This window comes from Panthera uncia (genome assembly GCF_023721935.1).
Source record: "Panthera uncia isolate 11264 chromosome A1 unlocalized genomic scaffold, Puncia_PCG_1.0 HiC_scaffold_17, whole genome shotgun sequence".
In the NCBI taxonomy this organism is placed as follows: domain Eukaryota; kingdom Metazoa; phylum Chordata; class Mammalia; order Carnivora; family Felidae; genus Panthera; species Panthera uncia.
The window spans coordinates 109,481,912-109,552,874 of record NW_026057577.1 but is presented as its reverse complement, the minus strand read 5'-3'; the positions used below and the strand labels follow the sequence as shown (position 1 = coordinate 109,552,874).

General features: G+C 48.7%; 1 protein-coding gene and 1 long non-coding RNA gene across 2 annotated transcripts; one reads left to right on the top strand and one right to left on the bottom strand.

The window, feature by feature from the left end:
• Positions 1-25,234: 25,234 nt before the first annotated feature.
• SPARC (secreted protein acidic and cysteine rich) lies at positions 25,235-49,051 on the bottom strand. Its single transcript, XM_049647959.1, has 10 exons — positions 48,945-49,051; positions 38,385-38,454; positions 37,025-37,087; positions 36,386-36,473; positions 34,821-34,942; positions 32,880-33,000; positions 29,954-30,087; positions 29,125-29,273; positions 26,887-27,035; positions 25,235-26,421 (listed from the first exon to the last, which is right to left on the bottom strand). Exons 2-10 carry the CDS (start codon positions 38,439-38,441, stop codon positions 26,393-26,395), a joined length of 912 nt encoding a protein of 303 aa, XP_049503916.1. The 5' UTR covers positions 38,442-38,454; positions 48,945-49,051; the 3' UTR covers positions 25,235-26,392.
• Positions 30,659-53,246, top strand: LOC125934528 (uncharacterized). The gene is made up of 4 exons (XR_007461447.1): positions 30,659-31,037; positions 39,798-39,846; positions 47,880-47,985; positions 52,839-53,246. It is a non-coding gene; the product is annotated as an uncharacterized LOC125934528 (long non-coding RNA).
• The last annotated feature ends 17,717 nt before the right edge of the window (positions 53,247-70,963 follow it).

Genomic DNA, 70,963 nt, shown 5'->3' with positions numbered 1-70,963 from the left:
CACAAACATGAGTCTCTGGGAGTAAAGACTTGACAACACAGATATGCCCTGGAGGTGATAGGGAACAGGTCTAGGAGGGGATTGTTCACATGGCTTTGGTATGGGTTACCTATTCCTATGATAACTACAATGCAATTACAATGGAAAAGGTCATCTGGTGTCCAGTCTCCTCACCTGCACGGTGGAGCCTTAGGACCAAAGAGAGACAGGCAGCCGCCCACGATTACACGGCTCACCAGTGTCAGAGTGAACACATCCAGAACCCAGGCAGGTCGCAGACACCATTCTGTTCTGTCACTTTGCATCTTGTTATACTTTCCAACTTGCCCCCAAACAGTTGAAACAAATAATACAAGACATTCGAATGAGCCCTTTACCTAGATTCGCCGTATGTTTACATCTTGCCCCCTTTTCTCTACCATTGTCTTCTTTGCATATACCTTTTACAAGCTGTGTGGCGTGGGCAGGTCCCTTTACCTCTGACTCTCTGTGTCTTCATCTGTAAAGAGTAAGATTATTGTGGGACCCAAATGCAGGACATAAAAAAAGCATGCTGCAAAATAAAGGAAGCAAGATGCTAACATGAGGAGCTATTAAGGGCACAAAATGATGCCAGGGACAGTCAGCGCATATGGGACAATTTGCTTCTCACCAACAGCCATTCTTTTAATTCCAAATGTAGTGTGGCTGAGTCCCTGCAGATGTCCCTGACTTATTAAAGGGACAAGAACTGTCCTATCTTGTGAGGCTTTTGCTGACCTCCCTTCCCCCAGGGCAGCACTGACTACATTCCTTGCTTAGGGGTCTGCTTCCTTCACAAACAGCTGATTGAGGGCAGCGACCATGCATATTCATTACTTAACCCGTAAACCTAGGACACAGTAGTAATGGTGGAGAAATGGACGGATGGATGGACAGATGGACAGATGGATGGATGGGCAGCTGAATATTTTCAAAACCCAAAGGAAACATAAGTCGATTCCAAGATAACACTTCTTGGAGAAGATAAGTTTGAACTTCAAGGGCGGGGAGGATTTTAGCCAGGGAAAAACAAAAGTTTAGAGAGGAGGCAGTGTTTGGGGGAGGTGAGAACAACCTGAGCTGAGACTTGGGGCAGGAGAGCGCAGGTACGCGGTCACAGGTGTTAGCGGTCTGGGGTCGATGGAGCCCCAAAAGGGCCGGGGTCCGAGATGCAGGTGCAAAAAAGTAGAAGCAGGCGGTGGCAGATCTTGAAAGCTGGGCAGAAGTGTCTGGACTCCTCCACGCTGCAGGCGGTGGGACGCCACAGGTTTTGTGAGGGAGGAGGGACCTGCTGTAGCTGAGCTCCCTGGCGGCATGGGAAAGAACGGGCCCCAGGCCAGCGCTGGCTCTGGGACTAGGCCTCACCACTCACTGCTGTTGGCCAGGCCTTCCTGAGGAGCTGCCCAGAAGCAGGGTGAGAAGAGTTCCCAGCCGGGCCACGCAGCTGCACAGGTGCACCGTGCCTCCCTGTGCTGCGGGGCTGGATGTGGGAGGCTGTGGATCCTTCCGCAGGGAAGGCCTAACCACCCCCCCCCCCCGCCCGCCCCCTGCCCAACGAAGGGCTGGAGAGACACCAAGTCTCCCGGAGCCCCTGGGCATCCGTCCATCCAGCAAGTCTTCCCCTCCCCCATTCCCCAGGGCACACCAACAGAGCCGTCTTGGCTCCGGGGTCAAGTCCTGACTCGGGGTGGCTGTGTGACTCGGGCTAGTCCCTGTCTCTCCCTCACAGGCCCTGCATTTCACAACGCTGAGAAGTAACTGTCACATGGGATACAGTGAAACGATGCCCCCAGAGTTGTGCAACCCAGCAGCCCTGCCCCTGCTGTTTCCTCAGCTGTACAAGTGAGGACGACGCTTGGCACAGACGATCTCCCAGGACACCCCAAGTCTCCCTGTGTGGCAGCCTAAGCAGAGTTTTGGGGTGCGGGGAGGAGCTGGGGCCATGGCCTTTGCCCGGTACCCCAGATGCTGAGAGAGAAGGTCTGGGCGCTGGTGGATAGCCAACCCCCTAAAGCAACGGTGACCTCCTCCTCCCAGAGCCAGACCTGGATTCGCACCCCTGACCCCATCCCTCCTTCCTCTTTCCAGCTCTATATAACCTCTCTAGCCAGGTTGCCTGCAGGAATAAACCAGGGAGAAGAAAATACATACCTCACGGGGTCATTGTGAGCATGAATTTAAGTAATGGGAGTCAAGCTCTTAGCAGAGCCTAGCACAGAATAACAGCTCAGTAAGCACTATTTTTTTTTTCTCATATAAAATAAAACAACTTAAATGTATCCACCCTCAGGCATTCCCGCTTTGACCTACCTCAAGTTCCCAATAAGGTGCGTCAGGGATGGCCCCCGAACAGAACTCAGATGTCCGTTTGAAAAAAGTGCAAACGGGGTTCTTGGAAGTGAGAAAAAGAAAGGCAGGACACTTCCCTTTCCCACAAGCAGAATGTCCCCATTCTTCTGATACATTCTAGACGTAGACACGGCTACCCAAGGAATTGGGCCAAAATTTAAGTTAAAGGAATGAAGCGCTAACTGTGAAATTCCAGGTAGGACAATGCACTGAGGCTTATCGTGCTGGCCCCCCAAAGTCAGGTTCCGGAAGTGGCATATATAGGGTCCAGTCCTTAGGCTGGTCCCAACTCAACCTTCCGTGGGAGTATGGGAAAGAGTCAGCAGGGAAGACTTAGGGCCTTGGTGTCTTGCTGTCACCTGGGAGCTGCTCACACCCTGCTGAGGGGCAGAATCAAGCCCTGTCCTGCCCAGGCTGCTGGATGGAAGGAATGGCCAGGTGTGGGGCCCACAGGCAGAGAGGAGAGTTCCATCTGGACTCTGGAGATTCTTAGAGTAGGAAAACCAGCAGGCAAACATCCGAGGAGCAGGTATGGCTCCTCGGACTTTCGCATCTTAGACATTTTTTACATAATTAGAAAATAAACAACATTGTGCATTAAAAACCAATATCGGGCTGGTCTGAAATTCACAACACGTGGTCGCCAGTCCTGACCCTGCCACCAGACGGCATTTTTGTAATGTTGAACAAGTCTCCCCCCCCCCCAACCCCCACTTTGAGCCTCAGTCTTCCCCACTCTAGTGGGGATTCCCTCCTATTCTAACAGCCTCCTGCAGCTGTCAAACTGGTGTCAGCATTAGAGCAGTGGGATTATCGAGGCCTTTGCGTTTTGCTTGTCATTTCCCTATTTTGCATTGTTAAGAGTGTTCTATTACTACTTTAGATCAGGGAGAAAGGCAACCACAGGAAAGTCACCCCTTTCTCTCTCCTCTTCCTCAGCAGGAGGCAAACCCCGTGGGCGGGTTAAGACAGAGAGACCCCACACTCCATCAGCTACTCAGCGGGTCGCCTGGCTGATTCTGTGACCCCACAAACCTGGAGCCTCAGGTGTCCAGAAAGCCAGAGCTGCTGTGTCTCACAGAGGTCATCTGGTGTCTGGTCTCCTCACCTGCACGGCGGGGCCTTAGGACCAGAGAGAGACAGGCAGCCGCCCACGGTTACACTGCTCACCAGTGTCAGAGTGAACACATCCAGAACCCAGGCAGGTCGCAGACACCATTCTGCTCTGTCACTTTGCATCTGGTTATACTTTCCAACTTGCCCCCAAACAGTTGAAAGAATAATACAAGACACTCGAATGAACCCTTTACCCAGATTCATCGTATGTTTACATCTTGCCCCCTTTTATCTACCATTGTCTTCTCTGCATGTATCTACACACACGTCTATTTTTATCTGAACTGCTTCAGAGTAAGTCAAAGGCAGCACACCTCAGCACTGCCGTGTGCACCGAGAACATTCCCTTACAGAACCGCAGCATAAGGATCAAAATCAGGAAATTTAACTTTGATACAATACCATTATTTATTTAATCCACAGTCCATATTTAGATTTTCCTACTTGTTCCCCCCTCAACCCCATCCCCCCCGCTCAGAACTGGTTATTATTTTTCTCATTACCCCTGTGCCCAGGCACCCCTCCCTACCGCCCCAGGCAACATGAATAAGACCTTTTATCCTTTCTCTCCCCCCCTGCCCCCCCCCCCCCCCCAGCTCCCACTTAATGCCCCTTCCACTGCCCTCTCGGCTCGGGCTTGCCCAGGCCAGACAGGACGGGAGGTGCTGCCCTGAGCCCTTAAGCTCTCCTCCTCTGACCTTGGAGCACAGACACTTGTGCCTCAGCCTCCAGCCTGCCCAGCTGGGAGAGTTGGGTGCAGGGTCCCATGGAGCACACCCCAGTCCTCAGTCTTGCTCTGTAATGCTCACCAGCCCGCCCTGTCCCGAGGGCCAAGGTAGGCACAGCACACGGGCTGTGCTGAGCAGCTCAACTTCTATCCAGTTCTAGAAACACACCCCACTCCCACGAAAAATCCGCTCACTCCAAAGTGTGTTTCAGGTAAGAGAGGTCTGTGACTGGGGAAAGAGCAAGAAGCAACTTTCTGGGCCCCAGAAATGTTCTGTGTGTGAGTGGTGGTTACAGGGATGCACATGTATGGAGAAGTTTGCCATGCTGTGCTCATGTCGTGTTGACTCCTCACTCTGTGTCTGTTTCAATAAATAGTCACATCTCAGGGCGCCCGGGAGGCTCAGTCGGTGAAGCATCCGACTCTTGATCTCTGCCCGGGTCATGATTTCACAGTTTCGTGGGTTCGAGCCCCTCGTCGGGCTCTGTGCTGGTAGCACGGAGCCTGCTTGGGATTCTCTCTCTCCCTCTCTCTCTCTGCCCCTCTCCAACTTGCGCTGTCTCCGTCTCTCTCAAAATAAAATAAACTTAAAAAAAAATTTGTTTTAAATAAATCTTACTTGTGCGTGCGCGCACGCGTGTGTGTGTGTGTGTGTGTGATCAAAAATCAACAAGGTGAAACACAGCACTGTGGAGAAATGGAGAAAGCTCCTAGAGGAAGGGATAGCTTCTAGTCGTGTCCAACCCCCCTGGAGTAGGTGCGAACCACCGTTGCGTAGACGCCAAATAAACTGTTGCGTATAGGAATGAATTTGATACTGTGACCATATTTCGTAACATGGGAAGGTGTTTGTGATACTTTCTTAAATGGAATAAACAGGTTTGGAATAGTGTGTGAGAATGGTCCCGTTTAAGGGAATACTTATGTTTGTATATGTTTTAATATCTAGTCTGGAAAAGTGTACCAATTTTCTAATAAGGGGTCTCTCTGGGTGAAAAGATAAGTGCAATTTCTCTTTTATTCTTTTCTTTTTTTGCTTTGGACTTAAAATTTTTTCATAGCAAATATGAACTATTTGAGTGAAAAGCAAATACTTTTTTTAAATTTTATGTATGTATTTTGATTTATGTCCAAATTAGTTAGCATATAGTGCAACAATGATTTCGGGACTAGATTCCTTAGTGCCCCTTACCCATTTAGCCCATCCCCCCTCCCACAACCCCTCCAGTAACCCTCAGTTTGTTCTCCATATTTGTGAGTCTCTTCTGTTGTTATATTATTTTTGTTTCCCTTCCCTTATGTTCATCTGTTTTGTTTCTTAAAGTCCTCATATGAGTGAAGTCATATGATTTTTGTCTTTCTCTGACTAATTTCACTTAGCATCATACCCTCCAGTTCCATCCATGTAGTTGCAAATGTCAAGATTTCATTCTTTTTGATTGCTGAGTAATACTCCATTGTGTGTGTGTGTGCGTGTGTGTGTGGGTGTGTGTGGGTGTATATATATATATATATATATATATATATATATACCACATCTTCCTTATCCATTCATCCATCGATGGACATTTGGGCTCTTTCCATACTTTGGCTACTGTTGAGAGTGCTGCTATAAACTTGGGGGTGCACGTGTCCCTTCGAAACAGCACACCTGTATCCCGTGGATAAATGCCTAGTAGTGCAATTGCTGGGTCGTAGGGTAGTTCTCTTTTTAGTTTTTTGAGGAACCTCCATACTGCTTTCCAGAGTGGCTGCACCAGTTTGCATTCCCCCAAAAAGCAAATACTTGTCAAAAATTATCCATAAAGAGTGCCAGGGAAGCAGTTCACGTCCTGAGCACGGTGGGGTTCAGTGTGAATCTCTAAGGGAGGGTTGTAGTAGGCAGTGTGGCCCAAATATATCCAACCAAACACTTTGTGGGAACTGTTGCCCTAAAACAAAAAAGATAGGATTCTGGATCCCTGATAATTACACGGCGCTGTCACATCAATATGGAACCACTTGTGCCAAGCTTCTTTATAAACAGGAAAAACAAAACTTCTGTGTGTGAGCTATGATTATTCGGCTTTTTTGCTATGCACTTGAGCTGAAGTCTGGTCGATACGAGTTCACACAGTGCCAGGCACGTACGAGGTGGTCGAAGTCTGAACTGCTGATGTTTTCAGCTCTCTAGTGGGGCACCGGCTTCTTACCCCCAAACAGAAGCTACTTTCCCAAGCTTTCCACGCAGGGTTCCTGACGTGCTTGCTGAGAACAGACGGATTCCTCCTCTCTCTAAGCTCCAGGTGAACAAGTTAGGGATGGAGTCAAGCTCTGGGGCTGCAAGCCGAAAGCCTGGAAGAAATCCCAGGCTGGGCATGTCAGAACCAAATGCACGTGGACCTGATGGAGCCTGGAGAGTTTCTGAAACCGCAGCTGCCCAGCTGACATGGGGATGGTCCCCCCTGAGGGCTGAGAGCCACTGGCTCCCCAAGCAAGAGAAAAACTTAAACTGAGTGCTTATGCCCTCCATAACATCCCCTCCAAGTGGCCCCCCACTCTCCATCTGAGTACGTGGTGATGGGTGTTCATTACCTTCCCAGACAGCCTGGCCCTCCTTCATGGAGGCAGATCCACAGCAAGTTCTTTCTTATGTTGAGCTGTGGCTTCCTCCCTTCGGACCCTGGCTCTGCCCTCCAGTTCTGCACAAAGTTGTCCTTTCAAAATCACTCAGACGTCGTAGGTGTTTCTCCTTAATTAAAATAATAATAACAACGGCTACTGTTCAGGTGGTATTTGTGGTGTGCCGACACTGGGCTAAGCACATTGCATGTCTGATCGCGTTTACCCCTCACAATAGTCCCACGAGGGGAGAGATTTCTATTGGCCCCATTTTACAGATGAGAAGTCTGAGTCTCCGGAGAAATGAAGAGCCTTACCTAAGGCTGCTCAGCCAGGAAGTGTGCAGAGCTGGGCTAGGAGCATGGGACTCTTCAGAGCTGAACCACTGCACTTGGCTATTTCCTCCGTGTGCCCCCTCCACACACACCCCCCAGAATCCCTCTCCAGCACTATCTGCACGGACAACTCTGCAGTGTAGCAACAAAAAATTCCCATGTGGTTCAGGAGGGCCCAGAAATCTTTCCAGCAATTCTACCCGCCTCTCCCCTGATTCACCCACCTCTCCCCACCCTCAGCACCTCCTAACCCAGCCTTCAGTTTCTCCTCATGTTACTCCAAAAATCCCCTGTTGTAGGGTGTGTGTGTTGTTTTTATCCATCCAGCCGGCCTTCCTCTCTCCATTTCAAGTAATTCTAAAGGGCCTGTCGGTCCCGGTGAACCCCCCAGCACCACCACCATGGCCACAGAACTCAGGCTGAGCCAGCTTTCTGTCTTGCCTGCTCCAGCACCAGTGATTGGAACAACAGTCCCACAACCTGATTGTGGCCAGGGAGAATCTGTGGCCCTTACGGGGACTTTGGGAGAAAGAAACTTTCCCCGCCCCCACGGACTACTGGATTAGCACAGAAGCAGATATCAACCTGGAGACATAAGCCCCTTGTGTTAATGTCCTATTGCTATGGTATCAAATTACCGCAAACTTAATGGCTTGAAAGAACATACATTTATTATCTTATAGTTCCGGAGGTCAGAAGTCCTAAAATCAAGATGCCGGCTGGGTCACATTCCTTCCGGAAGCCCTAAGGGAGAATTCATTTTTTTTGACTTTTCCAGCTTCTGGACGCTGTCCCCATTCCTTGGCTTATGGCTTATTGCTCTGTCTTCAAGGCCAGTAGGGTGGCGTCTTCAAAGCACTCTATCTCTCTCTCTCTGACCTCTGCTTCTGTCATCACATCTCCTTCTTCTTCTGTGACCCTTCTGCCCCCTCTTAAAAGGACTTTCATGATTATGTTGGGATCACCTGGATAATCCATGATAATCTCCCCATCTCAAGATCCTTAACTTAATCATATATATAAAATCACCTTTAGCATGTAACAAACACATTCACAAGTTGAGGGTTAGGACACGGACATCTTTAGGAGGCCATCATTCAGCCCACCACACCCATCCACGTGGAGGAAGCTTAGCAGCAATGAGAGAGAGGGGCCAACACCAACAGGCAACGAGAAAAGAGCTAAGGCATAGAGAGAAGAGAGCCCTTGATCCGGCCATGCCTGAAATCCCAGCTTGTTGATTACATGAGCCAATGAATTCTTTTTTTGCTTAAGTTCATTTGATCTCAGTTTCTGTCACTGGCAACTGAATTCATTCTGACTGCTATGCATGCTACCGGCTGGGATTTCCCTCACCAATTTAGCTCTTTAAGGGTAAGCTTGCTGAGTTATTGCCATGATGATCTGGTTCCACAAATCCAAAATGGACACCCATGGTACAACACATACACATAGATGTCTGGGGAAGAAGGAAGACAGAATAGAAAAATTGGATTTACCCTGGGAACTGAGGTGGAATAGTACAAAGAGCACTGCACGGGGAGTCAAGACACTTGGGTTTTATCTGCAGTCTGGTGGGCGAGATCCCCGACACCAAGCACTGCTGCTCTGGGCTTCCCCACATCATCCGTCCGAAGGATTATGTGGTTGAACATTACAGCTGCTTCCCATTCTAACCTGCTATGTTCTCTAGGACGCGATTCCGTTTACAGAGGCCTTAGTGCTGAGAACACCCTGGTTGCTCTGTGTTTCTATCACACACAAAGGCATCACACCAAAGGTGATTGACAAGGCTGGGCTTTTGTGGTACATAGCCAGGGGCAATCACTCTAACTCTTTCCCATCTCCTTCTCATCCAGCTTTTGGCAGCAAAACAATGACTTTGAGAGAAAGCCAAGGAGGAGGGAAGGAAAAGAGACAGCTGTCTCAAAAAAAAAAAAAAAAAAATCACACAGGGGCACCTGGGTGGTTCAGTCGGTTAAGCATCAGACTCTTGACTTCGGCTCGGGTCATGATCTCAAGGCTCACGACATATCGGGCTCTGCTCTAGCAGCACAGAGACTGACTGGGATCCTCCCTCTCTCTCCGTCTCTCTCTGCCCCTTCCCTGCTCACTTTGTCTCTCAAAATAAATAAATGAACTTAAAAAAATGACACATATACATGCATATAAAGCCCATCTACCATACAGCTGCCTGTACTCCTGACTAATTCACAATCCAGGCAAGGAAATATTCTATACTTGCTTAGTACGTTTCTCTATTGTTAGATTTTATTTTTTTGGCAGTAACAACCCACTAATTTAGGGAATTTTAAGAACAAAGTTTTATGGGGTTTCTTTCTTTCTCCCTTCCTTCCTTCCTCCCTCCCTTCCTTCTTCTTTCTTTCTTTCTCTTTCTTTCTTTCTTTCTTTCTTCCTTTCTTTCTTTCTTTCTTTCTTTCTTTCTTTCTCTTTCTTTCTTTCTTTCTTTCTTTCTTTCTTCTTTTTTCTTCTTTTTTAAGCAAATCATAAATTGATCAGATCTTTAAGGGCCTTCCTGGCACAATCTGCTTAAGCTTCTTGAGAGTGTGTCGTCAGGGGAAGAGGCCAGAACAGAACCCTGGGAAGGGCCTGAGTGTAGCAACCGTTCCACAAAGGGCAGATACAGACCATGCCCCGACTTCAGCACCACCGGGGCAGAGGGGAATTCGGGGCCTGGAGGGCTCTGCTCGGCAGGTGCCTGTAACTGCCGCCTAGAGGGGTGTGTTCTGTGAAGGAGGTGTTGCACTTCTGAGGCTACAAAGTAGCCACAGAGCATTGCCCTTTGCCCTCTTGGGACAGTCATTTTCCCTGTCGGGCCTTAGTGTTCTCTTCTGCAAAATGAAAATATTCGACCGGAAATCAGTAAGAGTCTTTCCAGGAGACACAAAGGGACTTCTGGAGAGCTGGTAACATTCTGTTTCTGCAACTAGGTACTGATCACATGGATGTGGTCAGTTTGTGAAAATTCATTGAATTGCACACGTACATGTAGGATTTGTGCATGTAATTTCTGCATGTGTACTTTGCTTCAATAACAAAGTTTACCTAGGGCACCTGAGTGGCCCAGTCGGTTGAGCATCTATCTGACTTAGGCTCAGGTCATGATCTCACAGTTCACGGGTTTGAGTCCCGAATCAGGCTCTCTGCTGTCAGCACAGAGCCTGCTTCGGATCCTCTGTCCCCTCCTCCCTCGGCACCCCCCACCCGTTCATGTGCTTTATGTCTCTCTCTCAAAAATAAACAAACATTTTAGAAGTTTACATAGACTGGGGCATGTGGGTGACTCGGTTGGTTGAGCGTCCGACTTCGGCTCAAGTCATGATCTCATGGTCCATGAGTTCAAGCCCCGCATTGGGCTCTGTGCTGACAGCTCAGAGCCTGGAGCCTGCTTCAGATCCTGTGTCTCCCTCTCTCTCTCTGCCCCTCCCCTGCTTGCGCTCTCTCTCTCTGTCTCTCTCTCTCTCTCAAAAACAATAAACATTAAAAAAAATTTTTTTTATTTAAAAAAATTTTTTTTTAAAGTTTACATAAAGTACAAAAAGGGGGGAAGTGTGTGTGAGTAGATGTGAAGCAGATGGAAATGGGTTGTGTAAGAATGCAGAAGCCAGGACAAGGCAAGTCACAGCTCCTGCTCTCAGAGCCAAGCAAGTTAGGGAAGAGAAGGAGTCCGGCCAAAACAGTCATCACAGAAGTGAGAAGTATTGTGCCCTTTGGACATAGTTATTTGTTTTGTTTTGTCCGGTTTCAGATAGGTTTTCACATATCCACGTCTGATAGAGCGAATTGACTGAGAGTGGGGTGAGACACGACTCTTAAAGTTCTCCAGAAGAACGCTGCTGAGGTCTGGCGCTGGATGGGTTCTGGGTTATCACAGCCCACGAGCAGTCGGCTCCCTTGCTCTGCCAATTCAGCTGGTGGCAAGAAGCAGGGGAAAGGGCAAGTCCCGTGGGACCTTCTGGAGGTTGGCATGACCTTCAAGCAGTGGTTGCTATATCACCATCACGCTTGAAGGAGTCACGAACAGGGGCACCTGGCCGGCTCAGTCGGTAGAGCATGTGACTCCTGATCTTGGGGTCATGAGTTCGAGCCCATGTTGGGAGGTGGAGTTTACTTAAAAAATAAAAATTAAAAAAAAAAAAAAAACGGCGCCTGGGTGACTCAGTTGGTTAAGTGTCCAACTCTTGATTTCAGCTCAGGTCATGATCTCATGGTCGTGAGATCAAGCCCCGTGATGGGCTCCATGCTTACGACTGTCTCTCCCTCTCCCCACCCCCCACCTTCTCTCCTTCTCCCCTCCCTCTGCTCACACGCTCTCTTAATTAATTAATTAATTAATTCAAACGGTTCGTGAATAAAATATCAATGCAAAGTGGTTACGGTTCACTTACTCTCTAAACACGCACTGAGCACGTGCCCCGTGCACCTTCAAGGGGCAAGGGACACAGCAGTGCACAGAACAGATAAAAATCCCTGCCCTTGGGAGGCATCCACGATTCACTAAGTCACTTAATAGCTTTGAGGACTTGTTTCATTTTTTGTCTTTAGTGTGTGATAAAATGTAGTGTAAAATTCACCATTTTACCATTTCTGAGTGTGTAGTTCAGTAGCGACAAGTATATTTTACCTTGTGACGCAGCCAGTCTCCATAACTTTTTCATCTTGCAGGACTGAAGCTCTGTACCCATGAGACGACAAGTCCCTTTTGCCCCCTTCTCCCAGCCCCTGGCAACTCCTGTTCTACTTTTCTGCGTCTATAACATGAGGGGAGCGGACCATCATGGTGACTCGAGTTCCGCCCAGCTCCAGGCTTTTATCGGGGTAACCTGTTGTGTGCTCAGCACTATGTCTCTAAGGAGCTTGAGGATGAGTCGGGGGGAGAGGCCCAGCATCCAGTAAGCCAGTGGTGACATGGGCCTGCCTGTGCGAAGCCGAGCGTGGAAAACAGCCTTCGGAGTTCAAAGGAAAGAAGCTGCCGTGGACTGGAAGGAAGTTTACGGGAGCCCTTAAGAACAGATAAGCTTAGTATAGGGGGAGAAGGAAAAACTGTCTGCACTTTGGAAGCCTCTTCAGCCAACCTCAAACTGAGCTCAGGAGGCAGTTCCTGGCCTCATTTCCCTCCATGGAGAAGCAGGTTGAATGGAACCAACTTGCCAACAGAACCAAGGGATGCTTGGGACCCCTTGGGACCAGTTCTGCTGGTGACATTATTTTGCTCCATTGAGTTTCTTGTAGGTGTTGCTAGTCGTTGACTGCAGGGAGTCGGGTGTGGACGGTTCTGAGCTTTCAGGCTAGAATATCAGGGTCTTGCTGAACTTGCTTGTTTTCTGCCTGTTCCAGCTGTCCAAGCACTAGCGATAGACCCCCCGGGTGTCCCTTACCCCACCCTCCAGGAGGGCCGGATAAATGAACAGGGGCTCAGATTGCGTGTCCCAGCCCCCTGGGAGGTGCCTCTGATGCAGACCGTCCCCGCGGCACAGGGGCGATGGGCAGGGTGGCATGGGGAGAAAGGAGGTGACCCTCGCTCTCCTCAGCTTTCTAAATGCCATCTGTTCCAAAACCTGAGCCTTCTTTCCGCTACACCCACAACCACCCGTGGGACTGGTTCTCCCCAGCACAAACAGCCCTTTGTTTGCTGTTTGCATTTGTTTGTTGGCATTTGAACAGTTCTCTGTGGTTCACATTTGAGACCAGCCTGAGGCAAAGTGAGATTGGCGGAGTTCGGCTGGGGTGCCGTACCTGGACATAGCCTGGACCCCCAAATTTCCCCTTTGTAAGAAACGCCGCCGCCACCACCCGTGGGATTTTCTCCCCACTCAGGGTCCCGCTCTTCACTGTTCCACATCGACTTACCTGAGAGACCAATCCCTTCTAAGGGATGAGATTCCGATCAAGTATTCTGTTTTGATAGGAGCCTTCTTCAGACACACTACCCTGAGTCAGGTGAAAGACAAACGGCTAGGAATTTCGAGCATTGTGACGGGTTTCTCATGGCAGATCGGCCGCCCCTCAAAGTGCATTACCCCCTTCATTCTTTATCTAGACAACGAACACACTGGGGTGCACCGGCCCAGAAGGATGGGGACCTGAGTTCTTAGTCTCAGCTCAACTACTAACGTCTTCTCCTTTGGGAAAGTCTCAGCTTTCCCATTATTACAGTAATGGAGCTGGATTGGGTCATTCCTGCCAGCCCCATCATTTATAAGCCTGTGCAGGCAGAGAGGGCTAAAAGCATGCGCTGACCCCAAAGAGAAGTTCTCTGTTTTTTCAAAACTTCTGAGTTTCCTCTGACCCTAACTCTTTGCTCTCTGCTACTTGGGAACTACAAAGCATAGCACTTTACAGCTCAAGGGTGTTGCCAACCGCCTTGATTCAAGTCAACGTCTGTTCGGAAGAAATTGTGAACGTCCATAATGTGCCAGGTGTTGTGCTGACTCCGTGGATACAAGCTTACCCCGCCAGCTGCTGGAAAAAGAAAGAGCATGTTCAAAAGGAGCAGAGCTGGCAGATGGGACTTTGAATGTAAGTTGGAAGTGAATAGAAAGAGCTCATGTCTGAAAATAAGATGGGCATTCAATAACAAGAAGCAGCCAATCTTGGGAAGGTCTAGAGGCAGCCTGTGCAAAGGCCCTGAGGTGGAAACTAAGGCCTCCAGGCCCGTTTGGGATCAGAAAGGTCAATGTGTTTGCAACTTAGTGAGCCAGCGTGATGGTAGACATCAAGTTAAGAGGAAAACGAGACTGGATCATGCAGAGACATTTATGGGTTTTATTTGGGGTATAGCAAGAAATCATTAGTTGGTTTTTTCACATTTTAAAAAGATCATGCTGGCTGCTGTAGTATGGTCATCGACACCACTTTGTACCTCTCCTGGGTACCATTCACCGCATAGTCAATGTAAAAAGAGCCCCCTGGCATTGTGCAAGGTGGAGCAGCCTCCATCGTCCTCCCCAGTCCCCACAAACCTTCAGGGGCTAACAGTCCTGATGCTAAGTGGCTTTGGGATGGAAAGGGTGGGAGACTTCCTCAGGGGTTTGGATGAGGCCAATCCTCTGACATCTTTGAGAAGGGAAGGGGGACCCTGGCCCTTCCAGTGTGTCTGCCCTGATCCCTGTAAACACCACTTCCCCCAAACCCTTTCATCTGACACCCTCTAAGCCTTTAAGCAGCGTGTAACTCCGTCATCTCAGTGCCCCTTGGAAGGGAGCAGCCGGCAGATGAAGCGATTCTGGGATACAAGCACTGAGGAATTCGGGGCCTCTCAGATTTCTTGGCAGGGGTTACAAGTACCTGCAGAGACTCTTCTTCGGTACAAGTGAAAATAATTCCTTCCAGGGGCAGAAAAAGGCGTGCTTTTGGCAAAGGCCTTCACAAGATGTTATCTCAAGAGACCCGCATGGGAGCCCTTGGGAGGGAAGGCAGAAGTTGCTAAACCAGGTGGGAAAAATGGATGGGCAGGCAGGGAAGGACTCAGAAGGTTCCCACAGTGACTCGGGAACTGGGGAGGCCTCACATACTTTCCACCCTCCTGGGACTGGAGGGAAAGGGCATTTAACTGTGGGACATTTGTGTTATGGAGTGGTATACAGGCACAGGCAGGAAGGAGGTAAACACACATCAGTGCTGTGGAAAGATTATTGGTGATACTGTAAATCAAAAAACAAAACACAGAATAAAGTGTTGAGTATAATCCAATCTGTGTGCTTTGCTGGCTCAGTGGGGAGACCCTGCGACTCTTGATCTCAGGGTTGTGAATTCGAGCCCTGAAATGGGTGCAGAGATTCCCTAAATAGATACAATTTTAGGGACACCTGGGTGGCTCAGTCAGTTAAGTGTCTGACTCTTGATTTCAGCTCAGGTCATGATCTCACGGTTTGTGAGTTCGAGCCCTGCGTTGGGCTCTGTGCTGGCAGCGTGGAGCCTGGAGCCTGCTTCGGATTCTGTTGTTTCCCTCTCTCTGTCCCTCCCCCATTCACCATTTGTCTCTCTCTCTCTCTCTCTTCTTCAACAATAATAAATAAACATTTAAAAATAAATAAATAAATAGATAAAACCTTTTTAAAAAGTATATATGCGTATATATGTACACACAACTATCTTTGCATATTATAATATTTCTCCAGAAAGATATATGAGGACTATTAACAATTTGTTTACTCTAGGAAATGAAATGGAAGCTGAGGAGGAGACATTTTTTTTTTCCAATATATGAAGTTTATTGTCAAATTAGTTTCCATACAACACCCAGTGCTCATCCCAAGAGGAGGAGACATTTTAAACCCTTCTGCAGAGTTTGGAGTTTTATGTTTGGTAGGATTTTGCCGTGTATGTACTACTCTCCTTAGAAAAAGAAAGTCGGGGGCTCAGAGAGGGGAATCGTGTGGTATTGCGGTTCCTGCCAGGGTTGGACCCAGGACCAGGTCCGCTGGCTTCCCTCCTTCTCCTCTAGCACACTGCCTTTCAGGAGCCAGCCTTGGGCACAGGAGGGCTCAGGTCCCTGGTGTCTGTCCCATGGCTGAGGACTGGGGAGGTGACGATGACGTTTCTCAGAGCACAGGGATGATGACATTGTGGGGGTTGGGGTTTCTGCTTCTTGAATTCCTTTCCAGACTGTGCCACCAAAGTAGACATGGCACAAATCTCCCATCCCTCTTCCCCTCTGAGACTCAGTTTCCCTCACCTATAGAATGGTGTGCAATGGGGGAGTGGGCAGAGCAGCGGACCCCTCAGTGTCCTGAGAGAGGACAGGCGGGGGGGGGGGGGGGGGGGGGGGGGGCGGGGGGGGGGGGGTGGTTCCCGGCGGGCCTTTGAGGTCCACGGCCGGCCCAGGAGCGCTCATTTCTGGAGTCAGGCCGCCCCCTGCTGGCCTCGGGTAGCGCTCAGCAAGCGTCCAAGAAAGAGGTTCTCCCGGTGGTGTATCGTCACCGGGGTTCCTTTTGGAGTTGTGGGGTCAGTCACCGTTTCCAGGGCACAGCTGGCCTTTCAACGGGCAGGGGCCGAGACCAAGAGAGTCCTTTACCGTGAGGAATTGTCCCACGTCCCACGTGGCTCTTCAATGAACGGATGGAGAAATCCTGTTTCTAAGGATTTGAGCCCGGAATCTAGCTCTCCTTTGCAAACGTGAGCAAAGCTGTTCGGGCTTTTGTTTTGTTGTCGTTTTGTTTGGTTCTGCTTTAAGATACACTGAAGTGCTGTGACCCTGTGAGTTGATGGATGCTGGCCCTTCGCTTTCTCTGAACTTCACGGAGGCTTGTCCATCCCCGCCTCTGAAAGTCATGTCCCCAGTGGCACTAATGCCGTCACCATTCTGACCTACCTGCACCGCCTGCTTTTGTAGCCATGTCCCTTAGCAAATATGCAACCAAAGAGATCTGACTGGGCACCTGGGTGACTCCGTTGGTTAAGCAACCGACTCTTGATTTCAGCTCAGGTCACGATCTCACGGTTCGTGGGTTTGAGCCCCGAGTCAGGCTCCGCACTGATGGTGCAGAGCCTGCTTGGGATTCTCTCCCTCCCTCTCTCTCTCTCTACCCCTCCCCTGCGTGCTCTCTCACTCTCTCTCTCAAAATAAATAAACTTTGGGGGAAAAAAAGAGACCGGAGACTTAACAGATGGAGAACTAAATATTTCTAAATTAGAAACATAGGAAATGTGGAGGTTTGGTTTCGTGTGTTTTTTTCCAGCTTTATTGCAATAGTATAGACAAACAACATATGTAAGTTTAAGGGGTACAATGTGATGATTTGATACATTAAGAAATCCTTTACTACAATGAGGCTGATTAACACTTCCATCCCCTCACAGAATTCCCTCTGTTGTGTGTGTGGTGATAACATTTAAGATCTCTCTTAGTATCTTTCAAGTATATCACACAGTGTTGTTGATTATAGCCACTGTACCGTGCCTCGGATCCCCAGAATTGACTCATCACAGAGCCTGGCATTTATACCCGTTGACCAACGTCTCCCCGTTTCCCCCATTCCCCTGCCCCTGGCAACCACCATTCTACTCTATTCCTTTGAATTTAGCCTTTTCAGATTCCAGAGATAAGTGAGAACCTACAATGTTGCTCTTTCTTTGTCAGATTTATTTCACTTAGCGTAATGCCCTCAAGGTCCATCCATGTTGTCACAGAGAGCAGGGCTTCCTTCTTTCTATGGCTGAATAATATTCCATTGTATTTATCCATTCACCCACTGATGGACACTTAGGTTGTCTCTATGTCTATATCTATAATGCTGCAAGGAAAATGCGGATGCAGATATTTCTTTGCAATAGTGTTTTCCTTTTAAAAAAATTTTTTTTTAAAGTTTATTTATTCTTGAGAGATAGAGAGAGACAGAGCATGGGCAGGGGAGGGGCAGAGAAAGAGGAGGAGACACAGAATCTGAAACAGGCTCCAGGCTCCAAGCTGTCAGCACAGAGCCTGACGCGAGGTTCATGAACCACGAAATCTTGACCTGAGCTGAAGTCGGATGCTTAACCGACTGAGCCACCCAGGCGCCCCCGGATAGTGTTTTCATTTCCTTCAGATATATACACCCAGAAATGAAGTGCCTGGATCATATGATAGTTCTGTTTTCAATTCTTCAAGGAATTCCCATACTGTTTTCCACAGTGGCTGTGCTAATGCACATTCCCACTCACAGTGCCCAAGGGTTCCCTGTTCTTTACATTCTCGCCAAGCCTTCTTATCTCTCGTGCTTTTGATGACAACCATTCTGACAGGCATGAAGCCATATCTCACCATCATTTTGATTTGCATTTCCCTGATGATGAGTGATGTTGAACACCTTTCTATGTACCTATCGGCCATTTGAACGTCTTCTTTGGGAAAATGTCTATTCAAGTCCTTTGCCCATTAAAACAATTTTTAAGCTTATTTATTTATTTGAGAGAGGGGGGGGGGTGTGCATGAGTAGGGGAAGGGCAGAGGGTGACAGAGAAAAAGAGAGAGAGAGAGAGAGAGAGAGAGAGAGAATCCCAAGCAGGCTCTGCAATGTCAGCACAGAGCCCAGCGCAGAACTCAATTTCACAAACCATGAGATCATGACCTGAGGTGAGATCAAGAGTCGGATGCTTAACAGGGCTCCCCTTTTGTCCATTTTTAAATCAAAAAATTTTTTCTCTATTACGTTATATGAGGTCCTGATATATTTTGGATATTAACACCTTAGATGGTTCGCAAATATTTTTGACCATTCTGTAGGATGCCTTGTCGTATTGATGATTCTTTGGCTGTGCAGAAGCTTTTTACTTTGATGAAGTCCCTCTTGTCTATTTTTGGCTTTGCCACTTGTACTTTTGGTGTCAAATCTAAAAAATCTTTGCCAAGACCAATGTCAAGGAGCTTTTTCCCTGTATTTTCTCAGACTCCAATGTCTACCTACATTTTTCCCTTGTTCCAAGGGCTTTCCCTATTCTGGCCTTGCCCCACCATTCATTCATTCATTCATTCAACAAATAATTGACTGGGAGAACTTAATATGTTCCACGAGATGTGCTCAGGGAGAGGGGCAATAGCGATGAACAAAAGAGATCTGGTCCCTGTGTTCATGTATCTTACATTTTGCATCGGGGTGGGGGGTGTCAGGCAACAAAAATGAATAAATATGATAATAATTACAGGTTGTGATCCTCGAAATGAAGGACAGAGCATGGGAGTAAGAAGGGTAGACAGCAAAGGCCTCTCTGCGGAGGTAACATTTGAACTGAGACCTGAGAGTGACGAAGAGGCAGTCACTAAGGAAAAGCTGGGAAAAGAGGGTAGTTCCAACAGAGGGCGCAGCAAGTGCGAAGGCCCTGAGGCACGGCAAAACTTGGCATGCTTCAGGAACACAAAGAAGGCCTTCGGCTAAGGTATAGTGACTGAGTAGTGATAGGAGATAGGGCAAGAGAGGTCATTTATTGACACCGGCTACGAACAAGTCACAGCCCTAGTCGCCTGACACTTACTCTCCCATTTGCTCAGACTCCTTGTTTCCTGACTGTGAGGCTGACCTCTGCTTCTCTGAATCTTTCCCACCCTGCAGGACGAAGCCCTGCTCATCTCACCCCAGACTGCAACTCTTAGACATGGAGGGCAACCATGTATCTGGAAGTAGGCATCTCTGTCCACCCTCTTGCCACTTACGTCACAGATCACCCCTAAAATGCTCCTAAGTTTTACAAGTATTTTCAGTGAAATATTTAAGTTAGAGCAAATAGAATAATGTTTGTATTCATATACTTCCTGTCTGAAGAACTTTATCACCCATCCATATTTGCTTCAGTTCTGTTTTTGTTTCTTAACAAATCAAATACATTACAAATACAGGTGAACCTGAGTGCGTGTCAAAAGGGAAGAGTCCAGGGCCCCAGACTGGGTCTACTCAAAGAGAATCTCTGGAAGTAGGACTAGGAAAGTGCTTTTTTTTTTTTTAAGTTTATTCATTTATTTTGAGAGAGAGAGTGCACAGGGGGAGCGGCAGAGACAGGATCCCAAGCAGGTTCTGCACTATCAACGCAGAGCCTGATGCAGGGCTCGATCCCATGAACCACAAAATCATGACCCAAGCCGAAATCAAGAGTCAGGCGCTCAACTAACCGAGCCACCCAGATGCCCCCTGGGAATGTGCTTTTTAACAACCCAGCCCCCTCCACCTATGCATCATGAAGATGGGCAGTTACTGATATATATCAGTTAAAGCCTGCCCCATCTAAGCAGCTACCTTTCTTCCTTATAGCTAACCCAGGGGGTCTCAATCTTTGCTATGTATCAGAAGCACCTGGGGAACATACAGACATTTATTCACTTATTTACTTATTTATTTCTAATTGAAGTGTAATTAATAGGTAATGTCATATTAGTTTCAGGTGTATGACATACTGATTGGACAATTCTATACACTACTCAATGCTCACCACAAGAAGCATAACTGAGGAATTCCAGTTATCAGTGCAGATTCTTTCCTCGCCCAGGTTCCTCCCTAATCTTGTAAATCAGACCAGGACAGGGAGGTCAGGCAATTCTATTACCAAAACATTGAAGGTGGGCTTTTGATGGTAGCATGAATTGGGAAGGACCCATCTCTTTGAAACATTCTGTCTGAACCTTTAAAACATTCCTGGGATCGTCAAAGACAAGATTCATATATCCTTCCACTTGCTCTCTCCCAGAAAATGTCAACGGACGTGTCCCATGCCCCTGCTGAACGCTGGGCAGAGCTGCAAGCAAAAGACGGTAGTCAGGGATGAAGGAGCCCTGACCCATGTCTGGTCTGCAGTCCGAGCTCAGACATTAACTCAGTGGATGGACTTGCAGTCGAGTTGCCAGACTGAGCAAAAGAAAAGACAAGACACTGTTTACACTTGAAGTTCAAGTACCTAACAAGTAATTTTCTAGTAGAAGTATGTCCTAAATGTTGCATGGGACATACTTATATTAAAAAAATTATTGGGGCACCTGGGTGGCTCTGTCGGTTAAGCGGCTGTCTTCAGCTCAGGTCATGATCTCATGGTTCATGAGTTCGAGCCCCACATCAGGGTGTCTGCTGTCTGCATGGAGCCCGGTTCGGATCCTCTGTCCCCCTTTCGCTCTTCCCCCTCCCCCACTTGTTCCCTCTCCGTCTCTCAAAAATAAATAAATGAAAATTTATTATTTTTTTAAATTATTCATTTCTGGGCACCTGGGTGGCTCAGTCAGTTAAGCCTCCAACTTCGGCTCAGGTCATGCTCTCACAGCTCATGGGTTCGAGCCCTGCTTGGAGCTCTGTGCTGACAGCCTCGGATTCTTTGTATTCCTCTCTCTTTGCATCTCTCCCACTCATGCTCCTTTCTCTGTTTCTCAAAAATAAATAAACGTTAAAAAAATGTTAATATTATTCGTGTTTATATGAAAACAAGTTTAACTGGGAATCCTGTGTTTTATCTGGAAACTTTACCCAACAGAGTGTCTTTCAGTCCTGTGAACCTCAGCTTCCCCATTTGGAAAATGAGGGGTTGGGCTAGATGCCTTCCATGGGTCCTTGGATGCCACTGCAGTCAGTTCAGACCCATCCCACAGCTCCGAGAGCCTTTCTCCCAGGTCCCGCCAGGGGGCGCCCTCACCCTCCTCAGCGGCCTGGCGGGCTGTGGCTCAGCCAGGAGACAACCGGTCCCGCTGGCTCTGGGGACCATCTGGAAACCAGGTTGTGAGGTCTCGAAGGTCCCAGGGACTTACTCATCCCTAGGACAGCCTGTTCCCAAGGAAAGAAGGGGAGATCTCATAGACTCTGATAAAGACTCTGAAGATAAAGACCATTTCATCCCGCTCCCCCGCTGTTTAGAAGCTGAGACTGGACCCCCAGAGGGGGAGACCCTTGTCCGGCTCACACCAGTGGCCTGGAAACTGGACTCCTGTCTCTCTGGCCGGGGCCCCTTTACCTCCTCAGGGTGCCTTATTTCTCTGTTTCCTGTTGGACACGCCTAACTCTTGCAGTCCTGTAGCCAAAACCGTTACACCGAGGAGCCCAACACAGCCTGACATGGGGGACACCTGGGAACCCCTTTACAGAGGGGGTGTGGCCTTGAAGCAGGAGCCCTTCCAACTGAGAGGGGACTGGGGACAGAGGAGCAGTCTAGGCAGCAGGGCAAGAACAGGCCCCTCGCAGTTAAGTTGAAAGTATTCATCTGTTTATCATTATTGGCTTCCGGGATGTCAGACGTAAGGACCTATGAGGCGGAGACCACTGTCATCAGACAGAACACAAGCTCAGTGCTAGGTCATTGCCCGAGAAGGGCTCAATCCAGTTCGGAGGCAGATACTCAGAAGGAAGGAGCCTTCTGTTACCGGGGACTCAGATGGTCTCCAAAGGACCCACACTCTTTTTACTGCAAAGAGGAATGGCCCAAAGGGAGGGAGACCCCCACTCCGGCCTAGGAGATGATTTTAGGAGAGTTACAGATTTGGCATCAATTAACATTCAATGAGCTATTATTTAGTTCTCTTTGGGGCCATCTGATTATCAAAGCAAAATCTCTTAGATCTTTTCTTTTAATAAGAAAGAAATAAGCGCCTGGGTGGCTCAGTCAGTTAAGCATCCGGTCATGATCTTGATTTCATCCCAGGTCCTGATCTCACAGGTTCGTGAGATCAAGCCCTGCCTCAGGCTCTGCACTGACATGGAGTTTGCTTGGGATTCTCTCTCTCCCTCCCTCTCTCTCTGCCCCTCCCTCACTCACACACTCTCTCTCTCTCTCTCAAAATGAATGAATAAACTTGAAAGAAAAAGAAACAAACTATCCTTCAAGCATGGAACACATTCATAATTGCATAACATTGTTTTTTCGCTGTGTTTATATTTTTACTGTATTTATCTTTAAGGTTCATCTCTAGTAATGATAGATGATACTGATTTTCTACCTACGGTAATGAAACAACTTCCTTTAAATGTTAATTTTGTTTGTTTTGTTTTGTTTTAAGTGATTTGATTTAAAGATAGGGAGAACGCAGGTAGAAGAATATAGAAACACTGCCTTGAAAGACTCTGGATTCTGGGGGCCCTGAAGGCTGATGAACTGTGAGGCAGCCAGCAGGGGTACAGCCCTGCCCCTCCCTCCCTGGGGCCCTAGGTTGACTCATGCCTATGCCCTTCTGCTGCTGCCTTTCCCTTGAGGGCATTTGTGTGTGTGTGTGTGTGTGTGTGTGTGTGTGTGTATGTTTGTATTAGTATAGTAATTTGAAAATAGTTTCAAATAAGACGGGGTGGGGTGGGGGGGCGGGTGAAAACAACTCTGGGCTTGGCACCTGAAGACCCAGCTCTGTGGCCCATTCACTTCTTGGGCTCTGTAACGAGAGAATTGGAATACCAGCCGGAACTATCACACTAGCACGATGAACGTGTGTAAACTTTGAGATGTGCTCTGTGGACTTAAACTGTCATTATCTCCTTCCAAAATCAGAGTGCCTTTTTTTAAAATGTTTGTTTATTTATTTGTTTATTTATTTATTTTTGAGAGAGAGAAAGAGTGCGCAGGGGAGGGGCAGAGAGAGAAGGAGACAGAGGATCCAAAGCGGGTTCCACACTGACAGCAGAGAGCCCGATGCGGGGCTGGAACCCACGACCTGTGAGATCATGACCTGAGTCCGACACTTACCAGACTGAGCCACCCAGGTGCTCCCAGAGTACTCTTTTTAAAGCAAATCTAATCCTATTTGTCTGTTTCTCTGGTTTAAAACCCTCCAATGACTTCCCATTGCACAAAAAATAAAATCCAAACTCTGCACCATCACTTACGAGACCACATGGTCTGGCCTCTCTGACCACTTTTTTTTTTTTTAATTTTTTTTAAAATTTACATCCAAATTAGTTAGCATATAGTGCAACAATGATTTCAAGAGTAGATTCCTTAGTGCCCCTTACCCATTTAGCCCATCCCTCCTCCCACGCCCCCTCCAGTAACCCTCTGTTTGTTCTCCATATTTATGAGTCTCTTATGCTTTGTCCCCCTCCCTGTTTTTGTTTTATTTTTGTTTCCCTTCCCTTACGTTCATCTGTTTGGTCTCTTAAAGTCCTGATGCGTGAAGTCATATGATTTTTGTCTTTCTCTGACTAATTTCACTTAGCATAATAGCCTCCAGTTCCATCCACATAGTTGCACATGGCAAGATTTCCTTCTTTTTGACTGCCGAGTAATGCTCCATTGTAGATATAGACCACATCTTCTTTATCCATTCATCCATCGATGGACATTTGGGCTCTTTCCATACTTGGGCTATTGTTGATAGTGCTGCTATAAACATGGGGGTGCACGTGTCCCTTCGAAACAGCTCACCTGTGTCCCGTGGATAAATGCCTAGTAGGGCAATTGCTGGGTCGTAGCGTAGTTCTACATTTAGTTTTTTGAGGAACCTCCACACTGTTTTCCAGAGTGGCTGCACCAGCTTGCGTTCCCAGGGCCTCTGCCCTCTTCTTCAGCTTAGTCCAGTATGGCTTACCCCTCATTTTGTGCACCAGCCATGCCAGCTTGGGACTCGTCATGCCCCCCATTTACCTCAAGGCCTTTGCACATGCTGTTCCCTCTGCCTGGAATGCTCTTTTCCTGCCGTCTCCCTGCTCTCTCCCTACTCCACACACTCACTCCCTTCTTTTCCTTTGTGACTCAGCTCAAATTTTCTCAAGGAAGCCATGGAACAGCCCGGTCCAATAGACCTTTCTGCAATGACAAAAATTGCTCTAGATCTACCCTGTTCACTCGGTAACCACAACTCACATGTGGCTAACAAGCACTTGAAAAGTGTCTGATGTGCCTAAGGAACTGAAGTTTTAATCTTAGTTAATTTAAGCTTCAATATAAATGGCCATGCATGATGGGTAGTGGCCACCCTGTGGGACTGTGCAGCTCTAGAATAATGCTTTGCCCATCCCCCCCCCCTTTGCACGTACTCATGGTTTCTCTTACTCTTCCTTTACTGCACTTTTCATTCTTCTCGTAATTTATATTTGGTCCTGCAGTTGTTTAATCTATTAGGCTATACATTCTAGAACGAATGCTTTGTCTGCTTTGCCACAATTGAGTCTCCATCACCGGGCATGGGACCTGGTGCGTAGTCGGTATATCATAAACGTTTGTTGACTGAATGAATGAGCGGATAGACAGATGGACGGACGGATGGATGGATGGATGTTGGAAGGAGATAGTTGCTTAGCCTGGTGTTTCTGATTATGAAGTGCAGTAATGAAAAAGGGTCAGCACACAGGTCATAAAATTAAAAGTAAGCTAAATTTGTGCATATAGGAATCATACATTCCCTGTGTACAAATATACCCCCTGAGTATAAATAAGCCTGTGTGGCCTGCTTCAGATTCTGTGTCCCCCCCCCCCCTCCACCCCACCCCTGCTTGTGCCCTGTCTCTCTCTTTCAAAAATGAGTAAACATAAAAAAAAAGTTAAAAAAAAAAAAAAAGCCCATGTGTACCAAAGCCTAGCAGTGTCTTTGCAAAGGTCGGCAATTGCACAGTTGTGTGTAGACACGTCCGCCCATGGGTCTGCGTATCAGGGTAATGAGGTGTCTAAGACTGAGACACATGCAAAATCACTCAGGAAGGCAGTTTCTAAGTCGTTACTTTTTATTTTGAAAGATTTGTCAAACTCCCCACATCATGGCGAGGGTTTGCAAGATTAATGAGAAGCAGCTTTTTCATGAAATGCTTGGAGGTGAACGAGTTCTCAGCCTGTGAGATCCGACCATCCCATTGACTTTGAAGTTACTCTTGACTGATAGAAGGAAAAAAGTGGGGAGAGGGAGAAAAGGAGGGACGTGCTAGAAACCGAGGGAAAGACCTCTTGTGACTGCTATCTAAATGTGGAAAAAAAAAAAAATTCACCAACCACACTTCTATTTTACAACTTTCTACACCTCGCTCTAGACCTTGGCCTTCCTGGTCGAAAGCACCTCCCAGTCCTGCATTTCCCAAAGACATCTAGGAGGGGAGAAGCCCTGCACGGTGTGGTGACCCACCCCCGCAGGGCCCTGGCGGATTCCAGAGAGCTGATGGTCCACCCCGGCTCCCAAAAGTTTGGACAAACAGCCTAACGTGAAAAGAAACGGCACCGAAAGATGAGGGAGACTTGGTGCGGAACTGGCGTATGCGAGAGTTAACATACTTTCCTAACACAGACTCGGGTCCTTTCTCCCAGCAACAGCCTTGCCACCTGCGGTTCTGGCTGGCGGGTTCCGCACGGCTTTCTCCCACTAGGCCTCCAGTCCCAGAAACATCCTTGCCAGCATCACGTGCCTGTTACTTCCCTTTCCCACCTTCAGGCCATGAGGGGAAGAGCCCCCCCTGGCAGCCAATACCCTGAAATAAAATGAACACAAAGACTACCTTGGTGAGCATTAGTTTCAAACAGAAGAGGAGAGAAAATCTGAAGACGCAATGTGTGTTGAAGGCAGGCTTGAGCAGATCAAAGTTCCCACCCACACGCCACTAAGACAACGGGGGACACCGCAAGGGGCGAGAGCAAAATGGGGCCGTTAGTGGGCGAGCAAGAGGCAGTGAGAGCAGAGTTACACCTAAGAATGTCATGACTTGGGTTACAATTTCCATTTTTAGCACCGTTAATGTATTCATGTGAATCTATATTAGCACCTTGTCCCCAGGCAGAACAACAAACCATCCAAACATTTTAAACTTTGGGGGAAACAGGAAGGGGAAGATCAAAGAGGGAGGATCCGGAACTGCGGAAGGAGGCAGGCGTGGATTTAGATCACCAGATCCTTGTCAATATCCTCTGCAAAGCAAGACGAGAGAACAGAGTTAGAGCGTGAGGCCCTGTGCGGGTGAAGACGGGCTTCCTGAGGAGTCGGTGGGTCCCCCCCCATCCGCAGGCCAGGGGTCAGATGACCAGCCCAGGGTCACCCAGGAACGTGGCGACTGATAACCTTGGTCTCCCTGCCCCTGTTCCTGTCACTGACACACACTGCCAAATTACACTTCCTGTCTCCTGTCTACGTGCCTGCCAGTTCCCAAAATAGGGCTAGGCACAGACTGAGTGCTACGCTTGAGGAAAGGAATGATAAAGACGGCCAGATGGACAAGAAGCCACCTGAGAGAGCAAGGCCCGCCCAGACAGGGAGAGCAGACAGGAGTTAACTAGGCCCAGAGAGCAGAGCTGGGTAGAGAGGATGGACCCGCAGATGACAGAGAGCAGAGGGGAGGTGGGGAGAGGATGGGGCCCCTTTGCTCAGACACTCACGCTCCTTGATGCCGAAGCAGCCGGCCCACTCATCCAGGGCGATGTACTTGTCATTGTCCAGGTCGCAGGTCTCAAAAAAGCGGGTGGTGCAGTGCTCCATGGGGATGAGGGGTGCGCGCAGTGGGGCCAGCTCCGTGTGGGACAGGTACCTGTGGGCAGGAGACGGGGAGGGCCTGAGGTGTCGGAAAGCCCCACGCTCCAGGAGAGACAGGAGAGCGAGGCTGCCCCACAGGGCCGAAGGAAGGGGTGTGCGAGCGGAGCAGGAAGCCAGCATCCTGGTCTACCCCCTCGCTCTGCCGCTGACCTGCTGTGGGACTGAGAGCAGGCAATGCCTTGCTCTGAGCCTCGGTTTCCCCTCCATCAAAGGGGGGAGAGTTGACCGTAACGGCTAAGGGCCCTTCCGGTTCTGAGATCCCATGGGTTCATAACAAGGGCCTCTTGGTGCATTTGTTTCCTTATTGGCTGAGGATTGGGGCGCAAACACTTAAAGTGAAAATCTTCTGCTATTGGTAGATGAAAATCTGATATGAAACAACCGTGCGTGTTTCCAGGGACACACATGTCTATAGCGACAAATGCCCAGAAAAAAGTCTAAAAAGGAACACACTAAATGGTGACGGTGCTGCCTTCTGGGGAGAAGTGGGACGGGGCTGGGATTGGCAGGACGGTCAGAAGGACTCTGACCTCCACAAGAGCTTTCACTTTCTGTACCTGGTAACGTGCGAGAGGGAGGCCTCCTGGCTTCTCTCCCGCTGTCCATTCCCTTTCCTCCAGACGGCCTGGCCTCCAGAGCACACATATGAATTTTTTCCTTATTCTCCAGAGCCCTCAACCAGTTGTCCGCAAAACACTCTTCCCCAAGGGGCCGCACCGTGACCCCAATTTTCTCTCTAACCCCCAGACTCCCTCACGCCACCCAACTCATGGAAGGAATCACACAATGTTTCAACTGGAAGGAACATCCTCTCCCCTTCTGTTGTATATCGGTGGGAAAACTGAGGCCCAAAGAGGGGCAGGAACTCAGGCAAGGTCACCATGCAGCTCTGGGACAAGAAGAGCGGGGGCACGGACCCCCTGGCCCAGGCTGGAGCACTTTCCCAGACGTACAGTCCTGCGGCCCCATCCGGAAGCCTCTCTCCCGGTGCTTTCATTGTGGTGGGATCCAGCGGCTCAGTCTGAGCTTCAGATGTCCCCCCTGACTTCCCCTTTCCCCTCCACAGTGAGTGACTCAGTTGAATCCCAGCCATGGAAAAAGCCTGGGAGAGAAGCAGCAAGGAGGTTCCCAGAGCTCAGGAGACCCCCCCCACTTGGGGACTGTGGCCAGGGTGGGTGGGCTCCAGGCACAGACGAGGGGTGAGCGTCCCAGAGAGGACCATCCCTGGGCCCGGTGTCCTCCCCCCAGGCATGCGAACGAGGTGGCCTTCCATTCCGGGCTCCCCCGAGAACACACAGCAAGAGGAGGCCACAAAGCTGTGGTGAGGGTCGTGACAACCACTATCCGGCCTCACGTGCAGCCGGCCACCCACTTACACCTTCTGGGGTCCTTTTTACTGTTGTCCTTCGATTGTGAGAAGCAGGTTGTCACCCAGAGCGTGAGCTTCATGGGGGCAAGGACCACATCAGCTCTGATCACGGTTAAACCCCTGCCTGAACAGGGCTGAGCACATAATAGTTGCTCAGTGAGTGTTGGGTCACGGACAGCTGCGTGCCTGTTCTGCCGTGTGGTTGCACGGCACGTCAAAACCCATCTGGACGACAGGGAAGAGCAATTCAACAAGGGCTTGCGGTGTGGATGGGATTTGTTCTGTGGAGTTTTTTTTAAGAAGTCCCAGGTTCAGTTTGCCCTCCCGGGGCTGCTGGGTCTCAGGTCTTTTGCTGAAGGACTGTGAGCACACAGGCCAGCCCACCTCCGCCCCACTACCCCACGGAGTCTGAGCTCCTTTCCAGCTCACTCTCCCTCAACAAGTGGATACCCAAGACCGGTGCGCACAGGGGTGAGGAGGGATTTTTCAATTCCAGCTGACTTCTACTTCTTCTGGCATGAACGTGTATTATGGCTTCCTTCCTGCTCGGCCCCTACACAAACTGTGGGACTCCAGGACTGCACGCAGCAGTCTGCAGAGTTTTCTGGCCATACCCAGTGCACCTCCCAGCCCTGACCCACGACTCTGCGTCCTCCAGCACCTCTGCACTCCAGCCAGAGTGGCGCCCTGTGACCCTGAGGGCCTGAGGCCTTACCCATCAATGGGGTGCTGGTCCAGCTGGCCAAACTGCCAGTGCACGGGGAAGATGTACATGTTGTAGTTCTTCTCGAAGTCCCGGGCCAGCAGCTCCACGGGGTGGTCTCCAGCCTCCAGGCGCTTCTCGTTCTCATGGATCTTCTTCACCTGTGAGAGCAGATGCTGTGTGACAAAAGGTCCAGGGGAGACCGTCCAGGCCAGGGAGGGCCCCTCCTCTTCCGACAGTAGGCCGGAGCCGGAAGAGACCAACCCAGGCCAAGGTTCGAAATGAGGGAAGGCAGTGGCATAGATGGGTACCAGCATCTCACCCACAAAAGCGGAGGCCTGGGGTGATCTCAAAGCGGTCTATCTGCCTAGAGCTGTCCCACCAAACGCACCTGGGGACTGTGTGAAAATGCAGCTTCCTGGGCCCGGATTCACAGAGACACTGATTCTGTGGGCCCGAGATGGGGCTCGGGAATCTGCACGTTATCGGTACTCCAAGTGCTTGATATGTCCAGTAACGTTAAAGATCCACAGATCAGAAGGAAAAAGCAACTGGGCGTTTGTGTTCCTTTTGTTTAACACTGGGCCAAAGTGAGCAGGTCTCTCTATTACAGGGCTTCTCGGGCTTTAAGACGTGAACGTGTATTATCAGCCTCCAAAGGCAGCAAGAAGCCAGCGTCCCAGCGCCCAGAATAAGGGCACTCGTCAGCGCCGCGGTGTAGGTTTACACGTGGGGGCCTAGTTCTAGGGATGGGACTGGATCTCAGCCAGCCCGGGGCCAGGAGCCACCTCGCTCAGTGCCAGGCAAGGGCCCTGGGACAGGCTGGGAAGAGAGCACTTACTCGCAGCTTCTGCTTCTCGGTCAGAAGGTTGTTGTCCTCGTCCCTTTCGTACAGAGTGACCAGGACGTTCTTGAGCCAGTCCCGCATGCGCAGGGGGAATTCGGTCAGCTCGGAGTCCAGGCAGGGGGGGATGTCTAGGGTCCAAAACACGAGAGTGGTCAGCACAGACCCCGACTCTCCCTGCCTGAGGGCCAACATGCTGGCTGGGCCACTCTTCTCACCCAGGGACTCCTCCTACAGCCATCTCAATCGATGACCTGGGCACAGTGGCTCAGCCTTTCTGGGACTGTTTCTCACACCACAGTGAGCAAAGGAGATTGTGTGGGGGAAGAAGGTTCCACTGAGCCACGTCTGCTCTTCCCTGGGCCTGATCTAGTCTGCTGAGGGCAATGGTTCACTCCAGTGACTCCTGCACTTTTCTGGGTGATGGGGCTCTGAAAGCAGAGGTCCGGGTCCCACGCTGGTGATACCAACCTTTGGGAGGTGTTTGAGCTGGGAGGTTGAATAACATTATCCATAGGCCCAGCTTAGCTTTGGTGGGGAGGTCAGTAACACTTACCCACCAGAACATTCTTCATGACGATTCCATCCTGATCTTTGGAATTTAGAATCCCAGAATGTCAGACCAAGTCTACCCTCTTATTGGACTTATCAAAGGTCAGCATGGGGCGGGGAGGGGGGGGAGGGGCTTGCTCAAGGCCACGTTATCAGAACCTCATCCACCATCCCTGGCATGTGGTTGCCCTGGGGCTTAGAGGTCTGTCCTTCCCTCATCCTGAGTCCAGGGAAAGTCCCCTCTGTGGTTAGGACAACTACCTTCTCCACCACCAGCTGGGGAGTGGAAGGGAACATCTGTGGTGGACACACTAGGATTTGTAGCAAATGAGCCACACACCCCAGAGGACAGAAAGAACCACTTTGGTAAAAGGCCTCTTGGCCCACTCCTCAGTCTCACTGCCCAAGGACTCCTATCAGCATTCCTCCCCAGCCTCCTGAGCCCCATAACTGGGAGCATGGGGCTGACCACGGGAGAACCTGGTTTTCTCCTCCACCTTTCTGAACCCTGCACACCTTCACGAAGCAGGTGAGTGGCTCTCCCCAGTGCCATCTGGTGCCAGAATGTACCAGAGACACCACATGGGTGCTGTCTTGGAGGAGGATGTGGCCTTGGGTGTCTGAAGTGATAAGGAGACTGCCAATGCTGAAAGAGGCACCTGGGCCAGTGGGATCTACACCTGGAATCACTAACAAGAAGCTAGACAGTATCCTGGCATCCCTTCCCCCAACACCTGACTCCCAGGTTTCTAGAGGAAAGTGGTTAATCGTAGGTCTTAAGTGGGCAGACAGGAATGTGATGGAGTGAAAAGGCCAAGGATAGGGCAACGCTGAGTAATGGGGCCTGAAGGAAACTGACTGGCATGCCTCATATTTTAAAGCATTCAAGTTCAAATACAGTGAAACCTTGGATTGCAAGCGACTTGTTCTGCGAGTGTTCCATAGATGAGCAAACATTTCTGATATAGTTTAACTTGACAAGTGAGTGACGTCTTGCAATATGAGTAGTATGTGTTGCTGAACATCACGTGATCGCAACTGGGCCAATGGGTCTTCTCTGTCTCTCTCTCTCTCTCTCTCTCTCACTGTAGGATTGTGGGTGATCGTCTCCCACGCACAGATGCTGGGTCTCAGGCCACAATGTTTGGCAGAAATCAGTGATTTTTCAGAAGGTTGGAAGGTGCCCCCAACTGGCACTAGTGTGTTTTTTGTCCCTTCAAAGCACCTATGGACAGCCCTCCGCTGTTCCATACACGAGTGAGCTTAGGAATGCTCTGCTTCATCCTGAGTCAGGCTGCCTGCAGATCGAGACCCTCTCCTCGGCTGCCTTGTTGCCAGTTACATTCGATACAGTCTATGACAAGAGTTTATTAATACTGTACTGTAGTCAACATCCCTGCGAGTGTATACAATGGCCCCCATGCAGAAGAAGATTCCACTGAGCCAATAGAGAGCAGTGATTCCGTTAGTGATAGTGAAAGTCGCCCTACACAATAACCCTCCTCTCTCTTCTCTTCCTCACACCGGCCACGAAGGTTTTCAAAGGTAAGTGCAGGTTAATTTGTTTATTTTTCTTTAGATTTTATATGTTCTTTGTTATTTTGTATTATATTACAGTATTGTAATCACTTTATATGAATATTTTTGGGATGTGGAACGAATCATCTGAGGTTCCATGATTTCTTACGGGGAAATTCGCTTTGATATACAAGTGCTTTGGATTACAAGCATGGCACCAGAATGAATTATGCTCGCAAACCAAGGTTTTACTGTGTTTTAAAAACACTTTATAGGCCCAGAGAGAACATCATTTTTGCCTTGCCATATTGAAGCACTAAAGATTTGGGTTAGCCCTGTAGAAGAACATCCTCATCAGTAGAGAAAAGGAAGGGTTGTCTTGGATGCTAGTGGAAGGATCCAAAAACCCTCCCTGACCTCCACAACTGCTCAGTCCTTCCTGGGAGGTGTCCCGAATGCAGAGCCGAGAGACAGCTACTCCTAGACAATCATCCCATTTTATAAATGGCAATCCTGGGGCGCCTGGGTGGCTCAGTAGGTTCAACATCCGACTCTTGACTTCGGCTCACGTCATGATCTCATGGTTCGGGGCCTTGGCCCTACCTCAGCACAGAGCTGTTTGGGATTCTCTCTCTCCGTGTTTCCCCCTCCCCTACTTGTGTGTGTGCACATGTGTCCTCTCTCTAAATAAATGAATAAACATCTAAAAAGTAGTGAATGGCAATCCTGAGGCTCAGAGAGGGAAAGAGACTCGCCCAATGTCACGAAGCACAGGGGTGCAGAGCCCGCATCAGCGCCAGCTCAATGCTCTCTCCCCAGATGAGGCGCTGGAAGAAGCCAAGGACAGACTCACATTTGCAAGGCCCAATGTAGTCCAGGTGGAGTTTGTGGCCCTTCTTGGTGCCCTCCAGGGTGCACTTGGTGGCAAAGAAGTGGCAGGAAGAGTCGAAGGTCTTGTTGTCATTGCTGCACACCTGCAAAGCATAGAGCACAGAGGACCACGCCCTGATTCCCAAAGCCCTTCACTGGCCCCACCATCCTTGCCCATTTCAGAGATGGGGACACGAGGGGCCAAGCAAGGAATGTGATCAGCCCAAGGTCCGGCGGTGGGTTAGTGCTGGGACTGCAACAAGAACCCACTCTGTGGGCTCCCGGGCCGATGACGAGCCCATGGTGAGAGCCACTGTTGGCCTCTGAGTGGAGGTACAATTGAATCAGGCAGAGATATGGGAAACAAGCCTGGCAGATGTGGAAAGGAGGAATGAAAGATGGGGGGTGGTGAACAGGCAGAGTACAGAAAAAAGTTAATGCAGAAAGCCTGGGACAGTCATGCTTAGCAAGGCCCGCTTGTGATGTTGGCCCTTGGCTGGCATCTGGGAACTTGGCCGATAAACAATTCCCTGCACCTGCTATAAAACTTTCCACAGATGATGAGGGTGCCTCACTGTGCCTAGGCTGCTTGTACAAACAATACGGTTTGTGCTGAACATCTGCTTTCCTTCTGGAAGTCTGGAATTCGGGTACGTGCTAGGCAGAGTGTGCCTACGTGACTAGCGCTCAATGAAAACTTTGAGTGCCGAGTCTCTAATGGGTTTCCTTGAGCAGAAACATTGTTCACACGTGGCTGCATCTTTGTAGCTGGGGAAAGAGTGCATTTTGTGAGACCCCTCATGCGAGTGGAGAAAGCAAGCAAGCCTGGGCCTGGATTCCTCCAGGCTCTCCCTACATCTTGTTCCCGCGTGATTTACTGTGTATCTTTAATATGTCACTGTAATAAGTCTTAGCTGTGAGCACAACTGTACATTGGGTCACGTGAGTCCTCCTAGTGAATCTCTCTCTGCACGTGGGGGTGGCCAAGCAGAGATCCTGCGGGGTGAACGAGGACTGTGGCAGGAAGTATCTGTGTTAGGAGGCAGGGAGCCTTGTGTGGAACCTCCTGTACATACTCACTATGGCTTATAGATCACCGCAGAGGGAGAGTTGATGGGCACTGGTGACCAGTGGGATGGGAGTAAAGGGGTGAGGAGGAGGAAAAACCTGACAACGATGCTAAAATTTGGAGCCCAGAGGATAAGTTGTATTGGGGAGAGACTACTGATGGAGAAGCCAGATGGGAGGTTGTGGGAACAATGCCGGTACCAAATATGCTGTCCTGAGCTAGGTCATCACTAGCACATTGGTTGTCATGAGTGGGCACTCAATAAATAATTACACGGTTGGATCGATGGATGGTTGGTTGAGTGAATGAGTCCTATTAGAGGCAGAATGGATGGGTTTGAAAGCTTTTTTTAAATAGCATATATTGGGTACTAAGTACAAAGCACTACCTAACAAATATCCACAACCACCCTATGAAATAAAGACAATCTCTATCCCTATGTCAGAGATGACAAAGCTGAGACTTGGAAAGGTTCGACATCTAGCTAAGATCTCACAGTTGACATGGGTGGAGATGGGGTTTGAAGTCAACCTTCAGTCTGACCCCAGAACCCACATTTCTGGATGCTTTGCTAGGCTGCTCCCAAGCACTGAAGTCCCTATCTCAGTGTCTGATGTTCTTGATATGTTCCCTTCTGGATCTGGTACAGAGCTAGGAACCTGACGGTGCCGAATAAATCCTTATCGGTTGCTGGAGACACATGGTGACGGACAGAGCCTTACCTCCACTTTCCTGCTGTGACCAGTGTGGGGACTTCTGAGACTGGAACTGCCCCACAGAGTCACCAGGCCACCAGTGTTCTGGGCAGCCACTCCACATTTGCGAAGGCCCAATCCCCCAACCCCCGGCCCTTACCTTCTCAAACTCGCCAATGGGGGCAGGGCAGCTGGTAGGGTCCTGGCACACGCACATGGGGGTGTTGTTCTCATCCAGCTCACACACTTTGCCATGTTTGCAGTGGTGGTTCTGGCAGGGGTCTGGTAGAGTACAAGGGCATGTAGTTAGCACCACCCGGTCCACCCGAACCCAACCAGACTGATCCCGGGGCAGAATTCCTCTCCTGGGGCCCCCACTCTGGGCTTTGAGCAGCTCCGAGTCCTCCTTTCTCTTCTGCTGAGCCCAGCAATTGGCATTTATGGGAGAAATTGGCTCAGTCTGGGGATTAGAGATTCAGTGTGAGGTCAGGGTCGGGCACATTTTGGGGGCCTGCAGGCTTCATCTGGGACCCAGGAGCCCTGGATACCATATGACTCCCTTGAGGATTGAAGCAACCATTGTGTTCTCAGCTCTGTTCCTCAGTGATAGTGAGACGTTTTTGGATTATAAAATAAACTTTCTAGAAGGATGGAAAATCAGCTGTTGTCATGGAGCCAGGGAGCTGTGAGGCCAAGCAAAACAGACTTGAGTGGCTGTAAAGGAAAAGGGAGAAGAGCCTTGAGGCCCACAGTGAACAATAGAGCCCAGCTGTGTCTGGTAAACACCGGATGAGGGTGGGCCTGGAGGAGGGAAGGAACAGACCCATTAGATGCCCCTCTGCTCCGACAAAAATTCTGTGCCCTCAGGATGACAGCTCAATCTAGCCATTTCCTCCTGGTGCTTGATGTGGGGTATTTTAGTCATTCTTTATTGGATGCCTGCCCTGCCAGGCGGTGGGCCAAGTGCCCTTGCGCTTTATCTCATAATCCTCCAACAGCCGTGGGGCGAGGGTCCGCTATCTTTGTCATCCCTCGGTTAGAGGTGAGGAAGCGGGCTCAACGGAGCTAAGGCTGTCAGAGGGCACTCGCAGAGGGAGTTGGCAAGTTTAAAGGCAAGCCTACGTGGGTCTGCCTCCCAAGTCCACGCTGTTAACCCCTTGGGTCGGAGATGCCAGCACGGTGTGCCGGAGCCGATGGCCCTAGGACAGTTCGGTCCTTCTGGCACGAACTCCAAGGGTAGCATTATATGAGCTTTGTCAGGTTTCCAGGCCTTATTTCCTCACGGCTGTGTGAAACAATTTTCACATAAGCTAAGGAGTATAAAAGCTCCTGGAGGTCTGTGCCCGTGTGGGACAGGGGCTGAGACAGAGGTCATCGAGGAGCTCGGGGACCACATGTGACCTGCGGCCTCAGTGGGAATGTGAAGCCCAACTTTGGAATCAGGGCAGACAGCTGTGAGGGGAGAAGGCCATTTCTAGCTTGGGAACATCCTTTGCTGAGACCCACAGCCTGGCTATAAACAGATCATTCCCAGATTCCAGAGAATATTCCCAACCTTTGAGTCAACACTGTTCCTCCTCCACAGCCACCTCCCCCCCCCCCCGGGGGGAGGACCTCACCCTGAATTTCCTTGGGAAGGAACCTCACGGAGGCTGTCCCCACGCCCCAGGCTCAAGCAGTGGAGTGCAAAGCCTGGATGTGACAAGACACGAGAAAGGGACCTACTTTCAGCCACCACCTCCTGTTCGGCTTCCTCGGCACCTTCGTCAAATTCTCCCACTTCCACCTGCACGGGGTTGGCTCCCACAGGTCCCTGGGGGTGGGGGGACAAGAGTGAGTCCAATGGCCCCTACCCGCAGAGGTAAAGACTGGAGGGGACTTGCTCGGGTGCTTCAGGTCCCACGAGAGGAGAGATGAGCCGGAAAGGTGTGCCAGGCCCAGGGCACACAGAGAGCACAGAGGCCAGAGTCAGAATTAAGACAGACTCCTACAGGCCCACCGAGGTGCCTCAGAGGCCCCGAGGGGTGTTAGGGCAGGAGGAGTACCGAGCCCACTATCCCCACCAGCCGTGCCACAGCAGCTCCCCTTCGTGTTTAACGTATGGGGAGACTGTGGGTGATCACCTAAGAAAAATCGCCCCACAGCTCAGAAAGAAAAAATTTCAAACTCACAGCTCCCACGTCCAGGGTTTCACTGAACGAGGAACATTCAGGAACGCGTCAGGATTGGGGGATACACGGCATTCACCTCGGTGCTATGCGTGCACACGGGAAGGGGCAAATGTCCCGTTCCAGGATCGAGACTCCCAGCACCCTGGTTTCTCCAGGGAATGGATGTGGACATCTGGGGACCCTACCCACCTACCTCTGCCACCTCAGCCACGGTTTCCTCTACCACCTCCGTCTCATCGGGCAGGGCTTCCTGTTGCTGTTGGGAAGAGAAAATGGGGTGCAGAAAGGTCAGGGCCAGCTTTGCCTCTGAAGTGCCCCCAGCCTGGGGAGCTGGGAGAGCAGCTCCCTGGAGATCCCAAAGGCTGTGCCTCAGGGACTGCCATGGGTAGGGTGATGATGGCAAAAGGGAAGCCAAACACAGGGGCCCTGTGGAACGCTGGAGCACCCCCCTTTATATATTTTATATCTGGGGTGTCTCTCCCAATAAGATTCAGCTTGGAAAAGCACTTTCATTGCTTCGAACTCCTATGAATCTGGAAACCACTGATAAAGACCGACTCCCTTCATCTCATAGATTGGAAAACTGAGACCTACGGGGGCATGAACACCGCGAATTTTAACAGATGTCATTATCTTTTCCACAAGTATGATGTTCTTATCATGAATTTGTTATTCTTGCCATGTCAATTTGGAGTAGGAAGAAGCAAGGTAGCAGACAACTCTGAGGTGCCTGGCTGGTTGGGGCTCCTTAGCAACAGCTAACCCTGCCAGATCTTTTGCCAAAATCTACCTGCCAGAGTCCACCGTCACTCACACCTCCTAGTGGAGACAGGCCGAGGGAACCCTAGGTTGCAAGAAACTGTTTGTCTGCCGCACCCTTCTTCCCCTCTCTTCTGGTAATGGCTTCCGGATTAGCTTTGAATGACCATTGCTGGCCCTCTGCGTGCAAGTCTAAGTCTTGCAGGGACGGTCTGTCGGTCAGGGTGCTCTACACGACCCCTGGCCAAGAAGCAGGCCCAGGACCCAAGCTCAACTGGATTGGTTCTCCTTGAATTTTTTTTAGATCGTCTTGGCACGTTTTCTCAAGAAGTGAAACCTTTGGAGCAGATCCATTCAAATGGCAGCATCTCCGAGACTGTTCTCACCTCCCAGATCCTGGACCTGTCCTTCTCCAGCCCTCCCCAAGGCCTTAGAGTTCATAATCTATCCCTGTAGATATTCTTCCCCCTCCTAATGTGGTGAGACCGGAGCCTGTTGCTTGCAACCAAATAGTCCTCACTGACTTGAAAACTAACCAGCCCTCTCTCTGTGGGTGCTAAAGGTTCACCTTCTCCTTACATGGAAATCTCTCTTCCCTGGACTCTCCACCCAGGGGTCCTCATCTCAATTTTTCTCCTGAGCTTATTAGCGTAAGAAAAATCTTTTTTTTTTTTTTTTTTTACTAAGGCACAAAATGAGATAGGGAAGCCCTCGCCCCTCCAAGTATCCAGGGCCGGTAGAGTCGGTGACTCTGATGGAGGGAGACCGAGCGGATATGCTCTTTGAGTACTTACAGGAGCTGCCAAGGCCCTCCCGGCCAGGCAAAGGAGGAAGAAGATCCAGGCCCTCATGATGCTGGGAACCCTGCAAGGGGACGGAGATGGAGAATTGAGTGAGTGGGAGGCTTCTTGACAGACAGCCCCTTCTGAGCTGAATTCCTGTGATATCTGAGATAAAATTTAGGTGGTGCATGCAAAGGGATAATGGAAGGTGCCAGAGGAAATCGCTTTTATTCCATTCTCTTCCAGTTCCGACTGTATGAGGAGAAAGTCTCAGTTTGCTGCTAAGGTGTCTTCGATACCTGTCTAGCACTCCTCTCTTCCTTTTTCTTTAAGTTTATTTATTTATTTTGAAAGAGAGAGAGAGAGAGAGAGAGAAAATGAGTAGGGGAGGGGCAGAGAGGAAGAGAGAGAGAATTCCAACCAGACTCCACTGCGACGTGGGGCTTGAACGCACAAACCATGAGATCATGACCTGAGCTGAAATCATGAGTCAGACGCGCTTAACTGACTGAGCCACCCAGGCTCCCCGCTCCTTTTTAACAGAGAGCAGGCCTCCGGCTCAGAGCCTCCACAGGAAACTATATCCAGCTGGAATTCAACAGAGTTGTTTTGTCTTCTTTGTGGTTTTTTTTTTTATAGTTTCCTTCCATTTATGACAAAAGACAAAAGATTTTTCCGCTTACGGTAAAGATATAAAGTCTTTTTTCCCCATACATTTATTTAAGTTTTAAAAATTTTTTTCATGTTTTTATTTATTTTTGAGACAGAGAGAGAGAGACGGAGCATGAGCAGGGGAGGGTCAGAGAGAGAGGGAGACACAGAATCTGAAGCGGGCTCCAGGCTCTGAGGTGTCAGCACAGAGCCCGACACAGGGCTTGAACTCATGGAGTGTGAGATCATGACCTGAGCTGAAGTTGGATGCTCAACGACTGAGCCACCCAGGCGCCCCCATTTATTTAAGGTTTAAAAAAGTGGCTCGCCAAAGGTGGTTGGCTAACTAGTCAAGTTTGGGCAATACTGAACCAGATCATCTTCAAGGACCCTTAATCCCCGATGTTATGGAATTCTTTTTTCCCCATCCTCCAAACCCTCCTCCTCCTCCTTTTCCTCCTCTTTTCTACCCTCCGAAAGAAGGGGGGAAGTTAATAGGCAGAGACCTCCTGCCACTTTGAGACAATGAGATCTACATTCTAAAAGAAAGAGGGGTGCCTGGATGGCTCAGTCATCATGCTCTCTCTCTCTCCCTCTCAAAAATAAATAAACATTAAGTAAATGAAACAAAGAGCAATAGTCTTGGAGTGTGACCAGTGGACAGCCACATCTGTCTCCATTCTACCCAGAAGGGACAGCACTTCTCTGGATCCCCCAGGGAAACTATCCAAATGCTCACTTATGTTCATGTTTTCTCTTCTTTCCCCCTCACAGCTGAAGGATGTTAGCTGAGATCTAGAACCTTCTCCTGCCCTGGTCGCTGGTAAGACCTCATCCTCTGGATGCTAAACCCTTGGCTCCAAAAATCCCATGACTGCAAGGGATTTGGAGGCAGAATCTTCTCTGATGATTCATTGCCAAAATGCCATCCCTCACAAAGGAACTGTGGTGGGCACGTTTTATTTCTTGTTCTAACTAGATGGACTTCTATTCCCAGATGGCTTTAGAAAGTTCTTCCTTATATGGATCCAAACTTGCCTCCCTCCAACTTCTGGTCTACTCTGTTCCCCCTCCTGTGGCTACGCAAAAACAAGAATTCTCCTTCTGCCTCCAAGTAGCGTTTAGTCAAGGTGGGCAGCGGCCGTGTCTTCCCTCTTTTGTCCCCACAAATTTCTATATTGGGCTCGTCATTCCTAGTTCTTTCCAAGACTTCTCAACTGGCCCAGCATCTTGGAGGCACCCTGGCATCATGGAAAAAAACAAACACGCAGCTTGGAATTCAATGCCAGGGGATCCTGATCAGCCTCAAAACGACCTTGGTTATTGGTTAAGATCACTGGTCCTCTCCAGACCTTGCTTCCCCTTCCATTAGTTGTGAGGGTCAGACCAGGTAAGCTTTGAGGTTGTAGGCTGGGTTCTTAAAATGCCCTTAAAATGTCACAGGCACACGCTGGTCTTGGCATGTGTCCTCACCTGTGGTATAACCCGTCTTCACTTGGACTATGGTATTGGGACGGTAGAAACAGGCAGAGGAAGAGCAGATTCATAATGACCCTTTATTGTATTAAAATCGACCTAAAACCTCACCTCTTATTTCACGGCATGTGTATGAAATAAAAGTAATAGAAATTTAGAGGCATCAACCTGGGAGCTTGGCATTGCTTCACCCTGGCTCCAACCCCCAGACGAGTCCAGTCTTCCCTTTCCAGGAAATTTTTAGAATGTTCCTGCCCCACACAGTTGTATGCTTGTTTCCCTACCACCGCCCCCCCCCTCCCTGGCCCTCCCCAGACCTACAAGTGGAAAAATCTCCCTGTTTGCTTTCCCATTTGAAAGATACAAGCAAGACAACCCCCCATTTTATGAATGGAGCAAGAGAGAAACATCAGTGAAGGACTTGTCTGAGGCTGTTTGAAGTTAAAGGGTCAAAGTGAGACTGGGAACTAGAAGGAAAAAAAAAAAAAGGTGTTGTCTGGGCTCCAGTGACAGAGAAGTCATGTCATCGGAGAACTACCCCAGCCAGGACTGGGAATGTAATGAGCTTCCGATTGAAAAGCCAGGAAGGCCAGTATCTCCAGTCTGTCCCTCATGTGAGCAGAGGAACCATGTTCCTTCCCCTCCTTGACCAGGGAAAGGTCTGTTGGTCAGCTCTTTGGTCTGTCCTGCCTCTCTACCTTCCTGCACTTCTCTCCTAGTGGCACAATCACCCTTCCTGAAGCTGGTTTTGCAGCCAGAACCAAAAAACAGTTCTAAATCTTGTAGTGCGTTTAGCGTCTAAAGGGCTCACATATGCACTGTTCCCCTTGGAGCCTGTGCTGTGACACACGGGCAGACATGGCACGGGAGGGCTTACAGTCCCACTTTCTTGATGAGCCTGCGGTTGAGAGGAGGAAATCGTGCAACATTCAGGCCTTTTCCAAGTCAAACTCCCCAGGCAAACTACCTTCTTGTGGAGTTGGGTTGGGCCTATTTAGGGATTATGTCTGGTGGGGGAGTGGGGGAGAAATGCAGAAAGTGACAGTGTTAAGAAAATGACCCAAAATCTTAGAGAAAGCGTGAATTTCCAAAATTTGGGCTCCTGCCCAGTGCCCAGGGCTACATCACCAGTCCCAGAACCCTATGCCTCCAGATGATGGGCTGAGAGGGAAGGGGGATGTCTGGACTATTCTTCCTGCATGGCCACACTTTCTACACGTGCATAAGATCCCCGAGGCTCTCGGAAACAGGTCTGGCAAAGGGGCCAGCCGTCCATCCCGCAGAGTTGATGGGGTGCAACAGTAACCCCAGTGAGGTCAGAACACAGAGTTCTGAACCCCAGCATTCAGAACACATCCTCTGCCAACCAAACCTAGATCCAGTCCGCCCAGTGAAAATATAAACAGCCCTGTAGAAATGACTGGTATCGAATGAAGACTCGCTCCTTTGTATCTCTTTAGCCCGCGGTGATGCAGATGTCTATCCTTTTCAAAGTGTTTTCACAATCCAGCATCCCGCTGGGGGCTCAAGGCATGTCTTCCTGCCCCGTAGTACAGGTGAGAAGGTGAGGCCCAGAGAGGGGAAGACATCTTCCCAGACCCCCAGGGAGTGAGCAGCAGGGCTGGGTGAGGACCCAGGCGGCCCCGCTCCACCCCTGGCGGGCTCTTCCTCTCACAGTTTCCCTTGGCAGCTGCTACCTCCCAGGTGCTCACCTGAATGGAGCCCAGTTGGGCTGTGAACTGGTCTGAGTTGCAGGGAAGGAAAGTAGCCTGGGCCAGGGGAGGAACAGGAGGCGTGTTTCCCTTGGCTTGGTGGTCACCAAATGCAGACACTGCTCACTCCCACCCCACCGCCGCCTCCTCCCCCTGTTCCGTACATCGAGTCCCTTCCTTTTTGCCTTTATTTGCTCTGGAGATGGCTGAAAACCCGCCCGTGGCTGCCAGCAGGACCTGAAGCTGAGGTCACTCCTCTCTTTAGAAAGACTCCGGGGATGGAAAAGTGGAAAAGTACAGCCAGCCCCCCCAGTTCATCTCCCTCAAAATATAAAGGGCCTCCTTTGGGCTCTCCCTGGACACTGAAAAGCCCCTTGAATGTCAGCACAGGGGGGACATCTCAGAATCATGGAACCTTAGACTGTGGGCCTTGGAATCGTAGGCTCTTAAGAACATGAAGCACAGAATTTGAGCTGTAATCATCAAATCTGATTTGAAGAGAAAGAGGTTTATGGAGCAGGGCAGTCTAAGAGAACCTTCTGGAAATGATGCAAATATTCTCTACCTGCAGCGTCCAACGTGGTAGCTATGGCTGGCAAACCCTTGAAATACCACTGGTGTGGACGAACTGAATTTTTAATTATATTTCATTGTAATTACTTTAAATTTAAGTAGCCACATGCAGCTTATGGCTACCATATCGGGGTGATTACACACTTTTATAGAAGCGGCAGAACAGAAAGGTAAACTCATGGGCTCTGGAGACAGAGCGTAGATTCAAATCTGCTGCTTAGCAACTGTGTGACCTTCGGAAAGTAACTTTCCCTCTCTGGGCCTCAATTCGTTTCTCCATCGGTAAAACGGAAATAACACACCTACCTTGAGAGGCTCACGGGTGATTTATATGAGAGAATAGAAGTAAGCAGTGTTGTTTGCAAGAACACCCAAGGATCCCAGAATATCTATCCCCCCCTCAAGAATCCAGGGGAAGAACCCCAGCTTTTTGCCTGTGGCCTAGGGAGAAAGGGTGTCGGGGTGGAACAAAGGAAGCATTGCTCCTCTTGGTCAAGGGGACACTATCCCAGCCTCCAGAGAACACAGTGACGAAGCCTGGGCCCCAGGCCGGCCCCTTCGTTGGCCTGCTGACGCAAACCAAGCATCTCTCTCCCACTGTTTGGCTTGGAAACAAGGGTTCCAAAAACACACATTCCCGGTAAACAAGCCTAAAGAGAGAAAAACAAGTCTGGAGGCTAATAAAGGAACCCCCTCTGTGAGCCAGGCCCGCCAGAGAGCTGGGACTTGGAAGGAGAGCCGGGCCAGGCCGGAGACCTGGCACTCACACCAGGGAGAGAGCACAGCCACTCAGAGGTGGTCTCGTGACACAGAAGTCGGGAGTCCTGGGACTGCGGTCTTGGCAGCATTGTTCCCAGCTCACCGTGCAAACTTAGGGAAGGCTCCTTCACTCCCTGGACCACACCTGGCCCTGCTCATGTGCACAATGAGGAGGTTGTTTTAGATCAGTGGTGCTCAAAATTACATAAGCCCTTTCTTTCAATGAGGTCTTCTGCAAAGTCCAATATTTGAAGCAGCTAAAGGCCTTTGGCATTTGTTGAAACATGAAGGTGTTTATCTGTTCAGTGAATCAGCGTGAAATTAAAAAAAAACAAAAGCAGGCAAAAGTGATGCTGAGAAGGGGGCTGAAGGTCCTACACACTCGGACACCCCTTAGACATGTTGGAGCATCTCTGGGTTCTCCTATAAACACAGTTTGCAAACCCTGGGGCAGTGTGGTCCCTACGGTTTCTATGGCTCTGGCTTTCTAAGTCAGCTCAGGCAGAAACCTTTCAGAGTATCACCCCTCCCAGCCTGTCCCTGGACTCGGCTTCCAATTTTAATATTTCTTGCTGGAAGAGAAGAATCTAAGGGAAACTCAAGCTCAAGCCCAGAAGTGAAGAGGTTCTGGGGCAGCTCTGAAGCAGCCCCAGAGTCTGGGACTGGGATCAGCCCAAGATTCCATAAAGGCATCTAAGATGCCACGTTTCACTGTTTCATCGTGGTTAGGAGAGGCCCCGGGTGGAGCTTCAGGCTTTCCTCCTTGGCTCCCTCTAGGGGCCACTGCTGCAAATGGGGTGACCACAAATGGAGGGGATGAGAGCTCAGACTGTCACATCCCTAGGATAGTAAATACATGGTGAATATGTCTCCACATGCTCCTCCAGTGCATGTGGCAGACATTACTAATCAAGCACAGGATCTTTTTCCCCTAAAGTGCGGAGTGGCGTCTAAATCTTGAACAGGGTTCTTCTAGCAGCCAGTGCCTATGGATTGGCATTGCCAAGCCATACGAAACCTCTCTGCCATGCTTCTGATTTGAGAGACAAAAGGAATTGAGGCTCAGAGAGGAAAAGTAGCTCACTTAAGTGTCCCACAGCAGGCGGGTATCAAAGCGAAACTTCCAGATGTTCAGAAACCTCCAAATGTTTACCTTGTTTCGTTTCTTATTTCATCTGATCAGTCTGGGATCCTCATGCCATGACTAATGTAGGATGACCCAGAGGGATCCCCGGATAAGATAGGCTAATAACCAGTTTCTGAAAGAACCCAGTTCTGGACACAGTTGGTATCTCCATCCATATTTTTTCTACAGACACCGAGCTCTATGTCTTGAGAATGGGGGCAGAACTAATTTCCTACCTAAGCCATCTCTCCCTCCTGGATAACAGGAGGCTGTTTTTCTGAAGGATTCTGCCAAGTCACTGCTTGCTGCCTCTGGCTCTGCTCAGCCCAGCCATCCCCGAGTTCAGGGTTGGGGATAGGATCCAGACCGTCTGCTGTAGAGAAGAGGTGGCTTCGTTAATCCCCAGGGTTGGCCAAAAGCTCAGCTCCAGCCCTCTCTTACCTCCTTTAAAGACAGGATAGGGAGGGAGCCAGCAAGAAGCAAATGAACAGCCACCTATTAGCCACATTGTGCCGTCCTGATGGCATAATTCCCTAATGAGGCCTGGGATAGGCCATTGCTGGCCAGCAAAGGAGAGAGAGAAAGTACTGCTCCTCACTTATCATCCGCAGGGCTTGTTGCCTGTACAAACATGAAACCAAAGTGATCAGATGAAAACAAAAAAAGAAGGAAGAAAGAAAGAAAGAAAGAGAGAGAGAGAAAGAAAGAAAAAGAAAGAGAAAAAGAAAAAGAAAAAGACAAAAAGCGAACATTTGGATATTTCTGAACATCTGAAAGTTAGGCTCAGACATCAGTTGGCTGTGTGACCTTGAATGAGTTATCTTCCCTCTCTGATCCTCAGTGTCTCTATCTGTGAAGTACAGCCAGCGGTTTGGTACTGTATGTGTGTGACATGTCTACCTCCTTGTCATCATCATCTGTAGTTACGTGTGGCTACGCACAGCAGTGTGCGGCTGCAAATGGTAGTTGTGTGTGTGTGTGTGTGTAACGGACAGTGTGTCTGTGTATAAGTTACGTGTGGCCCTGAAGACCATGTGAAGCTGTGTCTGTGTGTCTTTGTGTGTCCACCTGGCTCAGCATCTGTCTGTTTCGGCCTGTGGAGGGAAGGGTCAGAGTTTGTATGTGCATCGAGGTGCACACCTGGGACTTGTCTGTGCTGTGTTGTGAGCCAGCATACGGTTCAGGGAGAGGTATGTGAGAGTATGGCCTTCTGTCTTGGCTCACGTGTGGAGGCACTTATTTTTAGCTGTGCCAGTGGGGGCCTGTTGGTAAAAGCGGTGCTTAGAACCTGCATCCTCATGGGTTCGTGTCTGCCCCTGTTTATCTCCGCACACCTACGTAAATAATCTCAAAAGCCACATATTCTCCTATTTACCTCACATCCTGAGCGCTTGCCTTTCCACCATCATCCTTTCCTATTTATAGCTTATTTTCATCAAGGAAAGCTGCTCTTGTAAATAGCAAACCCCAGCCATGCTATTGGTTGACAAGTCTCCGCGGAGGGATAAAGGTTTTAGCAGGACTATTATGCAAACCAAGATGCCGGAGCCCCTCCTCTCTTGTTTCTTTTTCAAGTAGGCAAACGGGGGTGTTAAAAGTCCAGTTACTCCTTCTCATGAAGGCAACCTCTGGGATTTAGGTTTGCAGGCCCTTTCAGAGCTGGAAGGGCCCCGGGAGACCATCTAACTGCCCCATTTAACAGATTAGGAAACTAAGACCCAGACAGGGGAAGGGTCTTACCTAAAGTCACTCACTGTGAGTTAAGACTCACCTCTACCATAGCCTTGGCCAATGCTCTTTTCACACTGGGGGGTACAACACTCTTGGGAAATATGAAGGTGCCCAAATCAAAATGGATTTAAACAATATTTTGTTTAAATTGTGCCTGTCGGCACTTTTAGTAAAGAGAAGTCATATACAAACCCAAGATGATGGGGCTCCCGGGCCAAAAAAAGCTGGAAATGGTTTCATTAAGTCTCTGGACGCCATAAATTTATCAGTTCTAAAAACCCATTGCATTAGGTGGGAGGACCACAGTTCACCAATTGCTTCCTGTGTGTCAGCCCATTTCTTCCACAGGATAGCCCTTGGAGGTGATGGTTGTTATTGTTCTTTAATCAAGGAAGAAACTGGGGCTCAGAAGGGAGAACCCGATTAGTTCAAGGTCAAACGGCACCCCGGGGAAAGCAGCGGAACAAAAACTCTTCAAACACCCAAGTCAGGGAGGCTTATCACAGCCCCACAACTGCCCTGGGATCCTGGGAGATCAGCAGGGCAGGACCTAGAGTTTGCTGTCCTGGTGTCTGGGGATTGAGTGAAGGAGGGGACATTCAGACGGAGCCTGACGAGCCTGACCCTGACGTTCTGAGTCTTTCAGTGTCCCCTCCCAGCCAGCAGGCAGAGACCCTGAAAAAAAGGTTACCGTGGCAACTCACATTCCTCCCAGAATGAGTCACGGCAAAGAAGAGCCTTTCTGTGGGTGGGACTTGGAGAAAGTTTCAAAAGTTGATTCCTTCTCCAGGCACCCCTTCCCCCCTCCTCTCTCCCTCGGCAATTCCGCCGCCTTCAGGCTTTGTCGATGTGGCAGCTGAGCACTCTGAGTTAACCCTCTCTTCCCCCAACCACTCTGTTTCAAAATTGTTTATCCTCCTGCAAATATACATCTGCTTCCAGTCCCACCCACACTCCATCTCCCACGTCGTCATGCCCTCTGGCTATCTGGGGGTAGTGCATCCATTTGAATATATGTTAAGACTAAAGGCTGTGAATACCCCTTGTTCTCGTTCTCTCTCTCTGTCTCATACACACACACACACACACACACACACTACTGTACATATCATTTTAAGTGGCTTGCAGATGCTTGAAGCCCATTCAAAGGCCAGTCCATGGATTCCAGTTTAAGAGAACTTCCCTAGAAAGTTTCAGATGACGTCAGGCACCCAGAAGACCAAGTCCAGTCTTCTTACTTTACAGATAGGGAAACGAAGTCCAGAGGACTCACTTACCTAAGATAACACATAGAATGTGCTCTTTAAGTCTGCCAACCTACTTCTTAATTGCTTCTCAGCACTTCTACCATCAGCCTTTGGAGGAGATAGAAATGTAACCCTAGAGAATTGCTGGTGGAAACATTTTCTCCATGTGTTCTGCATAGAATGCTGTCCTTTCTGGAGGAAAATGTGTGCCTCTCTGTTCTCTTTTGGGCAGGCTGGGCTTCCTTGAAGACATGCTTCATCTTAGTGCCCCCTTTATCCTTGATGTGTCTCAGACCCCAGGAAGTCCCCTCATCACCCAGCCAATGGAGCCAGTGAAGGTAAAGACAGTAGAGATGGGAAGGAGGGCGTCCAAAGAGGACTTAACATCCTAAAAGCCTAGACACCAGTCCCATGTAGAGTTTGGGCTTTTCAAATAAGGTGGTGTGAGAGAGATGCCCTGGGACTCTCTCTTGCCTTCCCCCTTCTCCCCTTCTTGGCACATCCTCCGCCACACCCAGCCTCCCAAAGGACCCAGGTGTCTTGGTTGGATATCAGATGCCTGGGGTCTTCAGATCTACCTACACTAAGGGCCACTGCCAGTGAGTTCCTGTGTTTATACCCTGGGGCAGCCCCAGATGGGAACAATGCCTAACCCAGGAGTGACTATCTGACGGTGCTATTTCATAGTGTGTGGGTTGGGGGGGAGGGGTCACTGGGGGAGAATTCCAGGGAAACAGGAACCTTCCCAGAGTGCTGATTAAAGGTGGAGACCCCCCCCATTTGCCCTCCAGAGATCAATTTATCATTCATGCAAAGTCCCTTTTGGAGAACAGAACTCCCGACCAAGAACCCAGTCTAGGAAGTATCTTCTGGAAGGGGGAGCAGGGCAGACTCTGGCCGCCCTCTGTCCCTGTGCAGCTGTGACCAGATCAGATTCCCAGGAAAGGAGGCTGCCACATTTGTGAAGGGAGCAAAGAGGATAGGCAGGCAGCCTCTGAAACCAGAGAGCCAAACACACACACACACAGAAAACACTCCCCCAAAGACACAATGAGATTATTTTCTGCAAACCTAAAAGGGAGACAAAGTTATACCACCTGAAAAGCAACAGGCAGCCAGTCCGCGGCTCCTGCCCTTCGCGGCAGCGGTGATGGAGCCCAAAGGAGATGCGCGCCCCGTCCCTGACCCAGAGAACTCCCAGCTCAGCTTCTCTTTCTGTACACAAAGTGCAGGAGTGAACTAGGGTGTAGGGGCTGGGCACTGGAGAAGGGGAAGGCCGGGTGGGGGTCGTGCATACCTCAGTGGCAGGCAGGCGGGCAGCAGGCAGAGTGCTCTGGGCTGTGTGAAGGTCTGCAGGAATGTGGAGGGTTTAGAGCCGGGCAACAGGAAACCACTAGGAGCTCTGGGCTGGGTCTGTCTCCCCTCCACCCCTCAGTCCCTCCTCCTCCTCCTCCTCTGTCTCCTCCTTCCCCCCCTCCCCTGCCTCCCCATAGCCAAAGCCGGCTATGTCTTCCAGATTTTTCTTTCTCTCCTTGCTGTCCTGACCAGACTCCCCAACTCTGCCTGCCTCGTGGGTTCTGGGACTGCTGCCTACACAGACTCATGGAGTGCCAGGGCTGGAAGGGTCCACAGGAATCACCAGGAACAACCTCCTCGTTGTTCAGAGGGGAACTGAGGCCTGGAAGGGGCCAGGGATTACCCAAAGGCCCCCAGGGGCAGAGCCAGGCCCAGATGTCCTGACTTTGCGACCAGGGATCTTTACAAGAGCCCTCCCGAACATTAGGCAATACTGAGGAGGGCAAAGAAATTCAAGGGGGTTGTATCTGTGACAAAGGCAAAGCCGGGACTCGCCTCTGTACAGACAAGAGAAGCCGCCTCTGGTGGCATCATCATTGATGATTTGGGATATGATCTAAAAATAACAACTCTGACTCAAGTTGCACCACTAATAACACATAAGAGATGAGCTTTCTAGCCAGGGAATCTGTCATCAGTATAGAGTAGATAAGGTGATTGATGATAGTGATAATAATCATAGAAGTAACAATAGCCAAGGTTTATTCACACTTAATAATCTTCACCAGCAACCCCTTAACTTAGATTTTGTTATGATCCCCATTTTACTAATAAAGAAACAGAGGCTCAGGGGGACTAAGTCACTTGCCCAAGATCACCTGGCTTAAAGTGGTATGGGCAGGCTGAGTCCACATTTCAACTTGGCTCACTCTTATGCTACATGAACTTCTTGGTACAACGGGTCTTGGTTGAACATTTATGAGAATATTGATGAATATATCAATCATATATATATGATGAATATATATATCATCATATATATGATGAATATATTTATGAGTGCGTTTCTAGGACTTTGAGAGATCCAGGAATTAATACCTGGTATTTGTCCTCAAGGAGCTCTGGCTGTTGCTGAGAGGGCATGCCTTAGGCATACACCCACTCACACGAGTGGTACAGACTCTGAGGTTTATCCCAGAGTTCAGAGTGGAGGGATTCCTCCGTTGGGGCAGGTGGAGAAGGCTTCCTGGAACAGGTGGCTCTTGAAGCATGGATTTGGTTTGAATAACATGGAAAGAGAAGACTGAGAACACTCTCATAAGCTTCTACACGATATGGTCTCTGCCTCTCTCGCCATCCTGTCCTCTATGCTCACTCTACTCTGGGACACCAGTCTTTCGGTTCCTCAATGACCCCCATGTTGTTCCTACCTCTGGTTCTTTGCCCTTGCACTTACCTCTGCCAGGGACAGCTGTTGATCTGAATTTCCTGTGCCTGGAGTTTCCTCATCCGTCAGGTCTCTGTTGTTACAATGTCATCTCCTAAAAGAGCCCCTCGGCCCCCCGTGACCACCCAACTGGAATTAGTCTCCTTGCTTCTCTCACAGGCATGGTTCACCAGTTTACACTCTTTTTTCCCTCCCAGCACTTGCCATGATCAGAAACTATTTGTCTCCCCCACCAGACAAACGATCCGTGAGAGCAGGGGCTTCACATGTCATGTTCGCTGTGATGCTCTAAGTGTTGAGAAGAGTGGCCAAGGCAAAGCTGGCACTCACGCAACGAGGAGGTTGTCTTTTAATAGGGTTCCAGACTGGAATAGTGCCCAACACTGGTCTTCCAGAGACCCTCAACCCTATAAAAATTGATCGTAAAAGTTTGAGTGGCTGTGCATTCTTCTGCAGAGAAGGCCCAAGGCTTTCTTCAGGCTCCCAAAGGCACTAGTCAGGAATCCAGGAAAGGAACTCTACTCTAGATGATCCCCAAGGCCTCTGCCTGATCCAAAAGCCAAGAGCTGATGCCCTGCGTTGGCTGTTCAATACTGGCTGCTGGCAGACTCCTCAGATAAGTGTTTTGCCATCTGGACAGATGCATATTTTTATAGGATTGGTTGCTATAGCTCCCAGGCATCGTGGGGACTAAAATTAACTAAAATGTTGTGTTTCTTCTTTATAAACAGATAATGATTCTGATGAGAATGAACCAATGGAACCATTCCCATGTGGTCTTTGCTTCAGGAATTAGAGAGTGGGTTGGAGTTAGGCTAAGGCTCTGGGTGAGAGGTCCTATTTAGGGGCCACTTGCCAGCCCCTGTGGGGATACCTTGATCCAGGCTCCCTCTCAGGAAGACTCAGTAGATTTTTATATCTAGGGTAGGAGCACCCCTGGGGAAGCAAGAGCCTCTGAAGCAAAGATGACTTTGACCTAGGAAGGGAAACTGCTAGGACTAAGGCCAGTCTTCCTGCCATCACCAAGGGCTTCAGAGGCAGGGAAAGAAGGGCACCTTGGGCCAGGTGTGATAGACCTGGTTGTGAGTCCCCACTCTGCCACTGAATCAGTGAGGGACTTTGAGCCCATCTCCACCCCCATATGAGCTACACCATTTTCCTTTGTAAATAGATTGGACAGCATAATAGTAGTAATAAGAGCCAGAATTTACTAAACACCTGCTATGCATCAAGCACTGAGCTAAGTCTTTGGCATATATTTTCAGATCTAACCTCTATGAAATAGGAACTATTAGTATCCCCATTTTATAGGTGTGAGAAATGAAGTTCAGATCAGTAATACACCCAGGCTCATCCACCAGACACATGACAATTCAGAGATTCCAACCCAAGTTTAAAGAACACCAGAGCCCAAGTGCTCAACCACTACAATCTACCACCTCCTAAATTTCTCTCCAGCTCTGACAGCAGACTCTAGACCCCACAGCCATTTGGTACCCCTCTTCTTAGTTGGGAATGCTGTGTATCCAACATCAGACTGAATCAGCTTTTCAGCTTGCAAAACGAGAAGTCAGTACCTTGGGATCTTTGCTGCCTGCCCACCACCCTGTCCAGCCACCCTCCAGCTGCGTTCTTCTAGACACGACCTACTCTACCGTGATCCTGTCCTTCCTGACCCGAGCACCGATCCTGTGACCCAGTCACAGCCTTGGAACTCAAGGGTGCTTTACTACCCACTGCCTTGGGAATGTGCACACGTGCATGGCGTCTAGTCTGTCCACACCTCCAGAACATCAGCTACCTCCTTCATTCATTCATTGATTCTACCGCACTGGGGACACAGCAGGAGGTGGGACAGAGACATTCGAATAGCTAAGGCGGGCAATGAACTAGTTTTAGATTGTGATCAATTCTATGAATGAGATAAACAGAATGAAATGAAAAAAGTAATGGGGGGGCTACTTTAGATAGCGTAATTAGGGTAGGTCTCTCGAAAGACGCAAATTTTGAGAAAAAAGGTTACATGGTGAGTCAGTGAGGGGTGCGACGGGAAGAACATTCCAGGCAAGGGGAAACAGGTGCCAAGACCCTGGGGCAGGGGGAGCTTGGCGTCTTTAAGTAACTGAAAGTGTGCTTAGAACTGCCGTTCGGAGATCCCCCTTCTCCTGTTCCTCCTACTTTTCTCCTTCCTCTTTCTCCTCTTCTTCATTTGTTCCATTTTTACACCCTTTTGGCCATTCTAAGGTTATTTCCTCATGTACTGTCTCAGCGAGAGACAGAGCAGTCTGGTGAGGGAGTCAGGGTAGGGCTTATAACCTATATTGTAGGTATGGGGAAATTGAGGCCCTGATCACCCAGTGGGGCTGGGGTTCAGAGCCAGGTCTCCTGTCCCCTACCTCAGAGGCAGATTCTCAATCCTACCTAGAACCTGTTGGTCTTTCTGCTCAGGAACTCCAGAGTCTCTGTCACCTGAACCAGCTGGAAGACCATCTCTGGGAGCTGGACTGGAGCCAGATGGGGATCCAGTGTTCCCACGTATGGGCAGCAGTACCTGGACAGGGAGCAAGAGGTCTGGACCCTGAAAATAGATCAGCGAGTCTCTGTCGACCTGGCTTCTGGCAAGAAGGAATGCAACCAAGCAGAAAGTCAAGTAAATAAAAGCAGTGCCAAGAAACATCCCCTAGGGCCTTACATCAGAAACGGTGTCAGAATCTCAGGGGTTCAGGTCTCCAGGCCATAAATCCTGAATGGGCCTTGCAGTTAAAAACATTGACAGATTTTGTGTGTGGGAACTTGCGGGCCCCTGGAAGACCAGGTCCCCGTGGAATAATTGTGACTCAAGTAGGAAAAGAAATAATAATTCCAGTAATACTGAGCAGACCCTGGGCAAAATACTTTATATCCATCATCCCATTTAACCTTCACTTAATATACACACTTAGGTAGTGTATTAGTTTCCCCTTGTCGCTAAAACAAATTACTGCAAACTTGATGACTTAAAACACACATCCATTTACTTTAACAGTTCTGGGGGTCAGAAGTCGGAAAATCGAGGTGTTGTTGGAAGCTGGAGGGAAGAACCGTCTCCTTGCCTTTCTCAGCTTCTAGAGGTCACTTGCATTCCTTGGCTGGTGACCCATCCCTTCATCTTGAAAGAACGACACGCCGACCTCTGCTTCTTTATCGTATCTGTTTCTGGACTTTGACCCTCTTGCCTCCCTCTACTAAAGACTAGGGATTACATTGAGTCAACCTGATCATCTAAGGCAATCTTCCCATCTCAAAACCCTTAACTTCATCTGCAAAGTCCCCTTCGCCATGTAAGGTGGCATATTTACAGTTACGGGGATCAGATCATGGACACCTTTGGGAGGGGGGCCATTATTTGGTAAGTACAATTACCATTCCCATTTTAAAGATGAGGAAACAAAGGTTCAGAGAACTCAATTACTTGCTCAGGGTCCCACAGTGGTGTAGCCAGGAATCCACACAAGTAGCACAACTCCAGACCCCCTATTCTCCAAGGCTTCTGAACACAAAACCTGCCTACACCACACTTTTGGTGAGGCCGCCTCCCTTCCCCCCATCTGCCCCAAACCTACCCATCCTTCAAGATCAGGCTGAATCTCTCCTATTCTTTGAAGCTCAGAACGGATGAGCCCTTAAGCCCTACTCAACACTACACCTTCCCTATAGGGCTGAGGAATTTGAGAATTGCATAGTCCAAGGCCACAGAGTGGTCACCTGGGCTGGAGCCCTGGTCTCCCAACTCCAGGCCCAGGCTGAGGCCAGCTCTGACTGCTCCAGGTCTCCAGAGGCAGAGACTGGACCTGCTGATGCCTTTGGATGAAGATTATGCAGCAAAACTCTGAAATGCCCTCTTTGTGTGTCTGGCTCAAAGTCAAGGCTGCCAAGCTAGGAAGGCCTGGGTGTATAGAGACTGACTCAGCCTGTGTTCCTATTACTGTATCTTTTCCCAGGAAGGCCCTCCATTGGCTGAAGAGCACAAAAACCCCATAGTCAACTGGCCCTTGGTCTCCTGGGCAGAGTGGCTGCTGACCGGGCCAAGGCTAAACAGAGAAGACGATGAAATTTCACGTCAGCCCCCTCCCCACTTGTAACACGCCCGCTGAGCAACTTTAGGTTTTTTTCCCCTCAGCTCTTCACAGTTCACAAAGGACTTCTATACCCATAATCTCCTTGAGTGGTACAGCTAGTCTGTGAGGTAGAAAAGTCAGGATTTGCTAAGAACATTTTGGGCTTGAGCAGACAGCGTCCCTCAGGGACTTGCCCAAGGTCACACAGCTGACCCCCGGGGGAGCGGAAGTGAAGAGTCCAACCTGAACAGTCAACCCAAGTCTCCTTCCAGTGCCTCCAGCCAGGGCTCCAGGGAGGGCTTACCGAAGCCTACCTCACAGACCCCCCTTCTTCACTGAGGTGACACATGGTTGACAGTGTGTTGGCTGTCCTTCCTCACGTGAACACAAACCCACCCGAGGAGAAGCGTTAACCTTAGTTCCTAGATGGATTCTGCCCTTAGTAGGACCTGTGCCCTACAGCCCTGCCCACAGTCTGTCCTTGGGCAGACGTCTGTCCTCTCCATCTGGCTTCCTTATCTATAAAATGAGCATGATTATACTTGACCCTTATGGGTACAAAGTCAGTGTACTACTCCAGTGAGCATGGGTTTTAGAGAGTGGGTAAGAGGCCCAGCTTTGGAGTCAAATCTCTGGGCTTGGGTTCTACGGCAAGCTATTCAGCTCTGGAAAACTTGGGGATGTTATTTAGCCTCCAGCCTCAGGTCCTCAAGTGTGCAGGGTAAGCCCCCACGTAATGGGGTTCTTGTGAGGAGTTGGGAGATCATATATACCATACACCTGGCTCACTGTTGCATATCCTAAGCTGTCCATAATGTTCACTCTCATATCATTAGAGCATGAGCTTATTCAACATTTCCCAACGTGTGTTCCACAAAATATCAGTCCTCAGGAAAAAGAGGTACCTTAGGATTAAGTGAGTTCGGGAAAGGAGTGACACTTGTCGCCTTGCTTGGGGATATTCCTGAGGCACCTTAGAACATCAAAGCCTCTGAAACGTCCTGCAGAAAAGAAACCCGTTGGTTTCCATTTAGTCTCTTTTTCATGAACTTGGAAATGCATCCCACAGAGCTTGTGCTCCATGAAGAACTCCTTGGGAAGTGTTTATTTGATCCAACGCCCTTGTCTTGAAAAGAAACTAAAATCCAGGAAGGCGAAGGCACTCATCTTGGCCAATAATGGCAGAGCCGGGGCTCAACCCAAGCTGATGAATTCTTTGGCTTATTGTTCTTCCCATTAAACCACACCAAGAATGCCTTCTGCTATTGGTGTGGACATGCACTCTCTAGATGTTACAGATCTGTATAGTATTGTGTGCAACTGGCAAGTCCTTTGGTCTTTCCCCAGAATTCTGTTTCCATGACTGAAGGTGCAGGGCTCCCTCTGGCCTGGACGGTGTTGGAGGAGCTCAGCGGTGGATTGGTTCTGTCTCCTCCCATCCCTGGCTCTGTAATATTACAGCTGTTGGTCCGGGTCCAGGGAACACTCACACGCAGGCACCAATTTTCTTCTGAAACGCCACACGCCTGGAAATCTTTCCTGAAGGAGGAGGAAAGCCCAATAACCCAGCCCTACGACGTGGCAGCTCTTACACGATGCCTGACGTGGCCCGCAAACCAAACCTCTCTTCGGTTTCAGTAGCTGTGCCACCAGGAGTAATAAGGGCCCTCCAGCCCAGCGACGTGGCGGCGGTGACTCAGCCGACCTGGGGGGACAGCTTGGGGAATGAGGAAGGGAGATCTGGACTAAGCGGCTGAGCCCCTACCCCTCTTCTCCAGTGACAGTCTCTTTTTCTCCACCATTTCCTGGCACAAAGTAGGCCTCATTGTCCTCTTCTGAGGCTGGTCCAGCACCGCCTCATTAGGTCCTCTCTCGCCACTCCTGGATCCGATAGCTTTCCTCAGACAGGAGCTTCTTGTAAGGAACCTTCGTGGTGCCCCGTGTCGGTGGTATTCAGACTACCTTCTGTGCGGCCCTAAGAGCTCCATGAGGGAAACTTAAGGGGGCAGATCTCCAGGCCCCCAGCCCATCCCTGCTTCCTGCTATTTTCTGTCTGACACATTGGACTTTTGCCCAAGATTCCATTTCTTCAAATGGTTTCACTACCTACAAAAAAATTGTTTTTGAAAAGCACAAATTTATCGTTAGCTCCTGGCCCTACCAGAGAAGAAACGATGGGCATGGAAAGAGAGGGTTATCTGTCCAAGGATACAGAGTATGAGAAACACAAACTGTACTGGGCACCATGGGAAGGGGGAGGTTTCAAGAGCCAAGTGTGAGCCCCAGAGTGTGTTAGACACCCCCTCCCCAGAAGTTTGCAGTCTCCTCACCCTGGGCAGACAGCTGGTAATACCTACTTCCTCCCAGCAGCGGGAGGAAGGGGCTCCATCCACCAGCCTGGTACATCCCTGGAGGACAGACCGGGGTTCCCAGGCGGACAAACTCAGTGTGTTCAGGGACAGGCAGGATAGGCAGGTGATAGATGTGAGCATCCCCTTTAAGAAATATACCAGGACTATGTGGGCCTGAGCCTGGAGAAATCTCCCTTTGGCACACCAGTGTGGTACGTTTACTGATGCGGGCCAGATTCACCTTTCTTTAAAGAAATTAACTATCTCTCTTCTGTATTCTTCTGGGAGAAAGGCTAGCATTTAACCTCCTGGTTTGGACAACTTGAAAGAGACCCAGCCTCTTTCTTCCTTCTCTTTCCTAATCTGTTCCTCTTCTCTTTCACTTCATTTCTCTTCTCTCCTTCCTTTTTTGCCCGGACCCCATCCTTTAAAATTTTTTTTTTTTTTTTAACGTTTATTTATTTTTTGAGACAGAGAGAGACAGAGCATGAACGGGGGAGGGGCAGAGAGAGAGGGAGACACAGAATCAGAAGCAGGCTCCAGGCTCTGAGCCATCAGCCCAGAGCCCGACGTGGGGCTCAATCTCACGGACCGTGAGATCGTGACCTGGGCCGAAGTTGGACGTCTAACCGACTGAGCCACCCAGGCGCCCCCGGACCCCATCCTTTTAAAAAGAGCACTGGTCAAGGAGTCATGAGATCCGAGCTCTTCACCCACTCTGTAAATGACTTGGGCAAGTCTTCTCCCCTCTCTGAGCCTTAGTTTGCTCATTTGTAAAATGAGCTTGTGGCATTAGGTCATAATTTCCAAACAGTGGGTGATCAGGACAGAGAGGCTTAGGCTCTCCTCTTGAAGCCCCAGAGGCAGCTGTTGTTTGGCTATTTTAATAGCAGTCTCTCATGTAAGCAAAGGGTTCTGCAGCTAATAAAACACTTGAAATTCCCTAGGTCATTTAATTTAAGGCCTTCCAGCCTGTACATTCAGTGTTCCTCTTCTCTTTCTCTTCCCTCTCCTGCTCTTGTCCCTCCGTTGGATGCCTCGCTCAGATCCTTGAGTTTGCTAGCACAGCCTTATGATTCTTCAGGGTTGCAAGCCTGAGTCTATCTTGCTATCGCTCTAGAGGCCAGGCGCTGCGATTTCACTTACAACATGAAAGAAGAGAGCCTTTCTCTCCTGAAATCCCAGAACAATGAGGGACGCCCAAGGCCCTTGGTGAATTGTAGCCAGCCACCTATCTCGGCCCCTGCCCCCGGCACAGATCTCAGCCCCCATGCCCCCACTACACTGCCTGCTTCCCAGCCGCATCCCAAGTTGGGTTATTCTCCTGATTCAGACATTTTTGTGGTGTGAAATCATCTCCGCCCCAGCCAGCTGAAGCCGGGAGCTCGCTAACAGCCCACAGCAGCTGGCGGGCCCTCCCTTCCCCGCCACGTCCCACACCCTCAGCTCCGTTCCTCCAAGTTCTCAGAATTTCCACTTGATTTCCTTCCAGTTCTGAAAAGAAATGCAGACAGGGTGCAAGGGCACATCAGACTCAGCTCTTCCTTTCGCCATAGCTGCTGGTGCAGGTCCTAGCACACGGTTGACTCCCAGGTAAAAGTGGCTAAAATCAAGACAGAAAACGAGAGCCAGGGGCGCCCGGCTGGTAGAGCATGTGACTCTTGCTGTCAAGGCCGTGAGTTCCAGCCCCATGTTGGGCGTGGAGCCCACTTAATCAACAAAAAGAAGAAAGAGAAGGAAGGCGAAGAAAAGAAAACTAGAACCAAAGAGAGAGAGAGAGAGAGAGAGAGAGACACCCACTGACAGTCTGTCATGACCAGGATGGAGGCAGAGGCAAGGACGTAGGGACAGGAAGAGAGAGACAGACAGAAACAGATGTGGACAAAACTGACCCCAAACTTAAGCAGTAAGAAGGTGACTGCACCTCTGGAGCGTGGCCTGCTGGGCCCATCCAAGGACCCCCTTCCTCTCTCGGGGACCTCTTGTTTGACTTGCTGTTTACTATTGATTAGGACTCTGACTGTGCAGGTACATATTAATTTGTAAGTTTCTGATCAGTTAAAGCAAGAAGCTCAGAGGTTATAGTTTTGGCAACTTTTAGGACATTGACCAGTTTTGTGGATGACCTAGCCGCCTTTTCCCCACATTTCTTCAGTGCCTATCTCCCTCTGAATTCTCTCCAAACCAGCTTTTCCATCCTTAGCCCCTCATAACAGGGTAAAGAAATTATTTTTTTTTTTTAATTTTTTTTTTCAACGTTTATTTATTTTTTTGGGACAGAGAGAGACAGAGCATGAACGGGGGAGGGACAGAGAGAGAGGGAGACACAGAATCGGAAACAGGCTCCAGGCTCTGAGCCATCAGCCCAGAGCCTGACGCGGGGCTCGAACTCACGGACCGTGAGATCGTGACCTGGCTGAAGTCGGACGCTTAACCGACTGCGCCACCCAGGCGCCCCAACAGGGTAAAGAAATTATTGACATGCACTCATCTTTTATCTGTATAAGAGTTGTGTTTTTAACCTTAAAAAAAAACCTATATTTTGTCAAGAGAGGCAGAAATAGAAGGAGACAGACGAGAGTGAGAAACTTGAGACAGAGCGAGAAAGGGAAGGACATAAACAGACACTGAGAGAGAGCCGGAAAAAGAGACAGAGACACAGACAGAGAAGGGCAGTGGGCCTGAGACCCAGTCAGACCCACATACAGAGTCAGAAGGTCAGGGGCAGCCTCTGGAGAGGGGATGGGGTCGAGTGGAAAACAGAGGTGGGAGGGGGGCCTTCAAATTCGCTCTTATGAGCATATAATCACCTATTATTTTATGCTTTAAAAATTTTTTTTTAATGTTTGTTCATTTTTGAGACAGAGCGCGAGTGGGGGCGGGGAAGAGAGAGACGGAGACACAGAATCTGAAATAGGCTCCAGGCTCTGAACTGTCAGCACAGAGCCCGATGGGGGGCTCGAAACCATGAACCATGAGATCATGACCTGAGCCGAAGTCGGACTATTAACTGACTGAGCCACCCAGGCGCTCCAATTATTTTATGCTTTTAAAATAGAGAATCATGGGGCGCCTGGGTGGCGCAGTCGGTTAAGCGTCCGACTTCAGCCAGGTCACGATCTCGCGGTCCGTGAGTTCGAGCTCCGCGTCGGGCTCTGGGCTGATGGCTCAGAGCCTGGAGCCTGCTTCCGATTCTGTGTCTCCCTCTCTCTCTGCCCCTCCCCCGTTCATGCTCTGTCTCTCTCTGTCCCAAAAATAAATAAAAAACGTTGAAAAAAAAAATTAAAAAAAAAAAAATAGAGAATCAGACCTGAAGAGAAAGGCAAAAAGACTGGGAGAGAAGAAGAAACCACCACAGAGAGACAACATCAAGAGTAGGAAAAGCAGAAGAAGGCAGGTTCTGATGGGCAGGGACCCTGACCGGTTCCTTCAGAGGCTGGCACGGTGTGGCGCTATCAGAAATCCGTGCAGGAGGCAGAGAGCAAGACGGAGGAAGCAGAGGAGACAAACGTGGAGAAGACAGGCAGAGAGGGGCATGGACAGAGCAGGAGAAAACAGAACCCAGGCAGGTGAAGGGACAGACAGGGTCAGGGGCTGGACCCTCTCCCTCCTTCCAGAACCCAGGTGCCCAGGCCTAAAGGAGGACAGGAGAAAGGCCCAGAAGAAACCTGGGAACTGGTGATGCTTCTCCAGGACTCAGAACCAGCTCTGAGAGGTCCTGGGCCCACAGGCAACCACCTCTGGTAAGTTAGTCTCATATGGAGAAAGGAGCTGGAAAAAAATAAGAAGAAGGGAGCCGAGTGCTTGTCAAATCGAATCCAAATTAAGAAATGAGGACATTCAGACCCAGGCAGGGGGGAGAGGCTTGTTCAAGGTCATATGGTTGATTTGTCTAACCACAGGACCGGGAACCAAGTCTATGACGCCCTTTTTGATATTCTTCCCACTCTTTTCCCATTACTGTCCATGTTACACTTGGAAGCTAGAATGACCCTTTTAAAATGCAAATTGCTTCATGTCCCTGCCTGGTTAAAACCCTTGCAGAATTCTATCCCCCAATATCCATTTTCTAGCCAGCAAGATGCATGGAGATTGAGATCCAGAAGGATACTTTCAGGAATTTGACTCACCTACGAATTCCATCTTCTTTTTTTTTTTTTTCTTTAAATCAAATTGTTTATATAGATAGGGGCCCCACTCCTCCCACCGAAAAATTTGGCCAAGGCCATGTCCACCCTAGAGGCAGCTCTGCCTATGGCTAAATCCAAATGTCTCATGTATCGTGGACTCTCCTGCTCAGATCCCTCAAATGCTCACTCTTGGCAAGACAGAGAAAATTAAGCTGGGCCTCTTCATCTCTTCTCCTTCCCAAGGTGGTGAAACTATATTACGTGGCAGAGACTCACTCCTGGTGGAATGAAAAGGGACTCCAAAGCACAGAGTTATTGTTGATTTCAGCGATACTTGGATTAGCATGTGAAAGTCCATCTCTTTTGTCCTTCCTTTCTTCCTTTTTCCTGAATTCCCTTTACCTGGAATTCAGACACAATGGCTGGAGTGCCAGCAGCCATTGTGAACCACAAAGTGACCTTTACGATGGAAGCCATTAGCTAGGGTCATAGAGCAGAAACAAACAGCTTGGTGCCTGATGACCAAGGAACTGCCATATCAACCCTGAAATTTTACCTGACAAAGAAATAATTTTTATCTGGCTTAAGTCACTATTATTTTGAGGTTTTCTATTACATGCAGCCAAACTTAGTTCTAATTGATTTACCCTTAATGCTTCCTATCCCATTAGAATAAAACCCAAATGCAACTCAACACCCCAAAAAAACAAATAATCCAGTGAGGAAATGGGCAAAAGATATGAATAAACACTTCTCCAAAGAAGACATCCAGATGGCTAACAGACACATGAAAAAATGCTCAACATCACTCATCCTCAGGGAAATACAAGTCAAAACCACAATGAGATACCACCTCACACCAGTCAGAATGGCTAACGTTAACAACTCAGGCAACAACAGATATTGGCAAGGATGCGGAGAAAGAGGATCTCTTTTGCACTGCTGGTGGGAATGCAAACTGGTGCAGCCACTCTGAAAAAAAATTCTTGCTAAGCAAAACTAGTCAGAGAAAGACAAATACCATATGACTTCACTCATATGAGGAATGTAAGATACAAAACAGATGAACATAAGGGAAGGGAAGCAAAAATAATAGAAAAACAAGGAGGGGGACAAAACATAAGAGACTCTTAAATAGAACAAACTGAGGGTTACGGGAGGGGTTGTGGGAGGGGGGACGGGCTAAATGGGTAAGGGGCATGAAGGAATCTACTCTTGAAATCATTGTTGCACTAAATGCTAACTAACCTAGATGTAAATTAATTAATTAAAAAGAAAGAGTAAAACCCAAACGCTTTCTCTTGACCCTCAAAGCTTTAACGTAAGCTGTCCCCAGCCATCAGGCTTCAGGTCAAACTACTCTCTCCCTTGCTCTATACTCCTTACTACCTTCTCTCTGTCAAGCATGATACGTGTTCTACCACGTGGGGACTTGGCACTTGCTGTTCCCCTGCCTGGAATGCTCTAAGCTCAGGTCTTCACAGACAAGCTACACCCCTATCCATCTGATCTCAGCTCAACTAATTCTTGAGAGAAACCTTCACTAACCACCTAATCTCAGTGAAATTCGTTACCCGCCCACAATCTCCAATCACTCTATCATCCGACCCTGGGGTATTTTCTTTATAGCCCTTACCACAAGATCAAACTCCTGTGTTTTATTTACTGGCTTGTTCTCTCTCTCACTCTCCCCAGAATCTAAGTGCCACATGAGCAGGGACCTTCTCTGTCTTGGTCACTGAAATAGCCCTCGTGCTTCACACAATGCATACAGTGGTTTGACAGTGATGTCCTTTTTTAAGTTTTTTTTTTAAAGTGTATTTATTTTGAGAGAGAGCACAAGCAGGGGAGGGCAGAGAGAGAGAGAGAGAGAGAGAGAATCTAAAGCAAGTTCCACACTGTCAACACAGAGCCCAACACAGGGCTCAAACTCACGAACTATGAGACCATGACCTGAGCTGAAATCAAGAGTTGGACGCTTAACTGACTGAGCCACCCGGCACCTCTGACAGTGATGATTTTTCCATTATCAGGAACTCACCATATGACATTTAAAAAAGTCAGTCTTAGTAGATGCAAAGGTTAGAAAGTTTAAGGCATAATGCTGCTGTTATTATTAGGAATTTTACACTGATGAATGTTAGGGTTAACTGGAATTTTATTTTAATGTTTACTACTGGCAAGGTCACACAATGTAATCTGTTCTAAGGCCTATACATTAATTTCTTTAACGTTCTTTTTTTCCTCCTTATCTACATTGAAAATGATTTCACAGAAAAATGAATCCACTCTATGGCAGACATGTGCTGTGGACAGTAAAGGCATGAATCAGACATGAGTTGTGTCCATGGGCAACTGATCTTTATGAGCAGGAAAAGGCACAAGTACACATAGCTAACAGACACTAAAGAAGGTAGTGCAATCAAACCATGAGAGCACTATGCTTAAGTGAAAGAGGCAGTCACGAAAGACCATGCATTACATGGGACCATTTATATGAAATGTCCAGGGTAGACAAATCTATAGAGATAGAAAAAAGGTTAGTAGTTGCCTGGGAAAGGGGCTGAGGGGATAGGGCCCTAGGAGGGATGGGGAATGACTGATAATGGGTAAGGGGTTTCTTTTGGGGGTGAGAAAATACCCTAAGATTGACTGTGGTGATGGTCTGTAAATAGACACTGAATTATACACCTCACATGGGTGAATTAATTGTATGATGTACTAATTTGCCAGGGCTGCAACAACAAAGTCCCACAAATGTAGTGGCTTAAACAACAGCAGTTGTATTTTCTCACAGCTCTGGAGGCTGGGTGTCTGAGATTAGGGGGGTTGTCAGCGTTGGTTTCTTCTGAGGCCTCTGCCCTTGGCTTGTAGACGGCTACCTTCTCTCTGTGTCTGCCCTTGGCCCTTGGTCTTCCCTCCAAATTTCCTCTTCTTATAAAGACGCCAGTTGTGTGCAATTAGAGCCCACCATAGTGACCTCATTTTAACTTAATTACATCTTTAAAGACTCTGTCTCCACATTCTGAGGTACTGGGGGTTAGGACTTCAACATATGGATTTGGGGGGACTGAGTTCAGCCCATAGTATATGGTATGTGAATTATATATCATTAAACAAGAAAGAAAGAAAGAAAGAAAGAAAGAAAGAAAGAAAGAAAGAAAGAAAGAGGGAGAGAGAGAAAGGGAGGAAGGAAGGAAGGAAGGAAGGGAGAAGGGAGGAAGGGAGAAGGAAGGAAGGAAGGAAGGAAGGAAGGAAGAAGGAAGGAAGGAAGAAGGGAGGAAGGAAGAAGGAAAGGAGAAGGGAGGAAGGAAGGAAGAAGGAAGGAAGGGAGGCAGGAAGAAGGAAGGGAGAGGGGAGGAAGGGAGGAAGGAAGGAAGAAGGGAGGACGAAGGGAGGATGAAGGGAGGATGAAGGGAAGGATAGATTCACCTGAAGCAGAGCACAGCATGCTTGGGGGTTCAGGAGGGAGAAGCTGCAATTGCTGAGATTCAGGGAATGACAGTAAGGGTAGAAATGGGACAATTTGAGAGCTATCTCTAGGGCACCATGAGGAGTCTCTTGAACACAAATCTGATTACATTACCCCTCTGCCTAAACATTTCATTCCCCTGCACAGCTACCCTTCAAGTTCCATCAGGTTGCTGCAAGTCCCTGCAAAGCCTGGCCTCTCCAGCCTCTCAAGTTCTGGGTTAGGCACCTCCCCTACAGGCTCTGGCACTGTAACTGTTTACTCTCCTGTCTTCTCCACTGTACTGGGAGTTTCCAGAGGGAGAAACATACCTTGTCCCCGTTGTGTCCCTAGGGTTTGCACAGTGCCCAGCACAGAGGAAGGGCTCAGCCACTCATCTGAGTGAGTGAGATTATCTAGAGATGGAGGCAAGGACAGGCAGGAGGAATGCCTCCCTTTAAGAACTGTCTCTTTTACCCCTCCCACCCCCCAATCGCACAGCTTTCTGCCTCCCTGGGTTCTTGGAGAGAAATCGAAGCTTCTCTGAGGTCATCACTCAGCCCTTAGGCCATGGCTGGCTTGTGAGCCAGGGCCAGGGGGAGCTGGGACTGAACACAGGCAGGGACTCTTTTACCCTATAAGGTCCTTCTCCGGTTTCCAACCCAGACGTTCAAGCCCCAAGGACAGGCAGCGTCCAGCTTTCCTCAGCTGCTCAGCTGGCCAAGGAATAAGAAAGAGGTCCCTGTGCTCCCCGGGAGGGTGGCCAAGGGCGTGGGTTGCAAGGTGGGGGGAGCAGTCAGTAGAATGCCCAGAGGAGCGTGGGTCCGTTTCAGCGGCTCTCAAAGCCCTTCACCCAATGACCTCCCGGGGCCTCTCCCTCTCTTTCCAATTAAAAATATCCTTTCCCTAATGTTTCTCAGCAACTCTCAAAGGTCCACAGGAAAGGCAGCCAGGGAAGGGCCAGGAGGGAGAGGAGCCATTGCCTAAAATACAAGAGGTCAGTGTGGTCCTGAGCAGGGCTTCCCAGACCACTGTCACCTGGCACCACATCCCCTCTTTTGCCATAGCCTCATAACACCCATAGCATTACTTGCTGTTCTTCAACTTATTTTTCATATTTGTGTTTTTTAATGTTTTATTTATTTTCGAGAGAGAGAGAGAGAGGGAGAGAGAGAGAGTACAAGTAGGGGATGGGCAAAGTGACAGGGAGACTCCAGGCTCTGAGCCGTCAGCACAGCACCGGATACGGGGCTCGAACCTATGAATCGTGAGATCATGATCTGAGCCAAAGTCGGATGCTTAACCGACTGAGCCACCCAGGCGCCCTTCAACTTATTGTTTAAAACCAGAATATATTTAATTTATTTTTTTTTAATTTTTTAATGTTTATTTTTGAGAGCGAGAGTGTGTGAGCAGGGGAGGGACAGAGAAAGAGGGAGTCACAGAATTGGAAGCAGACTCCAGGCTCCGAGCTGTCAGCACAAAGCCCGACACGGGGCTCGAACTCACGAACTGTGAGATCATGACCTGGGCTGAAGTCAGACGCTTAACTGACAGAGCCACCCAGGTGCCCCAAAACATATTTAATTTAAAGGAAAGCTTTTAGGGGTGCCTGGGTGGCTCAGTCGGTTGAGCGTCCGACTTCAGCTCAGGTCACAATCTTGCGGTCCGTGAGTTTGAGCCCCGCGTCAGGCTCTGGGCTGATGGCCCAGAGCCTGGAGCCTGCTTCCGATTCTGTGTCTCCCTCTCTCTCTGCCCCTCCCCTGTTCATGCTCTGTCTCTCTTTGTCTCAAAAATAAATAAATGTTAAAATTTTTTTTTTTTTTTTTTTTAAATAAAGGAAAGCTTTTGTCACTATTAAGTGGGAAAACTATCACTGCTCTGCCGGATGTGTCCTGCTTGCCCCTCTGATCCACTCTCCACCACTCTTGTGTGTGCCGAGGCAGGGAGGCCGACCTTAAGCCCTATCAGTGGGCTCCCATGCTCTCTGTTTCCATGTGGGATTGGTCAAAGGGGGGCATCAGTGGGAGATTGGGTAGGGACAGAAAGAAGAGTGTGGCTGGAGTATTTGTCCCCCCAGCTCCTCCCCGGGGATCAGCACAGACTGGCTGTGCTCCTCAGCCTCTGACAGCCCGTCTCTGGTTCTAGGGACCATTTCTACTCTTACCCCTCAGGCCCCTTGGATTTGGACAAGCCCACTGGTTTACCTACATGGGGCCCACACCTGCATGAATAGCGCCTTGATTAATTACCAGATTACCCATTTATGCTAATAAAATTATGCCATTAAATGCTAACTGAATGTAAAAAGGAATGAAGAATTTCTACATATGCTATGAAATGATTTTCGGGACATATTAGGTGGAAAACAAACGAGTAACAGCCACAAGAAACAAGTTGCAGAGCAATGTTCAGGGTGCAAGGGAGAGAGAAATGAAAACATGCACGGTTAAACCTTGAGCAACACAGGTTTGAAATGCACGGGTCCACATAAATACAGCACCACGCTGTAAATGTGTTTTCTCCTCCTTCCAGTTTTCTTAATATCATTTTCTTTTCTCTAGCTTACTATGTTGAAAGAATACAATAGATAATAGATAATACATGTAAAATATGTGTTCCTCGACTATTTATGTTATTGGTAAGGCTTCTAGTCAACAGCAGGCTATTAATTAAATCCGGGGGAGAGTGGGACTCAAAAGTTATACTCAGATTTTCGACTATGTGGAGGTGAGTTCCCTTAACCCCCAATTGTTGAAGGGTCAACAGTATGTGTATTTGCTTATATTTTCAAAGGCAAACAAAAAATTAATAGAAACAGTTCCCTTAAGGGGACGTTGTTAATAAAAGCTAGTTGTTGATAAAAGCTGAATATACCTTGTTCTATAGTTCTAACTTTGGAACTATTAAATACTTTACATAATTAAAAATACTAAAGGGGAGTCTGGGTGGCTCAGTCAGTTAAGCATCCAACTCTTGATTTTGGCTCAGGTCATGATCTCATAGCTTGTGAGACTGAACCCCACATTGGGCTCTGTAATGACGGCACGGGGCCTGCTTAGGATTCTCTCTCTCCCTCTCTCTCTCTCTGCTCACTCTCTCTCAAAATGAATAAATAAACATTAAAAAAAAAAGAATAAGCAGGCATCCTTTAAAAATTTTTGATTAAAAAGTAAATTAAAAAAATAAAAATGAAAATACTAAAGTAGGGGCTCCTGGGTGGCTCAGTCGGCTGTGCGTCTGACTCTTGATTTTGGCTCAGGTCATGATCTCACGGTGGCGTGATAAAAGCCACAAGTTGGTGCACAGCGTGGGGCCTGTTTAAGATTCTCTCTCACTCTGCCCCTCTCCCCAGCTCGCTCACACTCACTCTGTCTAAATAAATAAATAAATGTAAAAATACTAAAGTATATCAAAGAGATATATTCTAAAAATAAAAAAGTACAGAAGCAAATGAGCCTAATTATATATCAAGTTGGTGGCATAGCCATCCTGAGAATCATTGGTTCGAGTAAATTTAACAGTGTTTTAGGCATTCATCCTTAATGACATATATACTAATAAATATATATAGTTAGTAGTCTTATTCTTAGTACTAATTTTAGTATCTTGAAACAATGGGATAAACAAACTATATATATGATAAACAAATAAAATGTATGAGTATCATCAGCAACCAACATTTAACAGCCTAAGAGATCGATTTTAAAATAAAAAAATTAGGGCCACCTGGATGGCTCAGGTGGTTAAACGTCCGACTCTTGGTACCGGCTCAGGTCCTGATTTCACGGTCATGGGATTAAGCCCCATGTAGCCAGGCTGAAAAAAAAGTCCTGATTTACTAGCTACGCACACCGGCATATTTATAGGTGAAATGATATCATGTATGAGATTTGTTTTGAAATACTCCTGAAAAACAATGTGTGAAATAAACTTGCTAAAATGTTGATGGTCACTGAAGCTGGGTGATGGGTAAATACTCCTGAAAAACAATGTGTGGAATAAACTTGCTAAAATGTTGATGGTCACTCAAGCTGGGTGATGGGTACCTGGAAGGTTAATGATATTATTCTCTTTGCTTTGAAGTATGCGTGAACATTGCCATGCAACTTTTAGATTAAAATATTAAATTAAATTAAATTAAATTAAATTAATTGTTACCTGTGAAGGCTCTGAGCCTAAAGTTGGCCCCCTTGCTGTTAAAGCAAAGTAAGGTAGCAAGTGCTAGAAAGGTGTGAGCAATTCAGTAGCTCCCAACTAAGACTTTCTCCTTGAGGTGATGGGGAGGTTTGGAAAAGATTTTAAAAGGAGATAATTTACTGACTCGGTGGATTCAGGGCAATTTCATACCAAAATACAAAACGTGGTAAACTCTGACTTTGAGAAGCTATGATGTTGCAAAGCCAGCCCTGGACTGAGGGGTGGGAAGGCCAGGACCCAATTCTCACTGAGTGCTGGTCTCACTAGGAGTCCCCTTGCCTTGGTTTCTTCTTCAGGGAGATGGGAGGCATCAGACTAAAAGATCTCTGGATCCTTCCAAACATGTCAAGGTGCCTACCAATTCATCCAGTCAATCAACAATCCTCAACTAAACATCTACTATGGACTGTGTTTTGTTCTATGATGTCCCTGGACATAGTCCCTGACTCTCCAGAGCTTATGGTCCAGCTGTAGTCTGCCATTTCCAATAAAATGTTAGCTATTCTGAAAACAGACACTGGCCTAGTGGTACATTTTGGAAGGAATATGAAGCAGTTTCTCTCCCAGGCCTCCTGCCTACTCGATGCCCTGACTTCCTCCCCAGACTGCCTGCATTGCAGAACAGCTGAAGAGAGCCTCTGTTGCCTCCCTGTGCTCTGACTGGCCAGACTGAGGGACATTCTTGTCCTGCAGCTGTTGTAGAGGCTTCCCACCCCACACATATACTAGGAGGGGGAGGAGGGGTGTCCCAGGGGAAATCTCAAGTGCTGGAGAAAGGACCAATGGATGCTGAGGGACAAGATACAGCAGCCCCCTGCCTTTCTTATCTCATTGCAAGTACTAGAATAAACATATGGAACTTTCCTATTTCCTCTAAGAAGAGATAACAAAGAAATCTGGTTATGCTGTTTAACTAACCCCATCAATAGGAATCAGTCCAAAAAAAATATGTTTTAGCCTCTCTATTTTCAGTTTTCTCCTCTGTAGAATAGGGATATTGCTGTCTATCCCCAAATAACAAGCAGTTAAGAAGATTCAGGGAGATAATTCATGCACAAGGCTTAGCACAATGCCTGGCACATAAAAAAGGCTCAATAAATGGCAGTTATTTTCAGTACCTCTTGTCTAGCCAGTCCAGCTCAACAGACCCAGAAAGCAACTCCCTGGCTTGCCCATGCTTCCTGGAGTGTGACCTTCTTGTTGATTATCTGCAATCCCTGCTCCTAGCCTCCCTGTAGGACCCAGCAAACCTAATGGTAGCCATGCTCATTGAATTTATGGTTCCTGAGTCATTCTCTGGGTTGAATGCCCAAGCAGCTTTGCTTGGAACTCTCAAGAAACCAATCAAATTCTTGGTTATATGTGTTCATTAAAATACTAACGACCATCCCAGCAGATCTGCCCCATTGTTTTTCTTGAAGATTTTTTCCACTCCCTTGGCAGACATACCCAGCCTTTCTCTCTATTAGTACTAACCCCAGGCCATTCCTATCTGCTTTGATTTTTGTTTGCCTGTTTAGAGAGAGAGGGGGAGAGAACTCTCAAGGAGGGGGACAGAGGGGATGAGAGAGAGAGAGAGAGAGAGAGAGAGAGAATCTCAAGCAAGCTCCATGCTCAGAGCTTGGAGAGCCTCCATGCAGAGCCTGATGTGGGGCTCGATCCCACCACCTTGGGATCATGACCTGAGCTGAAATCAAGAGTAGGACACTCAACCGACTGAGCCACCCAGCCTCCCCTATCTGCCTTGTTTTAAAGTGTTCTACTCTCATGTCCAGATCAGATTATTTTACTCTTGAATTTAAAGAGGCAATCCCTATAACCTCCCAAACAACTCTAGACTCTTTAAAATTCAAAATCTAGTGGTTTTCTACCACCCACACAGTCAAGGCCAGTATTCCAGCTCATCTCCAAGATTCTCCAACATCTGACCTTAATTTCCACCATTATCTTTTTATGTGACCTGTGCTTGATTCACACTTTAGAGATTATTCTCTGTAAGAACATTTACCCACTTCTTGGTTTCTCCAAAGTTCAACAAATCCTTGTTGGACTTTATTTCTTTTCTTTCCTTTTTTGTTTTTTCTTTTCTTTTCATTTCTTTTCGAGGCTCCACACCCACTATGGGGCTTGAGCTCATGACCCTGAGATCAAGAGTTGTATGTTCTACCAACTGAGCCAGCCAGTCATCTCTCCTTGGACTTTAGGTAAATCCTTTCCCTCTCTTATAATCGGATAGGCATTTCAGCATTTCAGTTGCCTCCAGAAGCCAGGCAGATGTTAAGATTTGGTGAAGTAGGCAAGTTTAATTCAGGAGAGTGGGGTAGAGCCTGGTGTGAAGCAGAAA

Coding starts and splice junctions, on each gene's coding strand:
- SPARC (XM_049647959.1), bottom strand. CDS start 38,441: ATGAGGGCCTGGATCTTCTTCCTCCTTTGCCTGGCCGGGAGGGCCTTG. Junction 34,943..36,385: donor ACAGGAGGTGGTGGCTGAAA/GTAGGTCCCTTT, acceptor GTACTCTACCAG/ACCCCTGCCAGAACCACCAC. Junction 29,274..29,953: donor CCGAGAAGCAGAAGCTGCGA/GTAAGTGCTCTC, acceptor CTGCTCTCACAG/GTGAAGAAGATCCATGAGAA.